We start from the raw sequence: 72,089 nt of genomic DNA, 5'->3' as shown, positions 1-72,089 counted from the left end.
ACAACTTTTACTTCTCCAGCCTAAGTACCAGGTACTCGAACAAAATGAAGGACGCAAAAATTACACCGATGCGATGCCCGAAGACGTTATTTACGATGTCAATGTTCAAAATGCCCCTGTCTACATCCTTTACGATCCCGTTGAGTATTGATAATACCTACGTGGGAATTAAAGATACAATCTCTTAGTTGAAATTGTGGCAGTAATCTTGACTTATTAATTGGTCCGAAAGTCATATGCAACAATATGCAACCTTATTTACAATACCGTTCACATAATGGACTATTTTGTTAGTGACATCGCACGTGTACTTCTTCCTATGTGGTTATTACATAGATACAGGCGATCTCTTTTTATAGGAGTTAAGATTGGCTTTGGGCTTTGAGATCCAGAGGAACGTTTTAGAACCAATATTTATGGTTCAGTACCATCGTGAAATGTAATTAAGTAAAAGGCCAGCTGCAGTGCGTGTTTCTACGCGGTTTGGCGTTTTCAGCTATTCCAAAAGAGCTTCGTTTAATCGCAGTGTATGCACCCACTAAGGAACTGAAAAAACGAGGGAGTTCTTCGATAGGATTACATACTGCCCTTATCAGTGATGTGGTGATTTCCTTTGCAAAATAATATTGCTGGGCGTTCTGATTACATTTTGAATAAGTGCTATTAGTATTTAATATGTCCAAAAATTCTTTGAGTACAACCGTTAAACAACCAATTTTTGAATCCATAAACTTTTTGTGTTGAAACCTGCTTTATAATATGTAGGTGAAATTTTATAAATCTCCAAAGAGGGTTCTCAAAGAAATCGACTGCAAAGTTGAAGTATGTATGTTAAAATAAATTTGAAGGTATCATTTTTACCTATATAAAAATATGTTTATTATTGTAAAATACTAAAAAACGAGAAGGTAACGAAGATTTCTTTGACCGGGTTAATTCAACACTACAAATCTGTTCAGTCTGAAAAAGGTAAAATATAAAACATCTTACCTTATTCGGAATTTTTATTGCGTGCTGTAACTACTCAATATAAATTATTGCCCAAAGCGTCATGTCTCAAGTAAAGGTCATCTTCATCAAATGTACCGTCATCCTACTGTTACGAATAAATCGATTAAAATAAAGAACAGGACATGTGGTAGTAATACAATAATACAACGTAAACGCTTCCAATGCCTAAATTATATTAAATATTCCACCTGCCCGAGACTAGGTCAATCATCAACAGCTAAACAGAATTCTCAATTTAAAAAATCCAAAATTTATTTATCTTACTTTGAAATATTGTGAACAATTTTTGTTCAAATCTCAAAAATGCAAAATAATACTACAGGGTTTTCCAATAAGAGGTGTTATTTTGATATTCAATCGTAAAAGATCAATGGTTTCGTTGCTTGTGTGGCACGTAGAGCCGTCTTGTTGAAAGTAAACGTTGTCCAGATCAAAACCATCCTATTCCGGCCATAAAAAATCATTAATCATCTCTCGATAGCGATCCATTCACCGGAACTGTTGCTCCAGCCTCATTTCGGAAAAGTAAGGTCCAATGACTCCTCCGGACCATAAACCACACCAAACAGTCACACGTTGAGGATAGAGAGGCTTTTCAACAATAATTCTTGGGTTTTCCGAGCCCCAGATGCGACAATTTTGCTTGTTAACGAAGCCACCGAGGTGGAAATGGGCCTCATCACTCAAGATGATTTGCATTTGATTCACTAAAGTGAATTTTAATAATTTCAATGCGTTGTTGAAGCGTGTATCGTTCCATTTTTATCAATAGCGTAGTTTCTACGGCTATTCAAAATAACACCTCTTATTGGAAAACCCTGTATTTTGATTTAATAGAAATAATTATGATAGTATACACCACTTCGATCATTCTAGATCGGTATGTACTATCTGGCAAAGTGAATTACGATTTCGTCGTACAAACGGTAGGTACATACCTAGTGGCGGTGCGTGACTTATCATTTTTTAATATACATAATTTTCAGCAATAACAACATCAATAATGTCGTATTATTCACTCTTACCACTCGAGCTCACTGAAAAAATAACGAACCGCCATTAGCTAATACTTAAGCAATAAATTAATTATTTTTAAATTGTATGATGATATTTAGGATTCCAGAGCAAAGCACAGCTTTCTTATTAAAAAAAAATTGTTTTCAAACATAACAACGACATTAATTTAATTTTTTTTCTATCTTACCACCATCGCTCACTAAAAATCACGGACCGCCGCTGATACCTATAGCTAATTCTTAACCCGGATTTGCACGACATCCGACGATTGATAATATCAGTTACCTTTGCGGTTTTATGTATTTATGTAAGACGGTACCTATATGTGAAGCTTGCACTTTTACAATATGCTCGTTGGATCTCAGCTGGAATGTGAGGTGAGTCAATAAGCCTTTGCTTTATGACGAGAATTGTTTTATTTCAAATGCCTTCCACGCTTGAATCGTTGATTATTTACTAATCTGGCGCCAGACAATAATTCTGATCGATCTAAGGTGTGCACCGTTAACAATTCTTTAAGTGTTAGCTAATTAGTAAGTTAATTGAGACTATAATTAATGTATGTCATAAATACATTAATATGACAGTAAATTACTATGTTAAATTAGTTTTACTTTAAAGTGTTAAACCGTTTAAATGCCAAGAATTTTCAGTTGAATTCAGTTGGCCACAATGAAAATTAAATCACCGTGTTAATTTGGAAGTCTATAACAATTTTAAAATATTTATTGATCTATTCATACAACACGGAGAAAACTTCCTTATAAAAATATTGCTAGTTAATTCGTATTCCTGTTAAAAACGGGATTGCAGGCCACCAACGAATGCATTGATAAACTTTAAATAAAATACCAATGTTTTGTCACGATTTCCTAACATGTGTAAACACAACATAAAAAAACCTCACATTTTGCACTTTTTTTCCCGATATATGATTAATACCAACGCAGATGGATGTATGTACACGTATTCAGACACTATTACTAATTTAAAAACACTTTATGAGAAAGCGACTTACAGTCCCGTTTTTTTTACAATAAGACATTTCCAATATATCAGCATTACTCATTTTTCTCAGTGTACCCTGATATATGGCATTATGGCGAGGAACTAGCAGAGGAAGGTTGAAAGTACATTACTAAGTTTTTACTTGAGTACAAATAAATATCACTTATTGGAGGAACATTTTTGAATTTCGTCATGATATATTGTTAAGACAAACGCAGGTGCGTTAAAACGTGTACCAATATTATCAAGATTTACTAAAACTTTATCAGGAAGCGGCTTGCAGTCCCGTTTTTAACAATATTACCAATAATTTGAATAGAATTATTTTTTTTAATGCACAGTCAACTTTTGGGAATAGCTACCTAAATGATAATATATTAAAATTATAAAACCAACTCTTGGATTTCGTGTATCCATAATTTCGCATGCTCTAGCGAGATTACCAACATGAAAAAAATTCTATATCATTGCATTTGTTATAATTAAAAATAATGTTTTTTATAAAAATTCTCTATATTTTGTATGAAGATTTTTTATTTTGGGAATGGTGTGCTTCGCTCTAGAATCCTGAATATCTTCATACAAATTTAAAAAAATAATTAATTTATTGCTTAAGTATTATCAATACGTATCTGTAGCGGTCCGTGATTTTTCAGTAAGATAGATTGGTAAGATTGAATAATACGACATTATTGATGTTGTTATTGCTGAAAGTTATGAATATTTTAAAAATAAATTTTTTCGCATGACGATTTTTTCAAGAGATCAGTGTTGAGATAAATGAATATTCCCAGCCTTGAGATTGAGTGCCAAATGCAACCACAAAACAATAATGTTTCTCTTATTTAGTCATAAAATTTAACTGCGAAATCATTTATAGAATACAACTTTACAAGCTGAAACAAGGATCAATAATCGTCCGTCATTGTTGGACTTGAAGAATGATTTTTTGAAAATAAAAATTCCTTTAACCATTTTCTTCTGCCTCATTCCATCCCCCAAAGTGGGGGTGCCTTGCTCCCACTCGCTTTAAATAGTTGTGACTATTATGTGACGTCGCTTAAAAGTAAAATAAATAATTTTTTAAACAAGTTAATCTCCGAAAAACGTATATTTAAATACAAACTGTTTTGTAAGGCCGGTTCATGTCTTTCTCCAAATGTATATATTTGATTATTCGGAAATGGAATTAGATGACCTTAGATGTGACGTTGATTGATCTATATTATATAACAAACAAAATAATTCACGTTCATCTTCATACTGCTTTATTTCTAAGCAATATTGAAATTAATGTTTCCAACTCTTAGTTATTGTTTAAGACCCCGTAGTAAGCGTTCGAAAATGGGTTGAAAAGGAGATATGTATATACAAATGTTAGAGGTAGCGCGTTAATATTAAAACAAAACTATAACAATTAAGGGGATGCCATACGTAGTAATGCAAAATCATGTGTTTTTGGTTTGAAAATTTGGTCGCCTAGAAATGTTTCAGACACTTCAATTAAATACTGCGAGTAGAATACATCTTGGCCTTTGAAAAAATCGAGTATTTTTTATATAAGTCTTTTTATAAGCCCGGAAAAAAATAATGTATGGGCCTATGAAAACTGCTTTAAAGTTCAAAATCTCCTACTTACGAACCCATTTTCGGTTATGATTTTATTGTATAATGTGGAAAATTAAGTTATTTATAAAATGATCGGAAAAAAATTAAATATTTATGCCTGCAAACATCAACAAAATAAAATAAAAGGCACTTTTTGGCCATGTTTTTTTCTTTTATAAATCAAAACAGACGGATGGTGATAAGCGGGAATTTAAACCTTATCGCCATCTACGTAAGGGTTGTTATTGATAGCGGCGCAATTTAAAATACTACACGACGTAGTGCATCGCAAGAGGGTAGCAGAGATAACGATTTTGTCGAAATTTACTAAAATAGTTAAAAAATTGGTCAACTGTGTCGCCCTCATCGTATTTTGTAGACAATTCCGCCAAAACGTTACTGAACAAGTGGTTTGATGCTAATATCCGGGCATAAACACCCGAGGTCTCCCGATCGACAACAACGAACATTCCCGATGACAAATTAAAAATAGCGTGTTTTATCTTAGCCGTTTATGTGGTAGCTGGCTTTCAATTGTTCCCTACAATGTGGGAATTTTCCCTTGAGATTCCCTAATGTGTTGATAAACATTATATGAACGGCTTTTTAAAAACTGGCGGATATCCACGATTAAAATAATTTGATTTTATAAGTAAACTATGAGCTTTTTACTGGGTTTAACCACTACTATTTATGCTTATTTTAGTTTCAAAATACATAAATGTCGAAAGAGATCTCAAAGTTTTATGTAAATCTGCATCTTCTCCATATGAAATAATTATTAGAGAGGTATTGATTTAATTAACATGTAAACTAAAATTCCCTATAAAATTGTAAGAATTTAGGAAAAAATATTTTTTCCCCAAATACTGGAAATATTTCAATTCAATGAGCACACTCCCCAACGGCCGGCTCTTCCGACTTGCGACTGATGAGGGCTGTCACAACATTGAAATATAAAACACCGTTGAGAATACTTTTATTTATTTAAAAGTTTAGGTTTTTACAGTGAGTAGGCTGTCATAACATTGAAATATAAAACACAGTTGAGAATACATTTATTTAATTAAAAGTTTTGGTTTTGACAGTGAGTAGGCATATAAAAAACAGTTTTTATAATTTTTTTTATGCTTCCGATTTTGTTGTCCGGGTTAAATCTTCCCCATAATCTTCCCCCCCGCCCTTGAGGTGTTTTTGCACAAAAACGGCGTTATACAAGTCATCCAAGTATTATTATCATTATTTATTATAGGAAAAACTAAACCCTTCCACTCACTTTTCCACAAATGATCAGCTAGTCAATCAACACTATGCAAGTGCATTATATAAGTAAAATAAATACAAAACAATCAAGAACAACAACACGTCAACTCACCAGAGATCAAATGGGAAAAAAAATCACCGACTCCAGATATTTTCATATCAGAGGGTTCGGCTCGGTAAAACTTCTAACAGGGCCTATAAATCCTACTGATCCCTCAACATAAATATTTAAAAAATCTTTCGTTATCCTACATGTATTCAAAATGACCGACTTTTGCATCTTTATATATAAATTTTTTGATAGATCTAATACGCCTAAATTTTTAATGAGAGAGCTAGGTATGATGCCAGTAGCCGAAATAACGAATGGTAATATTTTTATAGTCTGAGAATGCCAAATTCTTTTTATTTCGTTTCCTAAATCTGTGTATTTTCTTATTTTTTCATTAACACATTTTTGAATGTTACAGGAATTTGGAATAGCGACATCAATGATATAAGTTATTTTTATAATATTTTCATGTAAAACTATACCGGGTCTATTATGACTAATCGTTCGGTCTGTTAGTATAGTTTTATCATAATATATTTTATAAAATTCAATAATATTTTATTATTATTGTTATGCATTTTTATTAATATTATTATTGTTTTTTGTATTTCTTTGGCATTCACTATGTAACAATTTCTAGACATTTTTTGTAATAGCTAGTTAATGACACGGACGTGTCGAAACCGGTCGCTAATTTAATAAAATTTATACGTAACAAATGTACATTGTGAATAATAAAACTCGTTAAAAACAAAAAATGACTATTATAGTTTCCTATGAAATATTGATATTTTCATATAAACACTAATGATTCCACTTTTACGTTAAAACTTTTTAGGCTTATAAATAAATACACATTTAAGATTCTTCCAAAATTTGGTATGGTAACAATCACTTTAAAAATATACTAGAATAATGTCTTTCCCTTCTTGGAATAAGTGGATATTGATATTTTTATTGTAAGTAAGGTTCTCGACTTCGATTGCAGAGGTTGCGGGTTCAAATCCCGGCGTGTGCGAATAATTTTTTTTTGGGAAATCAAATAATTGAGGTCAGGTTTGTGTTGTTTGCTTTATCTGGTGTTTCTGATGGGGGAAAATTAATTTAAGGGATATTTACAGATTGGAATATTCCAAATAATAGAACTTTTGTGCTATTTTTTTGCCTAGATCGTGATAGTGAAAAAGTTTGGCAGTAAAATGATTTACGAATTTTTTACAATATTTATGTATTTTTATATATGTATTTTTATAACGTCCCGATAAACCATTTTTTGGCAGATTGACTAACGGGTTCAAACAGTTATATATAATCTTTTACAAAAAAAAATATATATAGGTACATATATTATATTATATAATTATATTTTATTTTCATTTGTTCAATTCACGAAGAGCTATAATAGCCAAATTAAATAATCAAATTATTATTATAATTAAACACCTATTTGCACAGCCCTATAACACTAGGCACATGAAATACGATACGTCTGCCCGTCTATACTGCTGGAAGCAATTATAATACTGCTGTCTCGTTCGTACATATCCACAGCGGGCGCAAGCAAATGAGATGAGTTGACAATAATTAAGACCTGCTACATATTGTTCAGTTGGAAGGTAATATATAACAAGGTACAATCATCTCAACAACGTTCGCCTCAACGCTATTCAAATTCTTGTTCACCTTTGACACGCTCCCTTCAAATTACATGAACAAAGTCTACGTTTTGATTTTATGTCTACAATATATACGTATATCGAAAATAAACTATTACCCTTACGTTTTTTAACACTACTTTACAGAAGAGAGCGTCGCGAACGACCACTTGTGGCGAACGATCTTCGCGTTATGATTGAATATGTAAAATGCAATCATTTATATGTGTTTAGAGTTTAAATGAATATAGAATATCACCAATTAAATCTTTAAATTAATTTAATTTATTTATCAATTAAGATAGTATAAATACTGTTTAATTATACGGTTTTTTTTTTTTTTTCAAATTGCTGTTTTTTAATACATAAAATTGACTTCAAAGTAAGTGTATTTACATAGTTTTTCAAAATAATATCACACAGTTACTTAGCTATTATATAAAAATATAGAAGTTGGGTCCTATAGGTTGAGATATTTTCTATCAAAAAATATTTTTTATATATTTTTGTCATGTTGTATGTAGTAGCAGATGAAAGTAATCTTGAGGTCGATTGGCGATTAATTGAAAACTACTATTTTATAAACAGCTGTAAAGTAAGAAAAATATTTTTTTAGATTATTTATTTTTAACAGGTTGTATATAACATACATGTATCTAAAAAACATACACGATAAATATTTTTTTGAATATGCTGTTACGGACACAAGTGACTTCGAAAATACGAAAAAAACCGCAAAAATAGAAAAAGCCCTCTTGGACTGTTAAGTGAAAAATGTGGAAATATTGGATAAAACACGACTCGTTCGAAATAGAGCAAAAATCTCTCGACAAATGCTTTAGTTGCATTAAAAGATACACTGTGATTTCTTTCATGCCTATAACATACTAAGGACGGGTTGTTTCGGAGAATTTGAACAATTCATCAAATTTCAACGTTCATTTTCCAGTTCTGTGAAAGATTTTTTCAAGTTCTGTTTTAATTTCAGTTTTGTCAAGCAACTAGCCTGTAATGATATAATAACAGAACTTGAATAAGACTTTCACAGAACCCGGAAATAAACGTTGAAATTTGATGAATTGTTCGAATTCTCCGAAACAACCCGTCCTCAATAACAGAACAAAACGTATTTTAAATAATTTTCGGAGCTTACTTTGAGATTTTTTTCTATCGGGGGAATTTCTTATATAAGATATTATCTTCAAAAATAACATGAATTAACGAGAAACATACTATAAATAGGTAGAATCTATATCTTGCTATAATTTGGTATGCGGGGCTTAAGACGCCATATATTTAAAAAAGAATGTCGCCTATTTTAGCCCTCTGGCATAAATGTGTCTACTATATAATAAGTGAGTGTGCTGAAGTAGACATTTTCATCGAAAAATTTAGACGATTTCTGAAAACATGTTTTGCTATTGCTCAAAAACATGTAGAGCTAATTATATCAGGCACATTTGTGGATCTATTTGTATCTCTTATGTATTTTGAATATTTTTATATTATTTGTCATTTGAGTGAGTTTACAAAATATATATATATTATTTTTATGTAGGTACCTATTTGTATGCTAACTGAGTTTTTATAAATGGGTTGTTTAAGTGAGAATATCTGTAAGATTCCAGTATAAATGAAAAAAACTGAAACTAATTTTCTGGAGTTAAAAGAATGTTTTGTATCGTTTCCGAAGCAATTTTTATGTTAAAATGATGAAAGTGTAGGTTATCGGTTAACTGATAAGATAAATGTCAGCGCTTTAAAAATTAATACGTAATACGCACGCGGACAGACAATTAATAATGCATGGAGTATACTATTAATAATATTTAAATCTCACATTTTTAAACGGAGATTGCACTTTGGGCTTTCATCTTCAAGAATGTGCAAGACGCTTCAATCCTAATACATTAGCGTACTAGTTATGGTTTATTCCAAATCATTGAATTATTATTCGCACGTCTGCTTTTATAAATGAATTGACCAAATCGGTAAAATCAGCAAGATATAAATTGTAAAAAAATCTCGTATTATGTTAAAGATTAAAGATGAGGCAAGAATATGAAGCGATTTCAACACGGAGATTTATTCCAATCGAAAATTCCAGAAAAAATAACGTATATAAATGCATTTATTACAAGGATAGCATGAGTGTACTCATATTCGATTACGTTACCTTATGTGCAGACTTTTTTTTCATCTCGTTGATTAATGACGAGCGAAGGTGCATATAAATGTTAAATTTTCTCATTCATTGATCTCATCCATAAATGTTGTAATTATTGTGACATAGGTCAAGTGTTTTAATGGTAATTAGTATGTACCGCATGTTTTTAATATATTTAAAAAACCAGACAAACACCTTCTACGCCGGTGCCTATTGAATCATTTAATGAATTGGTAGGTCTAGCACGGATGTTCCATAATAAATGTGAATAAGATATTTATGAAATCCGTCTTCTTTGGTCAGTTAGCAATATTTGCGAGCACGGTCAGAATATGATTCCGAACGGTAGGTAGACGAAAGCCGCTGCTTTTAGCGTGGCCTCCAAGGTGTCGGATAAGCTGTCAATGTGCGAAATTTTTTGTATAATGTCGTTCGTTATTCAAAATAACCAGAGATGTGCTTTATTTCAAATAAATCCATTTCAAATGGAAATGCAAAATGCAAAATGGTTATTTTCCATTTTGCATTTTAAATGCGTTTCTATTTATGCGACATTCTTCCTACTATCTCCACTCATATTTTTTTCATAAGCCCCAATTATCAGTCGTTCCTCAACCTCGCTATGAGAGATAATTTGCATTTGTCAAGTTGCTCCCTGGTAGGAGCCCTGGCAATTGAGTGATACCATTACAAAAAATACTGAACATGGGGCCATGACGCTGTAATATTAAATGTTAGATAGCAGTTTCTATGTTTTTACGTTGGCAACATTAGTCCCGCGCAAATTTTTTATGGTTTCATAATCTGTAGTCATGGTGTTTTTGGATTTACCATCATGTAATATGTTTGTTCTACATTGATGTCCATTATTAAATGACAAAATTGTTTAAAAATTCTATAATCATTTTAATTGTCTGACCTGTGAAACCATTTTGCATTTTCAATGCATTTTGAAAATAGGTATTTTGCATTTTGCATTTGAAATGCTTTTCTAAAAACCATTTTGCATTTTCAAATTGAAAAGTTTTGACCCATTTCCATTTTGCATTTCAAATGGTTTTGGGTAACCATTTCGCACATCTCTGAAAATAACTGGCTTAATGGTGAATTGAGGTGAACTCACTAAGCTCTTATAATTGAAAGAAACATGATCCATATCCTTAATTAATCCATCGACGACGCGATGGATTGATTCCGTTACAGCCTAGAGAAAAAAAAATTGACTAAAAACATTATAAACTAATTAACTCGCTTATTAGTGTCAAAAGTATATGCAGACTGCCAATGTTCATTAAAGTTTTTTATTTGACTGTGTTTAACTTTTTTTTCTTTTACATTTAAATGAATAGGTACCTAACAGATTTGATTTACATGATAAAATACTTTGCGTGAGTTAGTCATAATCTTTCACATTTCTTGATGTTTTCCTTAGTTTATAATTAGGATGGCATTAATGCCGACTTCCAAAACCTTGGGCCAAAAACTAACTCTTTATTTAGACCGTTTGGAAAAATATGTCAGGTTCTCACCGTTGTTCACTCTGCTAGTAAAGACCTCCATCAATGCAAAGGGAATTTTTTCCGCTAATTTTTATGGAAGCGGAAGGAATAGAAAAATTAAAAAAATAGTATATAGTAATTTCAATCAGCAAAATCGAACCAACTTTTTTATAAACCGGTAGGATCCTACATAATTTATGGATACGAAATTTTTCTATTAAAATCAGTTTTAAAAGGGAATTCAACATGAATGGCAGAAGGGAATAACGACCTAAAATATAATATCTCATTCCTTTATTTTTCCTTGATCCATCTTATAGATCATCACTCATCACTAATAAGACCAAACTGTTTTATTTTATCCAAATATTTAAAAAATTATTTTATGTTTGATATTTTCCAACTTTTCTGATTTAAATTACACTCATACTTTTAATGTTTAATTTTGTTAAAATTTGCACCCTCGACGTGATATATCTAAGTGAAAGCATTTCAATATTTTTAAAAAGATCAGTTTGAAATTTTTTAAATTTTTTTTATATATACAATAATATTATTATTGGGTTTATAAAAACAGTTTATTTTTAAACAAGTTCTGCTGTGTAATTATTATTACGCGTGACAGCTGTTTCGCCCTCTAAAGGCATTATCAAACTGTGGGTAGCCCACTTACAGACGATACATTTATATTATTTCTAGGTAGGTATTTTAATTTCAATTACTGATTTCTTAATTGATTTCTGTGTAAAAATGTTAGAAATTATTGATGGTTATTACCCTAGTAAAGTTTCCCCAATTAGTGTAATGTTTAAATTTGACTGAATGTCTTAATGTTAGTTATTCCCAAACGATGACTCATAGGGTTATTTTAATAGTATAATTAAGTACTTCAATGTGCACTCGTATTTGCACTAGGTTTGAAGATATCTAGTAGGGGTGAACGAATTATATTGGTTTGTTCATTAATTAGAATAGCTTTCGGATTATTAGAATTTTTGTTAATTTCTAACTGCTCTAAAAGATTCAGTTTACGGCCTTTATTTTGTACGTGCAACGGAGTTGGTTTATTATTATCATTAAGTGAGTGATTTTCATCTAGGAGATGTTTGGCAAATTGAGATTGTATTTTATTATTATTTTTAAAAGATCTTATATGTTCTTTGAACCTAGTGTTAAAGGACCGGCCCGTTTGTCCAACATAAACAGCGTTGCATTCGTCACACTGGAGTTTATAAATGCCACTATTTTGTAATTTGAGTACCTTACTTTTTGAGTTTTTAAGAGATGATCCTAAGTTGTTATTTGTGCGGAAGGCAATATCTAAGCCACATTTTTTGAGGACTTTGGCAATTTTATTAGATGTCTGTCCGATGAATTCTAAACACCCGAATTTATTATTCGTCTTATTATTAGTCGCTGGGTAAATTAATTTAAGGTTATTTTTGTGTTTATTATTATTAATTATTTTTTCGATGTCTCTACCCTTGAAGCCGTTATTTTTAGCAATAGTTAGGATTGTATTTTATTGTATTTTATTGTGTTTATTGTATGTATAAAAAAAATACAATCCTAACTATTGCTAAAAATAACGGCTTCAAGGGTAGAGACATCGAAAAAATAATTAATAATAATAAACACAAAAATAACCTTAAATTAATTTACCCAGCGACTAATAATAAGACGAATAATAAATTCGGGTGTTTAGAATTCATCGGACAGACATCTAATAAAATTGCCAAAGTCCTCAAAAAATGTGGCTTAGATATTGCCTTCCGCACAAATAACAACTTAGGATCATCTCTTAAAAACTCAAAAAGTAAGGTACTCAAATTACAAAATAGTGGCATTTATAAACTCCAGTGTGACGAATGCAACGCTGTTTATGTTGGACAAACGGGCCGGTCCTTTAACACTAGGTTCAAAGAACATATAAGATCTTTTAAAAATAATAATAAAATACAATCTCAATTTGCCAAACATCTCCTAGATGAAAATCACTCACTTAATGATAATAATAAACCAACTCCGTTGCACGTACAAAATAAAGGCCGTAAACTGAATCTTTTAGAGCAGTTAGAAATTAACAAAAATTCTAATAATCCGAAAGCTATTCTAATTAATGAACAAACCAATATAATTCGTTCACCCCTACTAGATATCTTCAAACCTAGTGCAAATACGAGTGCACATTGAAGTACTTAATTATACTATTAAAATAACCCTATGAGTCATCGTTTGGGAATAACTAACATTAAGACATTCAGTCAAATTTAAACATTACACTAATTGGGGAAACTTTACTAGGGTAATAACCATCAATAATTTCTAACATTTTTACACAGAAATCAATTAAGAAATCAGTAATTGAAATTAAAATACCTACCTAGAAATAATATAAATGTATCGTCTGTAAGTGGGCTACCCACAGTTTGATAATGCCTTTAGAGGGCGAAACAGCTGTCACGCGTAATAATAATTACACAGCAGAACTTGTTTAAAAATAAACTGTTTTTATAAACCCAATAATAATATTATTGTATATATAAAAAAATTTAAAAAATAAAATGGAGTTCTACAAATTAAACTTAATAACAATAAATAATAAAAAAATCAGTTTGAAATTTTGTGAAAATATATAAAGAAAATCGTATACCGTAAATTTTTAAATTGTGACGTAAAAAGCCAAAAAATGGCTTTATTTATTTTATTGTTTAAGAAAACTTTTTCGAGTTTATAATTTTTTTAACTAAGATTTTCTTTATTTTGGTGGAAACATCTATCCAAACATGTTTTTCCAATTCTTCAATCATCAAATATTTTTTTTCAACACAACTTAGGCCGCATATAGGCCGTAAGGGAAAGGATATATCTGTGTCTGTAGTCAATTAAAAATAAAGTAAAAGTCCAAATCTAATAAATAAAATATTACAAATTCACAAAATTTAAAATGTGCATACTTACAAACGTTCATTTGAATAATCATTATACTTAACGCACTTTTGTGTTAAACTAGAGCCTATCTTGTCGGATAAGCCTGATAAATCGTTTTCATAATAGGTAAGGTGAATGCGTAAACGCACAAATGGTCAGATGCTGATGTTGGTTCCATAACATATTATATCAAGACGAGAAAAAGCCGTTTTGACTGGGCCATTGCGTCACTTGAAGATGCAACTGACAGATATGAGAAATGTATAAAACCAGTTTTCTCACAGTGCAGATTTGTAAAATTACATGCGTTATGCTTTTTCTACTTTTTACAACAATTGCAATTATATATAGTCTGTTATAATATTGTTGTGTAAAATATTTATGATCACAAACCATGAATTTAGCATAGAGAAAAAGTTCCCTGATTGGAATTTGAACTCTAACATTACTTTGCTATCTGACTCAGAACGACCATTTTTTTATGTGAATGCCGCAGAAGACTCGCAACCGCTCTCAAACATTTTGAACCAGTGGGACTACGGCATTCCCATTGGTGTATGATGTGTGTTTAAGGGTAGCGGGAGTGATAGAAAATAGGGTAGAAGAAGGTGAGTAAGAACCCGGCTATTCAGAACTGATCACCAAACACGGCTAAAACCATTTAAAGCTACGTATCGATTCTGAATGGCCTTACAGCAGGGAGATACTGGGAGTACTATGCCATAATCCGCCATGAGTAACCTATTGTTTTTTTTCATTATTCCTTAATTTAAGGCGATGATTATGTTTTACAACTTAAACGGCGCTACAAAAAACTGAAATTGGCTATTTTATTAGGTACCTATATGAAATCGGTGCTAGGTTCTATGGGGAAGTTTAATCCCATTTATTAGCGACTATTATCTGTTGTTTCATTTGTCTGAGACATGATTTTATATAAATAAGAATAACTTTTAAGTTTACCCTTGTAGAATTCAATAACAATTAATGTCCAGGCACAATCATTTGTAAGAATAGGGCTGCATGTCCACAATTTAGGTGAACGGACATTTCTATCCCGCCGATAAAAAATGGTTTTTAACACGGCTATTGATGTTATTAGAGACCTTATTTTAACGTCATAAATTTATTTGAATAAGGGTAATTTTGAATAGAGTTGTGACAGAATACAAATGAATGCACATTTGAATATAGTTGTGACAGAATACAAATGAATGCACTTTTGAAAGGGCAATAATAGTTTTCAACCCACTCAATTGATGATCCCTGTTCCGTTTTAATTAATTAATTTTTTTAATACTAATGTGGTTTACACACTCTAAAAATGGGTTGCTTTATCGCACTATGATCCGTTTTTTCCGTTAATTAAGTTTTGCACTACAGCAGGAATTCATCCAAAATGCCATGTGCAACATAGGTCGTTTGCGGTTGCTGGTCCTGTTCTAAAAATCATTTGTATATCGACTGTGGTAAAACCCTTCAAACCCCAAAATGAAAATTTTAGGAATATTTAAAATTCGTACAATTTATTAAAAATTGTTTTTAAAATCTTGAAGTTCATGAGAAGTGGTCATACATTTTTTTGTTAATGTAAAATATTGCAATTCTATTTAAAATTACAAGATTTTTGAGGGTTGAGTGATTTCGTTTGTAGTTTTCTGAAAATAATCTACAAAACATGTGCATAAACTTCGTTTTTAGTATTAAAAATGCCTTAACAAGGGCCACCTGGAGATTTAAAAAAAAATCGAATTATTTTTTGTTGGCTAGATATTGTATATACTTTTAAGAATATTTGAAACGTTTAAACATTTCAATATTCAGACTATTTCCGAAGTCAATGCAACTAGAAGCAAGCGCGGCATAGTCGGCCCGAAACTCAGGTAGCGATCGGACAAATATCTATAGCCAACATGATATTAAAGAGGCCAGAAAATTGAAAAGACCTGCTCAAAAGAAGTTGGAAGACATCGCAATAACAACGGAAGACATCGTGTACGGTCCAGGAAACGCAAAACGTAATTTTAAAAACATTGATTTTAAGACGCTGACGCCGTACTGTTTTATTTTTTTTTTCGTATTATTTTATTAAACTATTTTTTTCAAATTGGTGTACAAGATATCTCAAGATCTACTTAACCGATTTTGTTAAAAATTACAACACACATTTTTTTCTAATATTATCAAAGATGCTGCGTAGGATTGTTTTGATTATATGCCACGTTTATAGATTATACATTTTTTTGTATAATTGTACATGAGTTGTTTTTTCAACCCCGCTGTCATATCTTTAAAAAAAATTTACGTTATATCTTAGCTATTACCTTTTTTTATAAGAAAAAAAAATATTTTTCAGTCGATGCCTGACGGAGAAAATAAGTACAGCACCAGCAAGAATTTTCAAAGAATAAAACTTGATGGCTCATATTCCCATTTTGTGTAACCCCTCAATCAGCAAAAATTACTTTACTTTACTTTGAAGGCTATTCTATATGAAACTGCCGAAAAGTAACATTCTCAAAAAATATGTCTTGAAGGTTTTTACCAAAACACAGTTATGCGTGACTTATTTCGGATAAAAATATGACACATCTTTTATTATAACGAAAAAAAATCTTTTACGGCAGGTTTCTTTTTGGTAGTAATTTTTGTAATTGTGCTGTTTATGTGGTAAAAATTTTAAGTAATTTACAATTTATTTTATCTATATTGTAGTTATTACTTGATCAGAAAAATTATTCGCCATCTACCGACGGCAAATCAAACTAGGATGCTATTATTGTCTATAGCAGCTTTTTACAGCGCCATCTCTAGAGATTTACATCAGCTAAAATGTTCAGTCCTTAATAATACAACATTAATTACTATGAATATTAGCGAGAGAGTAGGAGACAAACCTAGAAAAAAATGTTGGATAATATTTGATAAAATAATGATATATTATCATTACATATTAAATCAAACCCTTTTTTAGGTATGATTTTTTCAATTATGTGACTAAGAATTTTAATAATGGATTTTTTGTGGTAAAATACGTTGAAAACATCATTTTAATTCAATCATAAAATTATAGAGTTTGACAAACATATTATTAAACAAAAAAGTGTTTTTTTCAAATTCATTTATTCATTTGCTATGCGTTAAACTAAAAAATATGTATGAATCTATTCGCATTCGAAGGTCAAACTATGCAAACATATATACAAGCCATCTAATATCTTAACATAATATAAAATAATAAAAATGGTCAGTGCTGATTTCATGCAACTTCTATTCATTAGTGATAAAAAATAAGATTATTATATAACCAAAGAAAAAAATTTTAACTCTCAAAATGAATGTCTTACAACAACGGAAATTCTAAAAATTTTCTGTTTCCATTATTCATGGTTCACTAGAAAAAATTTAATAATATTTATGTGAATCGGTTTGACGTATTTTAATATTTTTATGATTAAATGTATCGGAATGAAAGATAATTTTTTTAAATGAATTAATGAAAATGTTTTGTTCATGAAATCAGGGAAGCATTTGAGCTAAGGTTCCATTGTTCGCAGGTCCATTACTTGACGAGGGGTGCAGGCAGGGGTTGCGGAAACCTTCCCGCGTAGGGGGAGACTGCGGCTGCATAGGGGGCTGTGGCGGCAGAGTACGGGGCAACAGCGGCTGCGTAGGGGTTGCGATAAGACCCCGCGAGACCAGCGAGGCCAGCTCTGGCTGCGAGGGGATTGACTCCCAGTGGGAGGGCGCCAGGCACCGAAGGGATGCGGATGCTGGTGGGTTGAAAGCCTGTAAATATTAATAAACATATTAAAAAGTCATAAAACAACAAAATACTGTCGATTTTTAAACACACCAATTGAAATTGTATCCTCGACAAACTACTGACCTCTTATTTATTGTTAAAAAGTTTAATTTGTGGAATTCCATTTCAATTTAAGATTTTTCTTTTTATGTATTCGATAATATAAATTATAAAAAAAACTCTTAATTATACAGGTCAGTGGTAAGTTGGCATTGAATTTGGGTCTCATCCAGGCGTAGTGAGTCTGCATTTTCAGTTTACATTTTCTGTTTACTGTGGTAGTAGTAAGAAATTTTCAAATATTGTCAGGTTATTCGTAATCCTATTATGTTTTTCTTTCTTTTCTAAAGAACAAAAAGTTTAATAATGCCTTCAGATGATAAGAATACTGACCTGTAACACTTCACAATAATTTGTCAAACTAACTAATATATTATATTATGGATTCATTACCCGACTCAAAGAATCAGTTGATCGTTTCTAGCATTGTCTCGGTCTATAACATATTCTTTTTTCATAACTTTACCACTAACATTTTTGGATCGTACGGTCTTAGAAATATTAAAAATAACACATCTAGGTAATACAGTTTAGGAAAATGATACTTCAAAGAAAAGCATTGCATTCTACTTGCTTTAAACTTCATCATATTAATTTACAATTTACTAAAGAAACTATCATAAAAATAAGTGAGATATACGAGTACTTTGGCTAGGAAGCATTCCCACAAATATGAAATTAAATGTGACTATTACGATGCAAACTAATAGTTTCCTTTTGTAATGCTCTCATTCTCTGACGAATTTGAAAACTGTCATAACAGGTCTTTGTCCACTGTGATGTATGGTAATAAGTTGGGTATTCAAGCGATAGATGGCACTAGTCAGAAAGCTTACTCCAGAGTCCGACAGATGTCGCTATAGTGTAACAATTGCCTGTGGGGTATCCTTGTCAGACTTCAAGCTTCTAGAAACAGAGAATTACCAACCCTCGGGTAATGAACAGTGTAGCTACATTCAGACTTATATTTATTGTAACGTAAGTACATGCAATTATTGTAAAGAACCTTTTACTTTATCAAAGAGTTCCCAACACAGAAATCTGCATAGTAAGCAGAGATATTACAGTCCACCATTACAACATAAAGATATTTTTGTTCTCAACCACCATATTGGTCACGACATCACAAGAAGAAAATATAAGAATGTTTATTTTACCATTTTCATCAGCAATGTAGCTAACTTGGACGGGAGTTCCTTCTGGAGACGTGTAGGAATAGCTTCCTTGCACCACCTTAAAATTACACAATTATATTAAATCCTCTAGCAATCATTCGTCAAGCGGTCAAGCTAAATGTCACAATAATGTTTTCGTTAAAAAGGAAAATAAATTAATATCACCTGAAACATTTTCATCTAAAACAGCATTAATAATATATGATACATTTCCACAATTATCTATCTTATTACTAACTATATACTAGTCAAACTACGAATATTATCAATTTATGGCTAACAGATTGCCGATTCACCGATTTGTCGATCACTGATACAAAGACATATGTACAATGCATTTGATTGATGAACCTGATGCTAGAATTTACATATGTTATTTTAAGCCTAAGTACCATACTTACATGGTAGGTCACTTGAGATTGACAAGTATTAAATATAAATATTGATTTCAAATTATTATATATGTTAACTGTTGCCATCTGTAAAATGACGTGTACGAGAATAGAAATAAAATAAATTAATTAAAAAAACTATATTTATATTTACATATTTAGATCCGGATCTTATCATTGAATTTACTCAACCGAACAGGTTGGCGTGTTCGTTTTAATTTAATTGAGTTCATTTTTACATTTATTTAATTGTGTTTAATGATTTATATCGGTCTCGAATAGATTAATTAACAATATACATGCACATTATAATAATATCTCAAATTACAGTTAAACCTCGTCAACTTCTCAACTTAAATGACAAGAGATCCCACAGGGGTACTCAACATGAAAACGGTTCATCACGAAACGTTTAAAATGACGATTATCTCATCTTGAATAACAATAATTAGTTTTAACAATATTATGCTGATTGGTTTTGTATTACTTATTACAATCTTCGCCTAGCAAAATGTTTCCCAACATTACAAACACTTACTGTACAAGCCGCACGGATTGTACAGTAAGTACTTAAACAAGATATTATAAATATATTATATTTTTAAAAAACTTCTTTCTATACATGTGGGTATAGTTTTAAAACTGGTAGTATCAATACATAATATAAAATATGAGTCGTCGACATGCAAAACCCGCTCTTGAAATCTTCGGAAATCTGTAGATGTCACGAAAAACTATTTACAACACTTTAAATACCTTTTTTGCTAAATATTAATATAAATTCACCTTATTCGTTTGATATTTAGTTGAAAACATTAATTTATTTATTTATTTTCAATTTACGTTCCCTTTTTGTGAATGTATCTGAACCAGCCGAAATTTTCATAATGGGATTTGCAAGTCGACAACTCATATACGAGTACTCCAATTGATGACATAGTGAAATAAATATTTTACGAAACCGGGTAGTAAAATTAGTATTGAACATAAACGTTTATGTGAAATGATTACTTTCATTACCATAATTTATTGTATAATCCTCACCTGTGTTCCGATTGGTTCTCCATCTGCGTTAATCGCTACATCTTTTAGATATCCGGACTCTTCCGCTTGTTTTCCGTCAGCAGTAGCAAAACTTTAACAAAAAACATAAGTTGAAAGTAAAAACTTTAAAAAAACACAAGTTAAAGGAAAAACTTTAAAAAAACATAAGTTGAAACTAAAAACTAAGAAAAAACAGCTTTCTTTCCAGAATAAAGAAAAAAGAAATCTTAATGCGATGCACTACGTCGTGTAATATTTTGAATTGAGTCGCTATCAATAACACACCTTACGTAGATGGCGATAAGGCTTAAATTCCCGCTTCACACCATCCCACCTGTTATGATTTATGCAAGAAAAAAACATGGCCAAAAAGTGCCTTTTATTTTATTTTGCGAGTGTTCAGGCACAAATATTTAAATGTTTTTCGATCATTTTATAAATAACTTAATTTGCCACATTATACAACAAAACCATAACCGAAAATTGGTTTGCAAGTAGGAGATTTTGAACTTTAAAGCAGTTTTCATAGGCCTATACATTTTTTTTTCTGGGCTTATAAAAAGACTTATCTAAAAGATACTCGATTATTTCGAAGGCCAGGATGTATTCTACTCGCAATATTTAATTAAATCATCTGAAATATTTCTAGGCGACCAAATTTTCAAACCAAAAACATATGATTTTAAATTACTACGTAGTGCATCGCCTTAAATATAATTTAGATCATTTCTATTTGAGCTTCCTGTAAGTAAGGGTAAGTTAATAGAGTCGCAAATATCGTACTAGCGAGAGTATCATTGATGAAAATGAAGCACAAACCAAAGCAAAGGTTAACTTCTTAAGTAGGATGAAGGCAAAATTAGACCTTGAAACAAGGAAATTGGTCTACAACATCACGGTAGCATCCCACCTGAATTAATACACAAGTTAATTTTTGTGAGCAATAAAACACAACTTAAAAGTATGAAATTCATTCAAAACGAAGGTACGATGTCTATATGGTGCAGTAGCAGATATTCTTGGATAAAAACAATGCAATGTCAGATATGATTTGAGATTTTCACGACCAAAAGTATTACAGTCTTTTATTTTTGGGGTATTATGCCGTGTTGCATGTCGATATGACAAATCTGCCCTGATGATAGACATTGTAATGCTGCCCAAAACGTCGGCTAAAAAAGGAAGTAGCGCAACACGACATAATACCCCAAAAATAAATCACTAGAATGCAGCGTCAACTCAATATGCTAAGTGTGTGGCAACATTTAGTTTACAATACCCTTGTATTTATTTATCATTTTAAAAATAAAATGCTACCAGGCTATATGTTAAAAATTATACAGTTTATGGATTTCCTACGAGAAGCTGAAACGGTTTTAGGCTTCCATTGACAAATTTATTGGGAACACAAAATAAAATTTATAATCAATATTTTAAAATGTTCAATGAACTCCCTTTATGTTAAGGAAGCCAAAAGTTTTGCAATTGTTGTAGGTTATGTCGTGCAGTCCTAATTTTAGCAAATCAGTAAAATTTAATTAAAAATTATTAGTTTTATATTGGTATATACTAGACTAACTAGACATAAAATGGGAAAAATTATAGCTAAATAAAATATACCTATGAAAAAGAGCAGTACTGATAATGAAATGAAAAATTCTACACAAAAATTCACCACACCTGGAGGTAAAAGAGACTAAACATTAAAAACCTCTTATCCCAACTCAAGGAGTCCCCTAAAATATCAACAAGCCAGAACCTTGCACAGAGCCTTACCTTTAGCGAAATGTGTTTTTTATAATAAATATTCGTAAAACTTTGCACATTCGTGAATAGGGTACTGTTTGATAAAGTTAAATTAAAACATAAAATAATACACTATTAATCACGTGAATTATTAAAGACTCCACATGCGGAAAAAGTCAAGCCATTCTAAATAGTTCACATGGAGTTTTCATTGATAACGATATCTGAATTAGATGAGATAGGTAAGTGTAGTTTGCCGTGATTAAAACAATATTATTGTTTGATCTGACGCATTGTACTTTTCATCGACCTCCTCGTCTAAAACAATCTCAATATGATGCAAAATACTCCAAGGTCTTCCATGTATTCCACACGTACATTAGGCACACAAACAATGCAAGTGGAACGGCCACTTGTCGATAGAGTAATTAGAGCATGCAATCTATTTCCTATAGTGAGACTAGTATCGTTTTCCATAAAACTGTATTTGTTTTCAACAGAAAGTTTATTTAATTCGATAGTAGGTATTACACAATAATATTGCACGTATAAAAAGCAGAAAAGTTTGTCAGTTGTATCAAGAATGTGGAACTTTAAGAGCATGGAAATTTCACATCTTTTATGCTTTAGTTTTGCAGGACAGTGAGTGAGTTGGCATCGCGTCTTAGTATCACCCGTGCGTTATGAGTTGAATTCCTCGTCTGTCTAATTCCTCAATCATGACACTATCAACGTTTTCCGATTATTGTGGCGGTAGTGGGAGATTTTCAAATATTTTCAGGTTATTGGTAACCCAGGAATATTTGTATTTATTTTTTATTATTACTAATTACCATTATAAGATACGGAGTTTAAAAAAAAGAACTAACTCACCAGTTTTCAGTACAAGAGAAAAACAATGTTGATATGTTTGTCATAACCGATTAGAAACTGCCGGTACAGTAGTATGCATAAAAAACAATACGTATTATTATCAGACTAACATCTCAGTGCAACGATTGATGCAATGAAAATGGAAAATAGGAATATCGTTGTATGGCATATCAAGAATCCAGGATACTATATAGCTGATATTAAAACGGAAATCCGACTAACAATTTTGTTGGATAACAACCCTGCTACCATAGGTCACCGCAAGATTTTCACTACTTAGAAGAGGTGCCCGGGTTCATAGGGTGAGATTTGTCTAGGTATTTAGGTCTAGGAGGATTTTTTTCTCCTCAGGGCCTCTTGTGTGGATCTAGTGTAAAAAAATATGAATCCCTCTCTCTTAGGTTATTACTTTTGTAACACGCAATTTGTATATAAAATGTTTAGAATAATTTTCTCACCTGTATCTGTAAGAACCATCAATATTGATTTCGTTCAAATAATCAATAGTTGGCACGTAGGGAGTATTGAAGGGAGCTGTACCGGGGATGCCAAGAGCGCGATTGTAGGCCGTATTGACGGGTACTGGAAGGGCGTGGTTGTAAGCAGCGGTGACGGGAAGAGGCAGGGCGGCGGCGGCATTGTAGGCGGGATTAACGGGGAGGGCGAGGGCGCGGCTGTAAGCTGCATTGACCGTATGTGGTAGGGCGGAATTGTAGGGAGCATTGTATAAGCCTCGGGGAACCACTGGCACTTGGGCAGAGGTCAATCCGAACACAATGGTTGTCACGCAGAGAACCTGGAAATTTAAACATCCCTGTAAGTTATTTCAAACTATGTCATAAAACATTTATTACTTGCCGATATTTTCCATTTGTCCTTACTAAACCCTCCAGCTTACTAAATGCATATTGAATAAAATTAAATCAAATTGTTAATTACGTACCTTCTCCCTCTGCTGTGTGTAAGATATCTAAGATATCTCAGTTATTTTCATTAAGGTATTTTTATGTTTTTTTGATTATTTATGATTTTTTTCTGTAGTAATATGAATTTTATGTGGAAACTTCACTGGTTAATGCAAACATGTAATTATTTATATTAAATTGTTAAATTATTTGTTTCCCCAATAAATTAAAATAAAATTAAATTAAAAGGTTTTATTATTATGTTTTTGCTGTTGTAAAAATAAATGGCAAAATTAATTTCTAGTACTCTGAAATGGGCCAAGTGAGACTATGACATCTCCAATTGAAGTAAGTTGTGAGGCTGAAGGTAATGGAGAGGAGAAAGAGACGGAGAAGAGAAAGGTGGGGAAGTCCCCATTCAGCTATTCAGATCTGGTCACCAAACACGGCCAATGACATTTCAAGCAGTGCGGCGTTTCAAATTGAATGGTGGTCTTACACAAGAGCATAAATAGAACATCTTCCACTCTGCAACGTGCCGCAAATATACTATTTTTTTAAACGAGTAAATTCGGAATTCGCAAATCAATCAAATAAAATTTACTTTATGCAAGCCGGGAATTTAACCTGCGACCTTCGAATAATTGAGAGCCATACCCCTCGACCACGGAGGTGAATGGTGAAGAATTGAGAATGTTTTGTTAAAATACAAACCGTTTTGAACATCTTAAATTGCTTGATTGTTGAGAAGATGAAACAATACGCTACTGATATATGGAGAGATACCACAAATCCTCGAATCCGATAGGAAGACTGAACTGATGTTGTCCATAAAGTGTAGGGCTTATATAAGTCTTGCGAGCAATAAGCCCTCAAGTAGGTAAAGTGCATACGGCCTGTCAGTCATCTCAGTATGTTACCTACACGAGGGTAAAGATAATCACCTAACTATTAGTAACTACATAAGTTGCGGAACCACGTTAAAATTGATACTACTTCTTACTACCATAGCACGAATTAAAGATAAAAAAATTTGTCCAAAATTTCGTACGAAGGCGAAAATGTTAAAATAAATTATCGAAAACAAAAAAAAATTGAGATTAGGGTAAAGATTTTTTTGTATAAACAAGGTAAATAACGCTCGCATGCTTTTGTGCACGATGCCTAATACAACGTATACAGATTTTCCAAACTCTTCTTTATTTTATTGATAATATTTTTTGTATATATACTATTCAAAGTAACATTATATATGTAAAGATGTTATAAGTCTTAGTTGTAAGTGACAATTTGGAAGGCGGGTTTAGATACCGCCGCCCCGGGAACCGGGGTGAATCATTGAGTGAATTAGGGAATCATTCGATAACCAACAATTTTGCCATAGGTCACCCCAAGTTGTTCGCTACGTTTGATGATTTAGCAGGGGTGTCCGGGTTCATGGCGAGAGGTGTGTTCATGATGCGCCTGCCCACCAGCTACGTGGGGTGCCAGGTAGGAAGAGGCTGGTTTGGGATGACCCTTTGACTTCTCCAACTGGTCTCTCTACCCATCGCCTTTCACCGCAGCGGGAGGAATATGTTCATATGTCCGTCAATCCGGGACATACTGATACCTAGATTCCTACCCAACACTCATACGTTTTACCTTCCCAGATCTTTCTCTCCTTTCTTTCCTGAAAAAAGATCCCACACACAACATCCCAGAAGATGACATGGGCTCTGAGAGAAATTATTTACCCCGGGCCTCCTGTGTGGGGTTAAAGTAAAAAAAGTCACTAGCTATTAATCTAATTTATAAGTCTTAGTAACGAATCGAAGTTAAAATTCTAAATGATGGAGTACAGATCAAATGTATAACTTAAGTTGAGATGATTTTTTCACGAATACGGCGCCATAAGAACGATCCATAGTATAAAAATATTGGAGGGGACTCCACCACTTTCCTAACGGTGTTATAATGAAACAGATAGTTTTCTCCTTCATCGCACACGTCAAGACTCTATTTATTTATTTTTTTAACGAAGCCACATTTTTTTAACGACTGTAGATCCTTCAATGTCCCTGCATACGGGGTTAGCAAGTTCTATCATAGTTAGTATAAATTTACAGACACCACAATCCAAGACAGCTGAACCGCTTCCGCCAAGCAGTCCCATTGATTACTCCTCAAAACATTATCTTGGAATTACAGCACCAGTACAGCACTAGGCTGGTTCACATACTATCTAAGTAATATAAAGCAACAAGTAGAGATAAATAATCATTTAAGCCATAGCAAACCAATCTCTTTTGGGGTTCCGCAAGGTAGTGTGCTTGGACCAATATTGTTTTTAATCTACATTAACTATTTGTGTAATTTAGATAGTCCAGGTAACATTGTTTGTTTTGCAGACGATATTGCTTTAATATTTGGGGGTGAAACCTGGAAAGATGCTTTTTACAAATGTGATTTAGGATTAAGTGCAGTAAAGAGTTGGCTGAATAATAACATATCAGCTTTGAATACATTAAAAACTATATTTGTATCACTTAGTATATCATCAAATAGTCAACCTTTCGCGACTCATAATCTAACTATACACAATTGTAATTGCCTCCCCTCGGAAATTGCAGACTGTATCATGTATCTAGGTGTAAAGATTGGTATTTTTTAAAGGTGGAATGACCATATTGATACTTTAAAAAAAAGAATAGCAGGGGATTTATTTTTAAAGAACTTAGACACACATAAGACAAAGAAATATTAAAAACTGTCTATTTTGCCTTAGTCCAATCTCTAATTTCTCATAACGTAGTATGCTGGGGATCATGTCTAAAGTCCAATGTAGGGCCACTACATATTACTCAAAAGTTGATCCTTATGATCCAACCTACTTTATGAGGAATGTAACGTTATGTGTTTAAAACAGCTGTATATCATTTATCAATATAAAATATGCCGAAAGAACAAAACAATCCGTGAAACTAGAATTGGCCATACATTGAACATTGTGGCCGTACATACTAAAACTTATTTTGGTCAAAGAAAATATTTATATCAGGCACCACTTATTATTTAAGATTTTCATGACCAAAAGTATTTGAGTGATTTGTTTTTGGGATATTATACCATGTTGCGCTACCTCCTTCTTTATCCAACGTTCCAGACAGCATTGCAGCGTCCATCATTAGGGCAGATGTGTAATACACATTACAAATTACATTTTGCTTCACTAAAATGTAATTTGTTAACCTCGATACAGGCTTAATTCTAGTGAAGGGCACCGAATCCACGTGGTTGTACCTCAGACCAGTTCATGATGACGGGGGAGGCGAAGGAGGGTTGCGGCCAGCTTTCTCGGGGGATTTATCACTTGGGTTAATGCAGGGACAGGGCTAACCCACCCCCTAGATGGGGTGATGAATCATATAGAACATTTTGGAGTTCAGTTCTAGCCTAACTAAAGGAAAAACAAAGTTAATGAAGACTTGATCAATCTAAAATTAGTTGTCGCAAGCTCTTGAACGAAATACGTAATAAATAAAAGCATTAAAAAATTAACACTGTTGAAGTTTTGCAATTTATTAGTTGTTCATTAACAGATTGGAGAGCGTAATACCTTTAGGAAACGACAAAATCATAATATAATTTATAGAAAAATATCTGCAAAACGATGTCTTCAGCATCTCATTGACAGTGAGTGTAATGTGGTTATATACTAATAAACTAGAAAAACAATAGAGAAAGAATGAAAAAAGACAAAACACCAGGAAAATAACATAGAAACAATCAGCCTAGCATCGTATCTTAGGTTCTGAGACCGTATTAAGTTGTATAACAGCGATGCAATTAGAAAGTTTGTGGCAATGCTGAAAAAGAGTTACAAATATATTTATATTTGTTTTATGATATATATGTACTTTATTATATTTTTATTGTAATATACATATTTGTATTATAAGAACAGTAATAAAGAGAATATATTATTATGGGTGGTATAACGAACATAAATAACACTGTCCGTCACTGTTTATTCAATTTAAAAAAATCAGCAAAACCATAATTTTGTGTATGCGTTGGAACATATGAATGACTAAAAGTGTTTTTTGGATCGAATCTCAAATATTATCATTTCTTTTACATTACATAAATGTAGGAAAAAGGCATAAAAAATCATAACCAAGTCAACATTAAATTAATAAAATAATTTCTGTCGTTCGCATTAAAAATATTATCATTGCAACATCTTTTAATTTACAATGTTACATATGCTTAAAGGATGTTAAAATGTAAGTAATATTACCATAGCACCATCCCTAACAAGGATGCGTTACTTTTGTCCCCTCCATTGGTAGCGATATATGGAAATCCCATTCAAGTAACAGCTCCAAATTAGACGTTTCACTAAACGTTTTATAACTAAAGGCAGTTAGGTTTCGATATTTCAATGGTAATTCACGAACACGGTTATAACGAAATATGCGAGCAAGAGAATTGAGAACATTATTTATATTCAAAATTTTACCTTTTCGTAGGTTCTTGAATTCTTAACATAAAATCTATTTTCTTATATAAAAATTTATTTAAAAAAAAATTGACTGTCGATTATGATTCTAATTATTAACACACAGTAAAAAAAGGTGCCACTTTAACTTGAACCGGATTTACACCGCTTTACAAAAGATTTACAGAACCGGACAAAAACCGCCAATTTTCAACAATGATCTAACAGTTTTTTATTACGTAACTACTGCACAACTACTACCAACCATCCGAAGATTGCATTCAAGAATGCACAAAATATTTATTACACACTTAGTTTACAAGTATATTACACTGGATGACTGCTTGTATATTCTGTTCACTGGAACTGATTTCAGGTCTGCTGAGCAATGGAAAATTAACCTTTATTGCAGGGAGAAATATGAATGACATTTGCCTGTTATTTTTGTATGTGTATACCAACTGCTAAAATGTTAAGAATGGCGCAACATCTAAGCACGGTAATACGTTTTTTTAAAGTACCTACTACTGGGGTCATCTATTTTTATTGGTTTAAAACATATACGGATTAGAGGAACTTCACAAAAAATATCAACGAGTAGCTTATTTCTCTGATTCTGGCCAAGTTTTACCCTAAATTGAACATATTCCGACAGATTACAAATACTTATATGTAGATTTGTGGTAATGTAGAATTCTATTCAGAACGTTGGTTAGGTTAGGAAAGGTAATGTTAGGTAATACAAGTTAATTTCGGAAATGACATTGATTAGCACAACGGTCATGTCATCATGCTAGTCAGCTGAACGCAATTAGTTCAATAACTGAAACGGACCGACAATCAGCGATTAAAGCGGACCGTTCAAATGTCTAGAATTCAAAATGATGCCGAAATGATTTGTTGTACATAAAATGTGACGAGGGTTTTTAAAAATTCCACCCTAAAAAGTCTTCTTCATTAGTTGAAAACAATTGAATAAGTGTAAAAACTGCGAAATAAATTCAACCTTACCTTACTTTAAAATGTTTACCTAGGTGAACATTTATTTTTAACTAATAGTATATATTTAACAACGTGGCTCGGAATATCTATTTTTCTGTTTTGAAAAAACACACATACAATTTTTTTTCAAGGTGAAAAGCATTAAAAATATTTTTTAAGCCAACCTGTTTTTTGTGAGAATCCTACAGAATAAAATATTAAAGGTTCTATAAGATGTGCAACTGTGTATTTATAATTTATGGAATTTACGCTAGCATTTAAGTTATGACGTATATTTTTCTGTATCCTTTAAATATTACAAAATACAATCTAATCCATAAGCATGAATTTGTAATTGCATAAGGGATCCACGACTCTTGTGCAAAAGTTTACAACAAACCTAGCATTATTCCTCTTGCAAGATGCCGAGACATGCACCAATATTAATCTGTTGAACGTGAAAAATAATCTTTTAACGTTTTTCCAAGGTTTCACAATCATCCTTTTTCCGTAAAGAAATAAAACCTTTTGGGAGAGCGCACAGAGGGGCAAATCCCACAACATGAAGAGTATAAATTCCATTCTAAAATTTTCTAAGCTCTTTCTAACATTATCTATGATTTTTTTTTGAAAACAGTAAAAAAACTCAACTGGTAGTCCAATGGATTGGGTCGAATAATTGCTAATTTCAAATAAAAAATACGTAGGTACTTTAATAAATCGACGAATTTATGATATCTTTATAAAATATTCTTGACGAAAATGAATTCCCCTAGGGGATATTAAACGATAATATTTTCCTTCTTCAGTTCTTACTGCTTATGTTGAAGCAGTAAGAACTGCCGAGGTCTTAGCTTCGGCGTAGTTAAATTTACGCAACTTTAATGATTTTGAGTCTCTAACGTATATTTTTTTGCAAAACATTTTCTATTGTGAAAGTACAGACTGTAATATAACAATTTAACTTTTTATAAAAATAGGCAATACCTCATATTATGTGTCCCATGTTCTTATCAATAAATTTTTTTAAACTTAATTTATTAAGTCCTCATCTTTATCTTAAGTTAGTTACATATACGTGCGTTCTACCCTTTTGTGTTATAAACGCTCATAAGGGCTCTTTATTGCTTTCGGAGTTTTTATTTCTAATATTATAGTTTATGTCTTATACTATGTAAAAGCCGAAAGAAAAGTTAAAGATTTTAAATACATTAATAAGAAAAAAAATTTGGTCGCACTAGATCAAGGCTGCCCAACCTTTTTAACAGTTGGGCCAAATGGACGATTTTGAATCACTGGCGGGCCACTGAATACCTGACGGGGGGGTTGTTAGAGAATTTCTATAAAACATAATTCCTCGCAAAAAAAAATCAAAATGAGTGCTCCCCACCAAATATTTGAATTCCATGGGGGGGGAGGTGGCTACAAGATTCCATTTCGGACGCAAAAGATACTATATCAAAAACCGGTGTATTTTTGTTAAAAAGTAAGTTCAACAGGTTAGATTTTTTCGTCGCTGATTCTCGGTCTGAGTAGCCCAAATAGCGATAAATCGCCTTCCTTGGCAACACTGGTGACCGCGGGCAAACGGCATTGTTTGTTTTACCGCAGGCCCGCGACACTTTTTCAAATTGGCGGATTGGCGGATTGGCGGGTTTTTTGAAAATGGTTCACGCGGGCCACTTATAATTCGTTCGCGGGCCACATTATGGCCCGCGGGCCTGGGATTGGGCAGCCTTGCACTAGATCTACGAAACCAACCACTGTGGTATGGAGGTCTTACCAATAAATTAATTATTATAAGTTTTCATACAAATTTATTATGACATATGTAATATGTGCAACATTACAAAATAACGTTTGTTGAAAGTGCTTGGGCGATTGATAATAATTACAGTTATCTATTTTATTTTAATGAAGTTAATACCAGGTTCTTCTTATTATTATCTTAAAGAGCTAAACTGAATGCTGTTCATCTATTTATTTAAATAGAGAAGTCTTCAATGTTTTATGGTAGTGTTCGAGAAATATTCACCAAAATGGGTGATTTCACCTGTTTTAAACTTAAATGTAGTCAGGTAATGATAGTGGAAATGGAGATTTTTTAAAATTAATCTAATAATTATTTTTCCATAACAACATTAACATACTCGTCAACATTAATTCCTTACCTTTTTAAGCTGTCATACCCTTAAATAAAATATACCATTCCTGAGAGAAAGTCCAGTTGTATCCAATTATGTCCTAAATCATGTATCTAAATTTCTATTAAACCATTAGTTAATGTTGATTAAGTGTTAATTTCAAGTGACCTACCAGGAAAATATTGTTCTGTATATTATCTCCATATATATAGTTAGTAATAACATAGATCATTTTAGAAATGTATTATATATTTGTACAGCGCCCTTGATGTGATTTTGCACGAAAACGGTGCTATAAAAATCATCCAAATATCATTATTATTTATAATTATTAAGTCAAGTAATGATCTAAGGAACATTATTTAAAAAAATGATTTTTTATTAAAATATTATTTTTCTTCTCGATTTGTGCACCATCATTGATACTTCGCCATTTTTGTTGCTACTTGTTGATGAAATATTCCTTTTGGCATTTATGAAACAATCATAAAATGCAGTTCCGTGCACGTACATAAATTAAATTAGGTACAAATTATATGTGGAGAAATTTTGTATTAAAAGTATCTCTTAGTTATTTATTGTCATACTAAGTGGGTCACAACTGAAAATAGTATTAGTATATAGTATAAATCAGAAGAAAATTGAGTATATGTCAAATATGATGTCGCGTTTGATGTATTCGGCTAAATTATTAACTAAAATGTTGAAATCGCTATGACTATGTTTAGTTACAAAATCCAAAATTAGTTACAAAGTGGGAGATACTCTCGGTATCGTCCTGTTGAAAGACCACAATCCAGAATCGGGACGTTACTTGAAATTGCTTAAGACGTGTTTGGTAACCAGTTCTGAAGAACCAGATAGTTTCTCTTCCTCGTTTCCTTCCCCTCTCCAATACGTTCAGCATCATTTGTCCCTAGCTGAAGTAGTCATGGTCCCAGTTCTTAATAACTTTCAGTCACAAAACATTTCCCAAATAATTTGTGCTGCCATAATTTCACTGTTCCTGGAAAAGATTTCACTCGTTTTCATTTAACCACTCAAAGGATGTTTTGCATTTTATGGCAAATTTGCAAAAACGTCTTGAGCGATCGCTTGCCATAATGTCCCACATTTATATAACCTAAAAATTTGGGATAAACGGTGAAATGTAGGTGGATTCATTTGCTTTACCGCAGTAACCTTTAAACTGTAAGCTTATGTTTCCAATTTAATATATTAAGGAATGATATTAATTAAATCAAATATAACTTTATATATATATATATCAAAAGAAGAACTGATCTGCCACAGGTACCATTTGATCCCATCAACCTAAATATTCACCTGATCGTATTTCAAACAAACCTATATTTTAGCTAACTCCTCCCATCGCTCGCTAAATCGTTCCATTCAAGAACAGTTTAAATCGTATCGTGTTTAACCCTTTTAAGGCAAAGTGAAGAAGGAAATATAATAATATGTGTAATTATTTATTCTCGTACTACTTCAGTTAAGTACTTGGTTAGTAAATAATTAGGGTTACTGTGTAGTTACTCTGTATTAGATTTTATAAGATCGTTTTTAAATGTTAACCCAAAAAAAAAAATTTAAAATACGTTCAATAGTCTAACTTAATCCATTTTTATCTTAGGATATGAAAGAGCAAAATTATCTATAAATATTTTAGATTCAATGCATTCGTTGAGAAAAATCGTACGAGACATGTAATAGAATATTTTTTTCTTTAGACCTTAATTAATGTCTAAATTTTATTGGTTTGAAGTTTACAAAATTGAAAGAATAGTACAATATATCCTTACGGAGGTACCCCGTTCAAAGACCACATTGTGCGTGGTGATGTTATTATGTAAACATCAATTAAGATTGTACATGTTATATTAAGTGACTTTTTTTACAATCACGTTATAATACACACACGCGCTGTAGAAATCTCAAAGTATTAAGCAAACAGTACGTCAATTGTAGTTCTTTCGATTTCGTAGTTTTAGTACTAAACTGTCACGCATTCCGTAAGGTCAAATGAGAATGAGTTTTCATTGCTCAGCATAAACTAGTAAACATTTCATTAATAATTACACTCAAATTATTATATTATTATTATTGTTTGCAGCCCGAAGAGAAAATTCAAAAGCCACTTGCCAAATTACGAAGTCACTGTCGCTAAGTAAACTTCGCTGTTTAAAGTAGTCTAATCACAATGTTTACTTGTATGCTTTTGAAAACGAAAACATACACATTTATAATTGGGAATTTCCGTCTCTGTCATGCATGAAAAACGTTTTAATTAAGAACTTACTGAAAACATAAAGATGAACACAAGAGTGTTTCTTATTGCCACATTTTATCTTAATTTTCTGAGACAATAATAACAAGTCTAGATGTCTTGTAACGTCATTGGTTTTATAAGAGTAAGCGGTATTTAGATAAAAACATTAATATCGAGATGTGATTCAGTGTGATTGTAGCGCAAATGAATATAAATAACTTCCTGTAATAGCCAGTAGCATCTTACCAGCTTATATTCCTTAAATGAGTATTTTCCTTTGTCGGTACATGTAATATTTCCATTGTGCATGAAAAACAAATGTAACCTTCTTATTACGCTAAGCAATAATAAGGTTTACATATCTAGCATTGTATAAAGGCGTCTTATCATAATTAATTAACTAATTATAATTTAATTCCTCGTCGTAAAGATTCAACGAAACCCACAGTTATGATTGATGCTAAATTAATATTACAAGTCGTTGCTCAATGTGAGGTAGGTCGTAGGCAATTCCCACAGTCTACCTGTGTAGCGCTGCGTACCTATTGTAGCTCACCGCTGCAAAGGTTTGGCCGGACCGCCCCAAAGCCAAATAAAGGGAATTGCACATGACAAAACACGCCCATAACTTGCGCAAGCAAAGTGCATTTCATCAATATCATCTTCCTAACTTACATATATACACATAGAGATGATGACTCCCTTTTAATAGGTTCTTAAATAAGACACGGAGAAAACATACTGATATACAGTATTGTTAATTATTAAAAATCTGGTCAAATTATTCATTTTACTGTTAAAAATGGAACTGGAGACTCATAACTAATGATTTGACAAATTTCATGAGAAATGTCGGACGAGGAAACAAACGAGGAAGGCGGAACATGTGTTCCACAAAAAAATAATATTTTCGCGTCTCATCCATTATATTTATTCAGACAAGGGCACCTGCGTGAACAAGTGTTCAGATATATTCTGAATGACTAATATTTTATTGGTTAATGGTCATGCAGTCCCATTTTTAACAGTATCTTGAAGCCGTACTCATTTTTATCCGTGTACAATACTAAAAATTATTGTGTACTTAAAAATTTTAATTCAAATCGCAATTTTTATTTTGTCTTAAATATTCACATAAAAAATGTACACTAATTAGGGACATATTATGCATGCAATGAAATCTTGGTCAGGGGTATGTTTGAAACGTAACCAGAGCAGTTGGAAAAATATATTAAATGGCTGCAATATTTTGAAATACTGCACAACCCCCAGGAAAAAAATTAGCTTAATACCATGAAGCGTCACTCTTCTACCTGGTTAAAACATGTTGTCCAGTACCTCAGCCACAGTTTAAGGGTATAATGGGGTGTGAAGGTGGCCGCGTGAAGGACTTCCTATAGGTGTCTCCTTTCTGGAGACATTGAAAACATTGCGACAAAATCGGTGACCCGACTCTTGATCCCCCGGACAGTTGATCCCTTCGACACTTGATCCCCAAATTACTTTTGTTATACGGTGGTATATCCTCTCTATATACGTTATTAGAGAGGAAGTTAAACAGGAATAATGCTTTAGTTTCCGATGGATCAACTTTTGAAGGGTCAAATGTCGGGGGATCAAGCGTCAAATATCACGAGAGATAATAAAAGTATTTTAATCCATTCTCCATATATTTCGAAATACATTTAAATTCTTCAATACATTTCTAAAGCCTCGCCTATCCAATACATAATGGAGGTCATGAACTTAAAAAAATGTTCGATTTCTTCCAAGGTCTGTTCATATGTTAAAATATTCGGGCGATGAAGTCCAATTTTTTTAAACTTTTTTTAGCGTATTTCCAAGCAAACGACTCAGTAAACGATTATCTTCTTCTCAATATCCTTATGACTGTGATCTTTAAATACAATGCAATTACTATGATCTTTAAAAAAAACCTTCACCGCCGAATAACAACGTTACACCAAATAAAATTCTCAGCGAAACCACACCTGTTTTGACGAAGATTCACAAACCCGAGCAAAAGGTAATCAAGGTAATCTAATATCAGAATTAAGTTTGCCTATTCCTGCAGATGTAATGTGAAAAGTCATCGATATGGATTAAGCTAGACAGAATTGCCTCAAAGAGAGCCCTGTAATTTCACACAAAAATTTAGTTTATCATTTAAAGCAAAAATGCCTAACTGAATGACATTTTATGATCAAAATACACGGCAAATGTATATTATTTAGAAAGCTTTGGGAGTTTGAAAAAGTTTAAATTATAAAACTTAGACATTGACGTCAGTATGTCCACGAGCAATGGTCATAAAAGTGCCGATTTAACTTGAACTTTAAAATTTAAAAAAAATTTGTTCACCCTCGTTGTAAATAGTAAAGTAAGTAAATCTAATAGGTACCTAAATAAGTAATGTTTTCGCAATAAATAAAATATTTTCAAATATTGCTATTTGGTTTTTGAACCATTTTCCAAAGTGACAAATTTTTTATCGCCCTCGACCGACTCGCCTTTAGCAAAGTTTAGATCTAAACACTGCTTGAAATGGTTTCACTTTGTTTATTTAAGAAATCTCAAAATCAAGCTGCTTCCAAGCCTTACTATTCCCCATAAACTTCCATTTCTCCACATCATTTCAGGATATCTAGCATGGTCAATCGATAATGTCAGCAACTTGTAATCGCTCCCAAGCATGTAAATTAGAGTTCAAAAAGACTTCTTAATTTATTCGACGTGAACTGCTGTTTGTTCTAGCAATCTGCAGTTGTGCTCGGGAACGATGATAAGTTACGGACACAATCGATAAATCCGCTCATAAAATTTCAAGATATTTGGGTGCACTAGTTTCACGGGTACGAGAGAGGAAAACGTAGATGTCTAACTTGATGGTTTCCATCTGGGAGTAAAATGTAGCCACCTAGTTTAAACTATATCAATGCACAATAAGGTAAAGTTCATTATGATTTGTGGAGCCTTCTATTGGAGTGGAGGTGTGCAATACCAGCTCCACCGGAGTGAGACCGTTCACTATAAATAACAATGCGGCGGTACCCTTACTATACCAGCCATTGTTATCTCAAGGAGTGCGAGGATTGATAGGAAAAGCTATAAAGACTTCTCTCGTTTAGTAGACTGCATCAGATTCATTACTCCATTCAGGAAGACGGCATCTCTGTGTCAAAAAGTCATTACTAAATTTGCAGTGAAAGTGTTAATTTTGAAGATGACGCTAAATAATGTGAAATTGGTAAGATTGCAAATTTAGAAATTTATAAAAAATATATATAATAAGCTATTTATTTTTTTCGGCAGTTTTCGATCTCCTGGAGCAATATTTTTTTTTATATCCTGGAGCATGAATTAAAAAAAAAAATACCTTAAAGACATACACACTGAAAAAAAAAAATTAAGAATACTCTTAAAATAAACTGTACCTCAAACTTATTTGATTGTGTGGAGTAATATTACATACATTTGAAGAAATATATAGTGTCTAAAATATATGTGTATTTTTGAATAATTAGTGTAAAGGTATCTGTTTTTCTGCACATGGTAGTACCTATTTCCGAAATAATTTAATTTATAATGAACGAGTTATTCTCAATTAGGGGGATATTAATTAATATCAAGAAATATATATTATATATATTTACCCTTGGCTTAATTATATTTAAACCCAAACATGTTAACAATATAATATATTTTTTGATTAATAAAAAAGAGCGATTATTAACTGTAACTTTGTGTTCACTGTTTTCCGTTTTCCAATTTGAATCAGAGTTTCGTGTCCTTCATTATGCGTACCGCAGTTTTATTTTAATTCCTTTTACTAACACAATAATGTAATAAGCTTCCTCGTAAAACATCAATCGAAAATCCACTCAAATACACTATATTTAAGACCTACCATTTAAACGTGAACGATATATGTATAACTTTAATTATTTTGTTTTTGCTTCTTAAATAATTGCAAAATCACTTTGTGGGGTAATTTTAATTTCAATAATATAAATAACTTTCTTATCGCGTTATTAATCAATTATTATGCGTTTATCCTGAAGAAGAAACATGTTGACCCTTTTATTTCAGATTCTGGTACTCGCCCTCTTCTGCTCAGCGGTATGCGCACAAAGAATTCCTCCCTACGGTTCTCTCAATAATGTGCCCATCCTCAAATACAACAGCGAATCCAATGTCGATGGGTCATATCGCTACAAGTAAGCTTACTCAATAATCAACCTCTTAAATTATTATGTTTCTAAAAGACCATTTACTTATCCTAATCGTTCCTGCTCCTGCTTCATATGACAAGTACAAAAAGTTAATTAAATCATTCACAATACGCCGTTCAATTTTCACCATATCTGGAAAAACAATTTCTCCATGCGATTTTTCCCATGTACAATTTTACATAACTAGAAAAATAGCATTAACGGCTGACATATTCTGTGTGCATTTAAACCCAGTCATATTTAAATTACGCCAACGGTTAATATTTAAAAAGAGCCAGGAATGAAAGGAAACTAATTCAATAATTAATTATTAATAAAAAGAGTTCTCTTCGTATTCTTCAAATCCATGATAAAATTATGTATATTTTTAATCTGACAAAAAAATCACAGCGCACTCACAGTAAACATTTTGTTGAGTCCCTTTGAGAATTTGTTAAATTGACGGTCTGTAACAGTATCAAGTTTCAGGTAAAAAAATTTAACAATTTTTGTCACCGCATCCTTTTCCTCTACAATTTTTTAGTTTTGTGTTATTGTTTTTGTTAGCGACTCCTATAATTAAACCTACCAAAACTGATATGGATAAATGGTAATTTATACTCTAAAAATCTGAAATGTTTGTTTTCTCTTTCCCTAATTATCCCTACATACGCTGTATTTTTCACTCATCAAGCGCCCTTGAGGTAATATTTTGAAAATAATGTGCCATAAAAATGATATTTTTTTATTATTGTAGAAAGCAATCACTTTGTGGTTTGACATATTTAATAAAAATAAAACAGTTATTTTGTTGCACCCTGATGATGCTTGAGCTAGACAAAACCGGTCGTTCAGTAAATTAATAAAAAATAGTGGTTTTAAATAAAATAACTGTTTTATTTTAATAAGATATTTTTTTACTATCTGAATAATCCAACATTGCCCGGGCTTTATTTTGGTTTAATGGATAGGAAAGGGGATAGAGGTTTTTCTAAATCTGACGTGAACAGAGACCTTCCTCACCAATCTCCTAATAAACTGTCGAATTTTATAAGAAACTTTTCTTTTTAAATATAATTGTTATTGTTATTCTTAGTGAATCCATTGATTTATTTTGTTGCAGCTATGAAACCGGGAATGGAATCAGAGCGCAGGAAGATGGCTTTTTGAAAAATCGAGGCTCTCAGGCCGAAGCCCAGGTAAATACGTGTACAACTTAAACTAAACAAAACAATCTAGTAGACTTAAAACATTGACATTAAGATGTTTTATTATCAATCCTAATGATTGAAGGCGGTGTCCGGAGAATTTATGAAACCTACAATTATGTTAATGTGGAAAATGCTTGCCCCCTTACCTCCAATGCTTCTGTTAAACTGAAATTATTTTTGACATTTGATTACTGAAGTATGCTAATTTCGCAATTAAAGGTTGAGAACTTATTCGTTGAACGATTCCCACAAAATTCTTTTTTTAAAGTTTGATCTGTTTGTTTGGGTTGTATATTGTTTTAAAAAATATACATTCTTTTTATTGAGTAAACTCGTTATCCCCACTGCAGTTGAGTAAAGTTAGTAAAAGGGCAGACATTTAAAAAGTTTTCTTAGGTATAATTTCTACTAGCTTGACCCATTGCTTTGCTTCTTAGTCACAAATATTAATGAAATTATCTTGATTACTAAATTAGTTGATGGAACGGCGTACGTGTATAATATTTTTAAATAGATAGCATATCCCATTGTACTATACAGACAGGTTATCACACATCACAAACCTGTATTGGCTAACACCCCGTACTGCTTGTTAGATACACTTTCTATATTTATAATTAATTGGTGTATATCGTAATCAGGGGCTGTGAGGTTTCATGGTATATGCTCCCTTGGAGACAATTGAACGGTCTTTATTATAGTATTCAAATAGAGTACAATATTGGAATTAAAATGAAGTAGGTATATTTTATTAGAAGAAGCTAAATAGAAAAAAAGAAACTAAAGCTTTGCTTAAATGCCGTTTACTCTGCAACGATAATATACATTCAAAATTTGTATAGTGGAATAACTTATTGAGTAATACCTCAAATTATAATATTTAATCATTGAATATAATGTTTACAACTCTCAAACAAACATGCGAAACCCAAAAATCATTATAAAATTCATTCGTATCTGGGAATTGAACCCAGGAACTATGCCTTGCCGAAGTATTTCTCTGTCTAGTGAGTTTATTCGACCATATCAACTCCCCTCATATTTATCTATATTATACTTCGACTAAGAGCTGCCAACAATATCTTTATCTTCTTAAGTTTTTCTAATTTTTCTGTTTCACATCTTCGTTTCAGAGTTGTCAATATTATCTTCAATGATTAGATAATGTATATATTACATATCCTAACGTGTCAGATAAGAATTATTACTGAGGAGAAGATCATAAGTTCAAACAAGGTTCTTATTCCCGATTATTTTTCCAGGTTATGCAAGGCTCATATTCCTACACAGGCCCCGATGGGGTCCTGTACACCGTGAATTACATCGCCGACGAGAACGGCTTCAGGGCGGAAGGCGCCCATCTCCCCACCCCGCCGCCCATTCCAAAGGCCATCCGGGACTCGCTGGCCTACAACGCCGCACATCCCGAGCCACCGGGCAGGAAATACTAACTTTCAGCTTTCGACACTATTCGATATACGACGACAATACTGTAACTCACAAACTGTAAAAAATATATCTTAAGCTTCTAAAATTATGCAGAATTTTAATAGATTTTTATCTGTTTTAAAATCATGTATTTTATTTTATTTTTTCAAGCGAACTTTTGTTTCGAATATCAATCAAATTGAGGAATATATTCATTAACCGTAACATAATACTCTATTTATCAAGTATGAGTATTCTAATTATTCTTATAAAGCGTTATATTCTATGTATTAACTCGTACCTAGCCATCAGTGATTAAATATTTAATTTAGTTTTTATCCAATTAATAAACGACAGTGATACAAAAATCATTTAGGTCGGCTACGCGCGGTCAGTTACATAGTATTTTCAGTAATATAGATGGATTAACAAAAAAAAATAATAATTGGTCGTCTGTTGGTGGCCTTACTTAAATAATAGACATGAATGCTAAGTTTATATTTCGTAAATAAATGTATATTATTTATAAGGTACATATTATCATTCCATCATGTATAAGTGTGGTTAATTTTTGTAATAGTTTTGTTTCCCTGCAAAGGAAAGAATTAAAATATATTACAGGATGCTTGCTAATATTGCTGTGCTAATTTAAGGTAGTATCTATCTTCAATCTTAATGTACAATATTTGTAGATAAATGTGAAATATATTTAATACGTTTATTTCATCAGAACATAATATTTGATTGGTCAAAGCAATCTGACGCATCCAAATGAATGGAATATATTATCATAACGACTTTGTTTTGGTAAAACCATTCAAACCACATTTTTTAAATTTAGAATAGTCTTCAAAGTACAACATGGTAAAATATGTTTTACCGATTGGGGCATTTTAGATGCTAAAAACAAAAATTAATGCGAAAAGTGTTTTTAGGTAATTTCGAGAAAACCTTAAATGAAATTGCTCAACCATCATGTCTCATAATTATTCGAAGAATTCAATACTTGACATCAAAATTTTGATAAACAAATAACCACTTTCATATTAACTTCAAGATTTTTAGTTAGTTTTACGAATTTGGAAATATTCATTTTTATCTTCTCGTGTAATGTTTTCATGATGGGATTCTAGGGTTTTACTAAACCACAGTCGATAATGATAATTACCTGAATAATTATGGAAACCCGAGACTCATCACGGACCTGCGTCATTTATCTGAAAATATGTTTACTATTTATCTAAATTTGTAACCAAAATAGGTAATCAAATTAACAATGTATGTGATTTATATTCGTATGATATTTTTTTAACTTGTGAAAATGGCTACGAGATGGTTACGATATATGAGAAGTAAATAGTATATATATGAGAAATATTTTTTTTGCAGTGTACAAAATATTAATTTATAGTTACAAACGGTGATAATAAAATAATAATCCCACAAAGTGTTCTTCTTTATTAATATCTATTAATATTAAACAGCTAGTAAACCAAGAGAAAATTTCTACGTTGATTCAATATTTGTGAGGTTTAACCAAGAATTAATTGCACACAAAAATTCTGAATACAATTCAACATTCTTCGAAAATTAACACAGAATAAAAATGTACTGCACCATGACTGCTAGTCAGTAATTTGAACTATTTTATCACTTTTATTTATTGTGTCTCACTTTCCGAGGAACGGACGCACAAGATTGTGTAGAGCAGATTGAATACGTGAACCGATTTCTCCGAAAGGTCTTCTCGATGGGTCACTAAAACCAAGTGTGTATATGGTTTCTGGTGGCCTGTAATCGTCTTGACTCTGAGCAGTGGATGGTCTGTTGTAACCATAATTGTTATGAGGCTGTTGAATATAATTAGATGTTGGAACCCTTTGAAAATAATACTCGTTATTCTGTTGAACCTGTTGCGGATATTGATTTTGATACTCGTAGGAATATTGTGGATTACTTGTTTGCTGATACTGAACATCTTGGTTACCTCCTACGTTCGTTTCCACCGGACTGTAATTATATTGACCCTGGTACTGTGTTCCGGTTTGTTCAGGGTTCATCCGAACGGGGATAGGATAATTGCTTTGTAAATTTACACCTTGGTTCGTAAACGATTCCTGGTTGTGTGCCATGTTTTCGTTTTGCATTATGGGTTCTTGGTTATACGCCTGCGTTTTGGATGGTGCCTGATTATAAGTAAGCCCTGGTTCAAGCTTGAAGATAATAGGCGTTTCATCGTCTTTGCCGATTGATATCAACCCCACTGATGGTGGTTTATTCTTCAATGGAGGATCACTCGTTGCTGAGTGTACAACATTTGGCAACTTGTCTCCTGTCAATGGCAATATTGGGTGAATCTGTGGGTACTCGTCAACCGAAGTAGGATTATTTGGCATCTTTTCTTGGGGCAGTGGCAATATTGGGTGAATGCGAGGGTACTCATCTTCTGAAGTAGAATCACCAGAAAGTGGATTTGTTTGTTCTTTCGCATCTCCAACTTTAACGCCTTTCTTATTATTTATGACTATCGGTGTTGAATGTACAGCTGCTAATATGCCAAGAGTCTGCAAAAAAAATTTTTTAAAAAAATCATTATCAATAAAACATTCAACGTGTAGGATTTCATTCCAGGTAGAGACATAAAAAATATAGTAACACGGTGAAATTTATTTACACCACTATTTCCCAATATTTTTATTTCAACCGGTTTCGCTTCCACTTCATCGGATATTTATTAATAGCCGTGCTTAATGATAGCCAGCCTTCTAAATATTGGTATCGTGTGAACAAATGTACTATGTTTTACTTGACACTTTGAGTGTTTTCTTTCTTCGTGAATAGAATAGCGAAGTAACTCATGACAGGGTAGCAACAAGAAATATAAAATACTGATTATAAACGAATTGTTTATGTGTACTGTTTTGTTTATATGTATAATAATCAGAAAATTGTCATTTCGATTTAATCACAAATTATTTATTAAATTTAAATTCTGAATGAATTTTTAAGTTGATAAACTAATCTGACAAACCTATACGAAAAAGAAGATTTTTTTGTATTTTAATGAGATTGGGGTTATCGGGCTATATGTTTACCTAAACTTTACATCGGTAAACAAAATATCTAAAAATCTCACAACTTCAAACCGAACTCACATTTACTAAGATCGTGTAAAATATAATTAAAATTGATATAAAAAATTTATTCAAACTATTTACCAGAAAAATTGATGACTTCATTTTGTTAAGGTATGCACTGTATCAATATGACAAAATAACACGAATTTCTTTAATAACATTTAACACACAATTTAAGCACCTTCATTAACACGCCTATACTATCTGTATATTTACTCGTATATACGAGTCTCTATTATGGTAATAACAGTACAGCATTTCAAAACTTTTATTATCAAATTTACACCTTATCTTATGAACACGGCAAATTAAATGACGCACATATAGCTTACGCATCTACGTATAGTTGAATGTTGATAATATTAAAAAAAAATATATTTTACAACGTGAGACATCTATGAATGATACGTGGAAGAGATTTTGGTCCTACCTGAAAACTTGATTAGCCAACCAAGGCTAAAGGTCAAAGGTAAGCCTTGAGTTTGAGTCATCGTGAACTATTGAAATGAAAAACTTTCAGTTAAGTTCGATAGATGTCTGAATTGAACATAAGCTTCGTTTAGTTTTTACTCTGCGTGGCTATAAAGTTTAATTGTATAATAAAATTAACATTTGTCTGAAAGGTCATCGGTTTTTTCTATATATTTTGTGAAAATAACAAATGTTCTTTATTTTTTATAAAAAAAAATCTTGAATTAAAGAGGTTTTTCACATATTTCAATAGTTTTTATTGAATCTCATTCTTTCATAATGGCACTATAAAAAATATTTAAATAAATTAATAGCCTAAACATATAAATACAAAACAGTAAAGATTGTTTTTTACCAACTGCTCAAATTCGTATCATGTTGGATTTCAGATATTTCGGGTGATTTGGGAAGAGATATAGAATGGGGAGAGCTGTAGCCTCCATTGACTGTAGGGTTGATTACGTTAATTGGAGAACTGTAGTATCCGGTGGGGTTGAGGTACCCGGCTAACCCTGGCTTCACGTACACGTAATGCGGGTCCAAGATGTACCCCACACGATGGGCCCACTTGCTGGCTATTTTGAAGGGCTTGTTAGTGATTTCCTTCAGGTGCCCTAAAGTACGTCCTTCTGATTGCGGGGCTTCCTCTTCCCAATAGTTGTTTTCCACGGCGTGTCTTTCAAGTTGAATATCTGCAGGAGCTCCAAATGTTTGACTGATAACCGTCATTTGAATGAACAGTAAGCAGAAGATGTTAAAATAAACGTGACCTTTCATTTTCCTGAAAATAAATAAACTGAAAGTTAGATTTGAAGATGAGAAAATAAAGCACGCCAGGATATAGAAGAAGATGCAGGCAAAGCATCTAGGAAAACATGTCAAGATCACAACAATTCAATCATAGATAAAAAGTCGGATTTCGTCTAACCGTCGTATTAGAAGAGTATGTACTATTATATGAGATGCATATTCACTCTAATTCGCCCGTAGGGTGAGCGACCCACAATTTGAATACAGTGGATGGCAAGTTCGATATTTTTACCTACAGGACGTTTGAATAGTTTTTTAAAATTTCACAAGCAGTGTAGCAACGGTAGGTAATTTTGTAATGCAATATATGTGATATTAATTATGTAATAAAATGATATTTTTAAAATTAAATCCACCTTACCGCTTCAGAAAAACGACGCGCGATAAGTTTTAACTAGGCAGGAGTTAATGAAATAGAACTTTAAAATTTATACCAATTTAAAATGGTTGCGATTGACAACAATAGAATACTTTCTTTCATGCATACATTTAAACAATGTGTGCAATTTCTATCAAACTCGGTCAAGGCAACAAAGACAGCAGATTCACATGTGTCCATCATGACGATGACTCATCCCCATGAATGAGGTCGTTTACCACACAGCAACAAGTTAGTTATCACGACAATATTAAGCAATATTATTTTGAAAAATATGATTTAAGTTTTTCACGGCCAAAAGTATTTTAGTTATTTTTTATTGGGGTGTTATGCCGTGTTGCGATAACTACTTCTTTAGCCAACGTTTTGGACAGCATTGCAGTGTCCATCATCGGGGCAGATGTGTTATCAGATAACACGGCATAACACCCCAATAACAAATCACAAAAATATTATTTTGCTCGATCAATCTATTGACTCGGCTATGTATTATAATGTAGGAATGTAGAGAAATTTCAACAATTTTAACCAGTTTGCAAAACCTTTATTATTAATATTTTCGGCCTGATAACTAAAAGGTTAACATCATTAAGTACCTATACAAATATATTAGTAACCAAACGATTACAAATATTCCGAAGTATTGTAAACCCAGCTTATAAGAATCTCTAAAGTTCTCGCAATTGCTAATAATGAGGATAATTATATAAAAGATTTCACTAGTCGTAATAGAAAAATGTGTTTTGTTTTCTTTCTAGAAACTCTAACAAATGAAAATTTGGGATAAAAACTAATGAAGGGCGAGCCGATTGATTGAACACGTAAAGTAGACTTGTTTGGATAAAAGGTTATGATGATTTACAGCTTAAATTGAGGTTAGGTTAGGTTCATGTGGCAGTATTTCGATGTATGTAGAAAGTGAAAACCTCCTCCTCAGGTCTAACCCAATAAAGGTGGCATTTGTTGACCAGTTTTTTAGAAAAATGATTTAATAACAACATCCCGCAACTTATTATGAAAGAACGGGTTAAGGCTTTACAAGATATCTGCAGATGACGAGTATAGAGACATTGCAACAACACTTTTCAGGTGATTTCGAAGGTTAAGTAACAATCTTAGAACTCTGCGCTTGGATAAATGGCATTATAAATAATTATAATACATTTAATGATTCTTGACAGATGAAACCTTGCTTGAAATGTCTTTGGTCAAGCGCCCGAGCTGAATATCCCGGTTCTCTGAACCTAAGTACAGCCTCACCTCTTTTTGGTTTTGGTTTTGAGGGTGTCATACCACGCTATGATAAGTTGAAATTCTCGTTTAGCTATCACTTGATCACTGAAAAATTCACGAAGCCAGTGGGACTGATATTTTGGAGTAGAAGAAAAAATACGCAAGATGAATAAGATTACAGGAAACATGACTATGATTCGTATGAATTAAACATAACCTTCAACATTACGTAACATTATGATCAATGTATCAATTGTTTGTTGTTGTATTTTAGCATCACTAGCTTTGGTGCAGTAAGTAGTATTTTCAGGTATATAAGGTTTTTAAAATACAATTATTTGAATTCCGGATTTTTTTCGTGAATGAATGAATGAAAATTTTATAACTCGGCAGAGATGTGCTTTATTTCAAATAAATCCATTTCAAATGGAAATGCAAAATGGGTATTTTCCATTTTGCATTTTAAATGCTTTTCTAAAAACCATTTTGCATTTTGCATTTTAAATGCTTTTCTCAATGCATTTTCCATTTTAAATGCTTTTTGCAACATTCTTCCTACTATCTCCACTCATCTTTTTTTCATAAACCCCAAATATCAGTCGGTCCTCAATCTCGCTATGAGAGATAATTTCGATTTGTCAAGTTGCTCCCTGGTAGGAGCCCTGGCAATTGGGTGAAACCATTACAAAAAATACTGATTCAAATACTGAACATGGGGCCATGACGCTGTAATATTAAATGTTAGATATAGTTTCTATGTTTTTACGTTGGCAACATTAGTCCCGCACAATTTTTTTGTGGTTTCATAATCTGTAGTCGTGGTGTTTTTGGATTTACCATCATGTATAATGTTTGTTCTACATTGATGTCCATTATTAAATGACAAAATTGTTTAAAATTCTATAATTATTTTTTTAATTGTTTGACCTCAGAAACCATTTCGCATTTCCAATGCATTTTGAAAATAGGTATTTTGCATTTTGGATTTGAAATGCTTTTCTAGAAACCATTTTGCATTTCCAAATGGAAAAGTTTTGACCCATTTCCATTTTGCATTTCAAATGGTTTTGGGTACCCATTTTGCACATCTCTGTAACTCAGCAGATAGATTCGTTGTCGAAAACAATTCAATCCGTCAACTTTTGGTGGCAATTACGTAGACACACGCAAATATGTACGCAGTTTTCCGAAAACGGATGATATTACAGCAATTGATATACGAAATAAATGTAGGTCCCATTCGATCGGTATTTGACAAGGTTGGTAGGAGTCGTCAACTCCAGTTCCTGTGGAGGAAGGTTCAATTCTCGGTCAAAAAAAAAAAGTTTTGAACAACATTTGAAAATAGATATCTCATAGGTTAAAAAATATATATACATATATATTTTTATCCATCAAAAAATAAATTAATTATTGTCAACAATCAATCTCTAAAAGGACAGTATGACTGAGAACATGATGATTTTGGCACCTTCAACTCAATTAAATGAGCGGATAAAGAACGCGTGTAAGAAAAATCAATTACCTATCATTTCCCTGAAGAAAAACGAATAGGTCACAGTTTAATATAAAATGAATAAGGCTCAGTTACCTTGCTAAACGTGATACGAGTTTACTATATAGGTACACTCAATTAATCTCCTTACGTCAATCACACCGCATGACTTTTATGAGTATTAAAACATGTTTTTACAATCGTAACCTTATAGATCAATTACCATTTATCCTTCAAGATGTTACCGAATTTAGAATACTCTTGGGAATTAATTAGATACTCCATTAAAATAAATGTTTATTAATTGAAAACATACCTTGTTAATATTTTCAAAAACACGAATACCCCTGCTAATGATGCGATGTCTTGATATAATTAAAATACCGTTGAGATAGTTCAACAATGTTTGGATAACTGACACTTTAGACATGAAAGGTACAATTTATATAATTTATTAAGACTTTCTTCTTTCGCCATCCCTAGATTACGGAATAGCCCTATTTGTTCATAATACCGTACCGGGTAAATATCCGCTTTTAACATTCAAGAAATTATTTCACCATACTGATTTCAACACAACACTATCGCTAATAGTTTTAGCTGAGCGATGGTTGGAATTTGCTTGAAATTCATAGTAATTTGAATATCTATTGTTAGTCATTCGCAGAAATTTTAGGTAGGTATTATAGTGTTGAAATTCATTACTAGGTGACCTTTTTTAAATTAATTATACCATACTCACTTTTCTTATACTAAGTTCTTCCGTAAAATTATTAAAATATCAGTATTTATTTATTAAAGTATCACAACAAAAATATTATACATATCTCTACCTAGTGTAATCATATATTTTAGTTTGAAAAAATTATAATTTTAGAACTGAACAACCTAAAATAAATATTATTAATTTTACTTTAATAACGATTTTTTCTCAAGAATATTTTTTTATATATACCTAGAAACCTACAAAAGGCGCTATTCTTGCTTTTTTTATTTACAATTTGTCTCTTTAAGAGACTTGAGTTTTATCTTTGGCTATTCTGTATGTTCATAATTGCCCCTAAGCATTTACTATGTGCTTCATCTTTATCTTAAATTAGTTACATAAATGTATTTTTTTATCATTGCAATATTGTATCACTTGCAGGATCACATTGTTTGTTTTTTTATTTAAACATGAACCTCTATTTACTATCCTTTGCTTGTTTACACGTTCGTAAGGGCTCTTTATTACTTTCATTAAATATATTTTACTCAACTTATATTGTACATGTTAATTGTTCTTAAATCATAATTACTATCGTTCGTTGTTTTAAGGACGCTTTATTACTCACGCAATTCTCATTTAGACAACTTTTCAACTATTCAACTTGAAATAGATTGACTTCGCTTATATCACTTAAAATATATATATTACTTACATTATTCTTAAATTGTATGTACTATCTTTCATTTTGTTAATAGCTTTTTACTACTTACGCAATTCCCATTTTAACAACTTTACAACTTGAAACATATTTTACTTAACTTATATTACTAAAATTATATGTTTTACGTACCCTTCCATAAGCGTTTACTATGATACATTTCATCTTTATCTAAAGTTCATTACAAATATACATATATTTAATAATATACATTCCCGGGTTACGAATAACCCAACGATGTTTGAAAATCTCCTACTACCACCACAGAAAGCCGAAAATGTTGCTTGTGTTGTGATGGAGGACTTAGCCAGCCGAGGAATCGAACACGCGACGCTCGGGTGAGACCCAAGCGCTATGCCCACTCAACCACTGACCGGTATTCTTATATAAGTACATATTTTTATATATTTTCATGACTTTCCAGATTTTACAACAACAGTAACTCTGCGTTGTTATTTAAACACGTTCTAACACTTATTTTTACTATCCTTCGTTGTTTTGAGGGCTCTTCATTTCGTATATTACTGTTTGTCTTATTATACTACAAGGCATGTAAAAGCTGAAAGGCGTTCATGGTTCGAATTAATAAATAAATATCATAAATTTTAACACATGGATAATATACTTGTGCCTTGCACCATAAGGATTCACAGCCGTAAAGAGTGACTTCTTCCTCTGCCACATCTCCCACCACCTCCTGAATCTAATCAATTGAATAAACTCAACTCATCGATACTATACTTGTGCCTTGCATCATAAGTGACTTCTTCCTTTGCCACATCACTCATCACCTCCTGAAACTAATCAGTGAAATAAACTCAACTCATCGATACTATGCTCTTTCCTTGTACCCTAAGGTTTCATAGCCATTAAAACCAACTTCTTCCTTTAACACATCCCCCATCATTTCCTGAATCTAATCAGTTGAATAAACTCAGCTCATCGATACTATACTCATGCCTTGTACCATAAGATTTCATACCCATTAAAAGCGACTTTTTCCCATCCCTTCTTGAATCTAATCAGATTAATAAACTTATTTGTGTGACTCCTCATGATATGATATTTTGGTGTTTTATCGACATTTGGGTATTTTTCTTTTAATATTTTTTGAGCGTACAGTAAGGATATTCTGAAAAAGTTAACGGGTACTATCTCTGGCTCTACCCAACGAACTTTTTTTTGGGCACGTTCGGACTTTACTCTCTGCAGCTCAGAAGAGAGGGGTATGCCGCCACCGACTTATTCAGACTGATGTGAGGTTATATTGAGAACTCTTTTGGGGTGCATCGAGACTATCTTAGTCAGCGTCATCATGGCATATTCTGTCTTCTCGCCTGTAGGACCAACCTGTCAATGGTTCTCCTGCTGGGAAGGAGTATGTTATCCTAAACCAAATCTCTTCCGATATAGATGTGCTTAGCGTCAGCAAAGAGAGATTTAAAAGAAAAATCTATTGATTCTTGAAAGATTCTCCCCTCATTGACGCGATCTTCACCACTGCCAGAATTTTTTTTTAAATTTATTATTTTTTTTTAATTTTACTTTGCAAATATTATATTATATAATTTGCATTAAATTTATTTAGCAATTTAAACGCTAAATATTTATTTTATTGTTATTGGAACGGCTGTGTATAAAGATGACGATGTATGTATTACGCTATCTGTCCGAGGAATTTTTAGAATATTCCTATCGGTTTACGCTCATCACTAAGTTTCAATAGTTAAATAATCATATAAAACAACGTAATTAAGTATGCATCAATTATATATTAAAAATCTAACAACGGTAATAACACCGCCTTTCTGCAACCCCGGTTCAATGAACTCTAGAACTCGGATTTGATCAAAACGTGAACCTGTTATCAGGAACACAATACCAGAAGAACGGAAATATCATAGGGTGATTTGTGTCAATTCTGTATTGGCTCCTAAAGTCACAATTATACATAAAAAATATTTGAAATAAAAATAAACGTCAAAAAGTTTGCCTGCCGACAAGGAAAAAATACTGGAAGTCCGGGGGTAAAGTACATCGATTCTACACTATGGTAGAAGTAAAAAGAAAAGTAACTTTATTCGAGATTCCAATGTTTATTTTCCCGTACAAAAATATTTTTCCATAGAAGAATATTTATTTTCCCATACAAATAATTCGACTTCTTAACCTAAAAAATACCTTAAATCCATGAAATTTCTGAAAATGTATTTTTCTTTTTTACTTGTACTATCATGTGTTTCCATTTGGTCATGATCATAAACATGTATTGCTCAGTGACAGTAGTTGTTAAAAATCACATAACGCTTTATATATTAAAAAATAAATTTATTTTATTTTTTATTATTCCGTGGTTTTTCGCAGGTCGGCGCTAGCAACTAGCATAAAACATTTCACTTCATAAATCAAAGTTTTTTACGATGTGACTTGATCAGTAATTTTGCAGAATAACCTGATGCGAGTTAAAGTAACAATTTATCGTGCACTTTATTACGCACTTGATGCGCATGGAACTGATTCAAGGTCAATGTGAATAATACATAATCTGTGCCTGAAAGATACTCGCATCAGCGTTAATGATTCAGGAAAGTCGCATTTAGACGTGACCCGGCGCGTTAACGTTTTTATGGACCAATAATGGCGCTCGTGTTTACTCGGCGAAGTCTCGACAAGATCTTTAAAAATGGCAAATTTCGACAGTAAAATGACACCAATATCATAATATTTTATCTCTGAATATTATTTATCTTATTCAAATTGAAAACGTTAAATCACACAGGTATCTTTATTCAAGTTTTCTCTGAACCGTGTCTGTGTCTAAACCAAAGAACCTTTTAAGAAGCTTTTTTGTAATAACACAGAATAAAATAATACTATCAGTTGAAAACCCGCGGTGATGGTAATTCTTTACCTACAACTACCGTTTTTAATACGCATCTAAATAAAAAACAAACATTTGATTCAACTTAATGACAAAAAACAACAACTTTTTGCATTCACGATTTAGAAAAATATTGATAATTAATATTATTTATTGTTATTTTTAATATTAATTATTGTTATTAAGTTGAATCAAATGTTTGTTGTTTTTTTTAAATGCCTATTAAAACGGTAGTTGTTGGTAAAGTTTTACCCAACTGATATCAACAGTTACTGTATCTAATAAAGATAAAATTTCTAATAATAAAGTGTTTATTCCCGTATGTGGGGAGGTTAGTGCAGTCCCACACATTCCATATAGAGATACAACAAAATATATAATCAAAAACAAAAAGATAGAACAGAAAAAACAAAGAAAAGAAAACAGAATAAATTGAAAATAAAATAGAAATAAAAAAATAAAGTTAAAAGTGCGTACATATGCATTAATATACAACGGAAATAGATAAAATAATGTAAAATTACTAAACGCTTGTTAATGGTCAAGTAATTTTGCATAACGAACGATATTATTAAAAAATATGTGTATTGTTAGCTGCATATTTAAATATTTGGGTCCGGTCGCCTGCAAACCAAAATGAACCTGACGGTCAGTTAACAGAGAAGGGTAAAAAAACGTTTTTTCCTGCAGGCCTCCGATTTATTTTTTTGTGTGAAGTCTATGCGGAATTTACCCGAAACATACGATTTGAAATCGACCAATCAGAAGGCCGAAACCTTCCAGATGATTTCATAATAATACTATCAGATACTGACAGAATGGAACAAGAAATTGGTGTATTTGTTGTTTTGGAAGCAAAACCTTTAATCGAAATATTGCGTTAGATAATAAAGAATTATTTTAATAACTGCTTCGTAAATCTTACAAAACACTATAATTAAAATTTGACCAACGCACTCAATAAATTACACATAATTGGTCCATAGCTATCAGTTTTGATGCCATGTGTACTTGACTAATTCATTTATTTTAAGAGAACCTTCGAAATTTACCTGCTTAATTATCATATAAAAAGCCTAATGAGCCATAAATATCAAATATTAAAGTAATCTGTTTTCTATTAATACATTTTACCCACCTAGCGATTAATTAAATTACATATTTTCACACATAAAGCGTATTTAATTGAGTGTTTATTAGTTTCTTGCACCGTCCGATGTGAATAAACATTAAAGCTTAGATAATCACGATCAATAAAACATTACCTCAATGCCGCAGTCTCAGGTAATTTGCCCTTTAAAGAAATGATACTTGACCTTGATGAGAGATTGTAGAGAATGTTAGAATTGCGAAGATTCATTCATTTAGCGCATCTTAACTACGTTATCGTGATAGAATACTTGATGTTGCTATTTACAATTCTAAATTGTGAAGATTTCCACGCAAAAACCGTTTTCAACATTATGTAACACTTCACATTCCTCAAAAACAAATTCTAGGCGCTTCCTCGTCACGGATAATTTTACACTCTTAATATAAATTGTTAATCGGGTAGAGATAATTATTTTGACATTATAGTCTAAACTCGCTGATTCTTTGTAGAAAAAGGGCAAACTGAATGTTTTCATGTTTTCTCATCATTTCTGCACCATTCTTGAATATAACATCGTGCTAAAATACATTCTGACAGCAATTATTAAGGGATTCATTTATTGCTGATTGATAATATTCTAAACATTGATGGCTTGAAATATTTTCGTAGGATATATTAATAATAAACATGGAATAATGCGAACTTATTAACGTCTAATAATACACTACTCGAATTAATCTGGTTATTCATTAGTGAGAAGTGGGTATGGTAATTGAGTAAACTGGTCTGAGCATCACTTTTACTTTAGATAAATAGATATTTAAAAGTCTGTAATTTGTCGCGCGTTGACTTATTGATTTGTCACCTTGTTATTAAGCTGAAAATAAAACGGTTAAGTTTTCTCTTTGAAGTTAGCGATTTTCGGTCTTTTCGTGGAGTGTGTTGTTGTTTTCGAGCCATTGTCTATTCAATTCAATGTGAAATATCGTTTTTCAGGTTCTCAACGTCAGTATTAAGCGATTTATTAGGTAAATCTTTATTATAAATCACCGTAAAATATTAGATGTCAATTCCAGTTTTCAATTCAACAATATTTATCCTGTCCCCTAGCAACTAACATATTCATTTGTATTATTAAATTTGAATACTTCAAGCAACTAATGTTGCTCGTGCGGGGGTCCTAACAGATCGTAACGTTCACTTTTATAGAAGTTCGTAGGTTAAAATTGTTACCTTTATTGTATGTGATAATTCATACATTAAGGTATTAAGGTCAAGGCCATTAGCCGTGAGAGACTAAATATTGCTAAATTTTATAATAAATATTGTTATTTTCATTACACTACGTTTTCTGCAAAAACTCTTATTTGTGACGATGAATATTTTTGTTTTAATTCTTTGAAATAAAAATAATCAATTTAAAATAACAAAAATAATATTGTGCAATAAATAACAACATTCTAGATTCCAGACGACTTATTAAAAATACATGTTATGTTTTTGTTATTGAAATTTCTAACATTTTTTTACTATTATCATGTACCTAGTTATGCTAAGTAAAATTCAAGCAAGTGTGATTTTAACAGCCTTTCAGCCAGTTTTACAACGATATCGAAATTGGGAACAAATGTGCATGTTAAAATATATTTATTTTCCAAGGAAGATGACAATAGCCAAATTAAGAAAAATTTGCTCAATGCCATGTTGATAAAATAATAAATACATATTATTAAACGGCTTTATAAATATGAAAATATGGCTTATCACGTACAATATTTCAAACAACATACAAACTTTGTAGTTAAATTTTCTATTGGATAACTGCATCGTAATACGATTCAATTTGATATATTTTTAGTTTTAAAAAAATTAGGTATAAAGTCTTCTATATGTTCCACGATTGTTCATGGAAGTGTATGTATCTTGTGCAGCCCTCGTAAATTAGATACACCGCGCCATATCGCCATTTGGTTCATTTAGTATTATTTATACATGTCTGTAAAATGAACACTACGTAAATAAAACAAGGACTTTTATAATTGACTATTCATTTATTGAATAATTATCACAATCACAATGTACAAAATCTTCACTTCCATTTGAAACAATCACAGATTGTTTAAAATAGAAGCAAAAGTTGATAATCAAATAATCATGGCAGTGTTCGTATAGGGAAGAGATCAAACAAGAGGTTCTTGAAGATCATTTTTGGAGGAAAAAGTATATTAGGCATTTTTATTAATAATTAATCTCATGGTCCAATAGAAGAATCGAAGGTCAATGATTTAGCAGGGTCGGAGATCCGGGTCCAGGTTTAAAAACAGATCAAGCACAAAATCCAGGTTGATGCCGTAGATCCAGGTTTAGGCTTACATCGAAAACTAGGTCTAAGCTTGTGTCCAGATTCAGGTGCATGTAGAACTAGTCGCATGATGTGTTTTTGAACCAGGTTAAGGTTCAGCTAACTTGTAAGGCAGATGTCTACTTGGTTGGGATGTGAGCTCCGGTTGCGTGGAAGCCAGTCTCGTCGGCGAAGAAAGTGACGGTGATGAGCTCTCCCAAGGGATCTTTGTAGGAGTAAGATCCCCTGACGACAATAACCTGTTCGGGTTTGCCTTCCTCGTTCTTGATCTCCCTGAGTTCTCCTACTTCATCGCGGGTGATCTCGTTCTCAGTCTCGAAACTGGAAAAGTAAGCATTATTTGTTGATTGCTTCCATGCAGATTCCAAATATATGATTCAATTTTTTCGGTCAATATGTCATGCAGACGACCATTATTCAAAATACACAAAAAATGTGATGATTGACTGATTTTTTTAATGCAATAAAATACTCTGCTAAAGTTTCTAAAGGCTAACTATTTAGATTTACTTTTTATTTTTCTAATTAATATTTTAGATTAGGAATGTCTCGTAAAAATGACATTGTTTTTAAACATGAATTTCACAACTAGTTTTATTGTTTAAAATGTATAGTCGTGCTAAATATTTGGCCTAAATAGGTGCTGTTAAGGCCCTTGCTTTAAAGATTTATGTCGTAATATTAGGTTATGGTTTGTATAAAAGCTTACGATAAATGAAGACATTTCCGATCCAAGTGATAAATATTGGAATATAAATTAAGAATGTTCTTATATGCTAATATAATGTATCCCACAGAAAGCTCTGAGGGAAATAATTTCCTTATTGGTCTATGGATGCTGTGTGGTAGAAATTTACCCGAACTGGTAGGCACCAGCTGGGTCCTGGTTGAAGGAGGACTTGAGGATCCTCAGGGGCTCCTTGTATTCGGCAGGGGCTGCGCAGGCCACGGCCAAAGCGACGAGGAAGAAGAATACCTGGAACAAACCACAGTTATTAATTAAGAAAAGCAAATAATTTTTAAAAAAAATTTAACAATAAAAATGTAGACATCTGCATCTACCCCATAATCGACGCTTGTATCAGAAGCAATATAATAAAAAGCATGTTATGAACAAAATCTTGGATACATTTTCTCTACAAGAACATGCTTGGTTGATATATTTTCCATAACTATGCATATTTAAATACTTATTCGCACTACGAAAACATATTCAGTATTAAAATATACATTTTGCAACCGAATAAATCAAACTGCTCATCAGTTAACTGTTTCTTGTTTGAATAATCGTTGCGGATTCTATTTTGAAATCTATTTGTATTGTAATCTAACACTAATAAAGCATAAAATCTTCAACAAATAACACTAAATTAAATCAACTTATCTACGATTATCAATTTTTGTTTAGCAACGATTCCAATAACACAAATGATGTTTTAATCACTTAAATCACCTCCGCAGAGTAACTAACTGATATTTGTAAAAATGATTATATTTTCATTAAAAAACCATTAACGCACATTAAACTAATAACCGTACAGATTAAATCAATTAATTTTAATTCTATTGAGATGAACTGGTGATTTAACTGTGTGTTTGTTCGAAGCAACATGTATGGCTTATAACGATTCGGATGGATTTTGAAAGTAGAATGCAACAACTTGACTGTACAATGAATCTAACTTACCACTCTCATGTTGATAATATTGTTTGTTCTGTTTGACAGACGCAAGAAGATACTGATGCCTTAATGACCGCGAGATCCTCTTATATAGAGATCTAAAATCGTCTAAAAACGACTAGGTACACGAACAGCGTTCTCTGCTCATCCCGTGGTGTTTTTTTAGTTTCTTTCTCACCTGTTTTGACATTTAATGCAGTATTAAATGTTCATCACTTAAAATATCCGGGCATGGCGTGATATACCTTAATAATAGACGGTACAACTATCTCGTAAAGTTTCGTAGTTCAAGAACAGATTCGATGGAATATTGTTTATTTACGTATCATCCGAACTTGATGATTTTTTTCGTGAAAATTCTTGTATTTTAGAAGTAAAAGTGAATTCTCTAGTTATTATATTTTAAATTATTCAAATATTTCTGCGTAGTTAAATAGAATATTCCCCATTAAATCATAAAGAACGAGCCTAAATTTGTGGTTGAATGAACGTTTTCTATTAGAGATGGGTGAAATTATTTACATTAGTCCACTGAAAGTAGTGTTTCAGAATTCACAGTTCTCTACTAACTCATTGAGGTGTTCACTGTTTCTTGCCATTAGCTTACGGTGACAGATAATGTGAATATATTACTCAGTTTTTCACTTCAATATTGAGTATAACTTTTAACCGTGTTTCCTTTACATTGAAATTTAAAAGCACTCCCTAAAAAAAGACCAAAGTAAAAAGTCGTGGAACTCAGATGTGATTTGAGATTTTCAGGAGGATTGTTATTGAGAAGTGCTATTGTGATTTATTTTTCAGGTATTTTGCCGTGTTGTACGTCCTCTTTTTTTTAGCCCACATTTTGGACAACGTTACAATGTCCATCGTTGGGGCAGATCTATATGGCATTTAGTTTAAATAGGGCGTCATTAATTTTTAATAAAAAGTTTTTGAATATTGAAGACAATATTAGTGATTCTTAAACGCAAATCTGAAACAGAAAAATCAGAAAAGGAAACGGTCACATCTGGGACTCGAACCCAGGACCCTTGTCTTTCCGGGACAATGCTCTACAAACTGCGCTAATGGGACCCTATCCTCATCGGTCACTTTTAACTGTATCATACTTCGAATAAGAACTACCAACGTTGTCTTCATTTTTTCACCGCACATTTTTATTGGCAACTATCTTTAAAAAAATCTCGAAAAATCTCGAAAAATAATAAAAAGTTTTTGGTAAAGCAGATGTTTGTAGTGAGATTATTATTTGTGCATTAAATGGTTACTAACTGGAACCGGCCATTGACATTTTTAGAATAAAATACATACACCGATGTTTTTACGGAGAAAATGTTCCTATTCGATGGGTTTAGATACCGGGAGATCATAATATCGAGCCAGAAGACAGTGTGTTAAAATTTGTTTACATACCGGGAGATCATACTATTGAGTCAGAAGACAGTGTTCTTACAATTTCTCAACGAAAGTGAGTGTGTTCTGTTGCTTCCATTCTACAATAAAATTAATACTCACTATCATTGACAGGAAGGGTACAAAATCAAAACTGTTCACGGAGTTCTTTTTGGACCAATATAAATAAATACATCATCAATAGCTAAATCTAGTGATTCTTTACACGTAAACAATAATTTCAGATACTTCGGGGAAGCCCACGTTCAAACGCAAAAACATGTGTGTTTTGGGATGCATATTAATTAAATTAAGAAAAGGTCACGCGCATAAATTATTCACGATTTACATGCTCGTATAAAACTATTCCTCTAATGACCACCTCGACTGATCAGTAATTCCTTGACTCTGAACCCGGTTGTCAAAAGTTTAGGAAAAAAATATTTTTCATACATACATAAAATATTTATATTTTATTCTTCTCAGGTCGGACATAAATAGTAAGTAAGAAAGTTGCTTGAGATGGCTGCGGATTTTAGATATATTTATTACTAGATCTGAATCATGCGACATCCTCAATAGTTAGTTGTCAACTGACCTCTTATCCTCTCGCCACTTCTTTCATGCCAGCAAGATGTAATTTTTTTCTTGGCTTTGATAATAGGGGCTCTTATTAAATAAAAATTAGGATATTAAATATTTTCTAGAACTATGATCTATCAAAATTACCTAAACTTCTAACACTACATATTTGACAATGCAAGCAAAGACGGAAATGATTCTGTAACCACTTTATTTGGTAAAATATGTTCAAGATGGTCACCCATTTATAATAGTCATTCACCAATAGAGTCGAATAAACAACATGTTGAAATGACATTTTCTCACGTTTGTTAGCCGATTTGCCTATGTTTTATGTTGGAATGTGTTGCTTACAACATTAACATTCAGTGATTTATTCGTAGAAATAATCAAATAACCGCTTTTCATAGCATCTCGTAGGCTTCACGGTCGCGCGGGTAAACCACCGGTCATAATAAAGGAGAGAGTGGGTTCGGTTCCCATCGATACAATGTAAACAAATTTTTAAAAACATTCAACTTGCTCAAAAAATACACACGTAAATTTTTTCTTCTAGCTTTGGCAATAGGGACTCTTATCACATAAAAATTAGGATATTACTTAAAAAATTCTATAAATAGACATTAAAATAAGAATAAATATATACTTATTTAATAAATATATGAATATATATAAATATATAGGTATATATTTATTTTTATTTATTTCTGTTATGCACATTTGACAATAGCTTCGGAAGCTCGAACAGCTGTCATGCATTATAAAAACAAAATATTATTTTCAGCTTAGATCAAATTATATTTTTTTGAAGAAAATCAAAAAATTATGTAATTAAATTCCTTGACACAATCACATCATGTATTATTCAAAATAAAAGCATTTTATATGTTTCTTCTTGGCTAATACAACAGGAAACACCAAACATATTCCTGTACATAAAGATGAATGTAAAAAAAATGTCCAAAATTATCATCCAATCTCTATACTTCCAGCTATCTCTAAAATTTTTGAATGTGTCATTAAAGAAAGACTATTGAAATATCTCGAACACAACAAAATTTTCACGTCAAAACAATATGGTTTCAGACGACGATCTAACACTAAATGTGCAGCCTTCGATTTTATATCAAATCTGCAGAAACATATAGATGACGGTGATTTTACGGCGGCAATATTTATTGATCTAAAGAAGGCGTTTGACATGGTGGATCATAACGTATTGATCGAAAAACTGAAGCATTTGGGTATTGTTGGTACACCTCTGGAGCTTTTCCGATCTTACTTATCAAATCGCTTTTCGGCAGTAGAATTTGGAGGAGAAATGAGTGAATTAGGTAAAATAACATGTGGAGTACCACAGGGATCAATTCTTGGACCGTTGCTATTCCTAATCTACGTGAATGACATAACAAAGTGGGGTATTAAAGGAACTATACAACTTTTTGCTGACGATACGGTAATTTTTTACAATAAACTGAACCTAGCGGAGCTTGAAACGGAGATGAATGCTGATATTTCCCATCTCACAAACTGGTTGAGAATAAACAAACTAACTCTTAACGTAAAAAAAAAACATTATATACTTTTCGGTAACAAGAAAAATTTCAGCCTCGATATTAAAATTGGAGACAACTACCTTGAAAAGAAAATGAACACAAAATATTTGGGTTTGATCGTAGATTCCCAACTCTCATGGGATCTCCATATAAATCATATAAAAGAGAAAATTACCCCTATAACTGGTGTACTATATAGGCTTCAAGGATTACTACCCATTCCTTTACTAACTTCAGTATACTATGCCATGGTACATTCACACCTTTCTTATCTCTGCTGTATCTGGGGTTTTGCCTCAAAGAAATTGATAGCTGACCTGCAGGTGGTTCAAAACCGAGCTCTCAGAAATGTGTTTGAACTTCCATGGTACACTCATGTTAGGGACATCTATTCAGTTTCTTGTATCCTTCCAATTACAATCCTTCCTAAATATGAAATCACAAGCACCGTCCTACAAATTACCCAAAAATCAACTCACACCAACATCAAGCCACTTTACAATCAAGACATCCACAACCACAATACTCGAAATAACAATAAAATCCGCATTCCTCAAACACACACTACAAAATATGGGTTAAAATCACTGAACTATATTGCCTATACACTATATAATTCGCTTCCAGATATGTACAAACACATAAACCATAATAAAAAATTGCAAAGCAATGCTTTAAAAGAATATTTTTTAACTACATTTAAAAATGAAAATATGTAACTGTGTTGTCATTTCTTGTTGTATCTTATCCATGTTTTTTTTTCTTTCTGTACTTGTTTTCTAATGTTGTTTGTTCTACTTAACGTGTCATTATTTTAATTTTTAATTTTTATGCTGTATTGAATGTGAAACTTATATTTGATATCAAAATACCGTTGTAAAATTGTACCTACTACCTCCTACATATGAATTGTAAGTACCTCCTGTCCTAAAAGTTCTGTAACTCATCGGGATTGCTCTAGCAAGAAATAAACACAATAAAAAAATAAAATAAAAAATATATATATATATATATATATATATAAATAAAATAGTCCAAGAAAACTTTAGGTAGCTCTTTGGGACGGTAGCTCTTCGTCTTGCAAATGTAAGGTAGGTGTCCCGAGTGTTTTCATATAAAATTAACGTAAAGTCTTTAATAAGTAAGCAACAGGATAGCTTTTAGTGCATGCTAAAAATAATTAAAACCCCCACGTAACTAAATTCATCATAAACTTCACGGGTTTATCATTACTGCATATTTACCAACAATTAAATCACTTGCATCTCAGAGCTAATACAACTCATCCTTTTTAATTGAACAACAAATCAAGTATCGTTATTTTCTTTTATTCCAAAGATATTATTAAACATAAATAATAGCAACTCATACAATAAATAGTAAATCATAGAAACAAAACATTTTTGCCTAGAAATGTTAAAAGGATCTTCAGCAATAACTTATTTTAACAGCAATTAACTCTGAGAACAAAAGAATATTATAAAATACCTGGAATTGGCTTTGACCTTTTTAATGTTTTTTAGGAATTAAAATAGGCAGAAGAGCAGACAAATTAATCCTAGTGAATGTAAAGAAAAATATTAAAGCATTTATGTGTATCCATGGGTATAAAAACCACATGGACGGTTATTACCTATACATGGATGAGTTATTAAACCAATGATAAACGATGCTACCGAGTATAATGCTACAGATAATCACAATAATCTTATTTACTCAACAATATGTTGTACGTCAAATTGATATTATACTGAATTCACACATTACGGTCAACATTTTTGGAAAATTGATAATGGGAAAGGTGTGCTAATGAAGTATTTCGTTTCTGTTTATTCAGGTTTATAAATTTTATCAACGATAAAGTTAATTAAATGATCTCAACTGATGCTAGCCTTGGCGATTGTTTTAATACTGGCAAATCATCATCCCGAAAGGTGAGAAATTAGTCAACGAAATGCACTTTCGAAGGTGGCAAAGATAATTTTTACGTTAAATGCAATATTATCTATTTTGATGTCATTATTTTTAACTGCCTAATTATGTTTGTTTTTCAAATAAAATGAAAGACAACTTCAATGTATTTTCTTTCTTCATAATGATGAAAAATATATCAAAAATTTTTGATAATCATTTTTTATTCACGCAATTATCCTTAACACACTTTAATTTTAACAAAAATTTATTCATTTTTTCTGACGAAATTTATATTTTCAAAGTCAATAATAATGCAAGTCGATTTCTGCCATCTCGAATTTTATTTTTTTTTTTTTTTTTTTTAATTTTTTTACCACAATTTTATGGAGACCGCTAACGAAAGTTACGGATTTTACGTATGTTCTTGGGGGCATCAAAATATATAGCAGTGTTATATAGCAAAATTAATTAAGTGGTAGACTCAAGCCACATTAGTTGCAACCTGTTTTAAGGAATAATTATTTACGATTTGTTGTATTTATTAAACCATGATAATTTACGTTTGGCGCCTGTATCGTTTTTTTTTTATAAATGCAAAGGTTAGTTCGGAGAGTAATAAAATACGACGATGAACAAAAATAATAACGTTCACACATTTCAAAAAAAATAAAAACTTACGAAGAAAATGTAAATACTATTAAATACTTCTCTTCAAAGGTTGAAAACTATTAAAAGCAAAAGAGTTTGATGATTCTACAATGAAATATTTACGGTATTCCGGTTCTGACCCTGAAAACAAATGTGAGATAGCAATCTTAAGGACTGGGGTTTAAATTAAGTAGTTTAGTGTACTTTTATTCTCTCGTTTTCGTATCAAAAGTTGTGACATTTAAGATTGCTATGTTTTCGAGATAATCGTTGACGAGTTTGTAAATTGCAACGAAAACCGTCCCATAAGGATATTATTTAGATAAGTAAGATACGGTGGAGAATAGTGTTTGCATTGCATTTTGTTGATTGGTAAGTTATTTGATATCTGTCTTTACTCTTATTCAAGGCCGCTAATATATAAATAAACAATCAAATCTATGTGCTTTAAAATATCCATATTTCTTTAAACTTACAATATTAAATTATTCAAGTTATTATAAAAGATTTTTGCCTTTAGTTGCTCTGGGCTTGCGGATGTGCGTTGTTATTTATGTACGTTCAGAAAAGTGGACATGTTATTTTTATCCACGTAGATATACACATTTTTTACGAAATATGACAGTAATCGAACATGTCTTTAAGATACAATAAAAAATAAATGTAATTAATTACAAACCGCAAAATTTAAGACCATCCCGAGAAAGTGATTAGGTTAGGTTAGGTACAGATAAAAGGTTGTTATAATAATGTTCAAAAGTCTTTCATTGCTAACTGAATATTCCATTAGTATCCTCGCGATAGTATTCATCCTGTTTATAGTAGGTATCCTCATATTTATAACTTTATCCTTTCCTAACACAACCTACACAATATTGCGTATATATACACATAATGATTAATCTTACAACAGTTTTGCTAAATTTAAGAATTTAAGAAAAACTGTTGTTTGACCTGTCACCGCGTTTGTTTTATGTTCTTATGTGAACATTATTTATGTGATGTAATTGCTAAAAGATTTTTTCAAACATAAAAAAAATATGTTAAAATGTGAATGTGGTCATATGCCTACATGTTATGTAAAATAAACAGAAAAAATATGTAAAATAAACAGAAAAAATATGTAAAATTTAAAATAGTGCCAAACATAATTGTATGTGGAATAAATTAACAGATCTTACTGGCTCAAGCAGTGTATTTCAGCACTCAATTTTATCAGGAAATGGTTTGTCATTACGTTTTTAATAAGATAAATCAGCCATACACATTCTCCGAGCACCTAATGGCGGAAAGAAATTGGAAAAGGACTGCGCCTTACGAGGAGAAAAGAAATATTTTTTTGTAAAATGTTTTCAATAAAAATTATTTCTGAAAACGTGGCTTATCGACTTATATTTTCGTTAGAAAACCGAAAAATAATATTTCAAAAATTCTTACTGGCAATATGGGCAGTTTTTTTAGTAAACGCCACTTTTATTTTATGTTATACATAATGCCAACCAACCACCTCATAGGCCAGGTTACTACGTAGAAAAAAACTGAATTTGGATCAGACTAGCCTATTTAGTAGTAAAATTGTTAATAGTAGTCTTTAAAAAATTTAATAGCCAAAAATCAGTTCTTGAGACTGCTGGTAAGAAAAATCGATTTGAAGGGTAAGTGTTGATTACCATTTCTCGCAAAAAATTGGTCTGCGGCGAAATAAAACGTAACTAACCAGTTTTTGGATAATAAAATTGCACCACTGCTACATCTTCCATAAGAAGTATAAAATGGGCAATAGTGCTTTTACGTGAAAAAAATTTTTTTTTTCTATTTCCAGTGAATAAGTACCAACTTACTATGCACGGAATACAATTTTTTTTTCCGAGCAGAAAGTTCAAGGCAAACAATTTTAAAACACGAAAATTTTAGTAATTTATAAATGTATAAATCTTAGTTTTTCCTCTCGAAAACAATTTGGTACTTATTTAATGGAATTTATCACTACAAACAAGACTCAACGTAGGTTCCATTGCCGTGTCTTTTTAGAGGTATATTCAATGCAATCTTCCCTAAATAGCTAGCAGCATTGATATCTGATGGACACTGGTGGGTTTCGTATGAGATAGGTGGTGATATGGTCCACCTGTTTATAAATCGAATCATGTGAGGTGTCACATATTTTATCAAGCATATTCATTTCGGTTGTTTGTCTCCATGAATTCTAGTCCGATGAACTCAAATTTGCTTTGCATTTTAGAGAAACGATAAATTAACTACCTATGATATAATGTTCTATGATTAAAAAATATAAATTTACACAGAATTAAGAATTCAGACAAATCTGCGATTTTTCACGGGTATGCACTTGTATTTTATAGATTTTATAGATGGGGAAGTGGATAGGGAGAAGGGAAGCAAAAAAGGGTGGTAGAAAGGGAAGTAGAAGGGGAAGTAGAAGGGGAAGTAGGAGGGAAAGTAGAAGGAGAAGTAGAAATAGTAGTAGAAGGGGAAGTAGAAGAGAAAGTAGAAGGAGCAGTAGGAGGGGAAGTAGGAAGAGAAGTAGAAGGGAAGTAGAAGGAGCAGTAGAAGAGGAAGTAGACGGGGGAGTAGAAAAGGAAGTAGAAGGGAAGTAGAAGGTGAAGTAGAAAAGAAAGTAGAAGGGGAAGTAGAAAAGGAAGTAGAAAAGGAAGAAGAAGGGAAAATAGAATGGGAAGTAGAAGGCACTCGCGCGGCATCCAACTGTAAAAGCGTAATATATTTATTTAAAACATTTTAGATTTTCAGTATAATACTGCCATAGTATTAAAAGTATAATATATTTACAAATTTTACTTGTAGATCTTAGTAAAGTATTACATTGCCCTGAAAATGCTACAATGCAAAACTTGCTATTCGTTAGGTATAAAAAATAAGAGTAGTGTTTACTGAGTTTTTGTTTTATTTTAAATTATAATTTCACATCAAAGTATCTTCTTCATACGAAAAAAGAAAGAAAAAAATCAATTTGATCAAATTGACTTGTGACATTTGTACATTAATTATAATCGCCATCTCCACGGTGTCCTGACGTCACCTCATAGAAACTTGATATTCAAAACACAGCATCGGAAGGTGGTGGGATTTTTTCACATGGTGTGGCTGTATTGGCTAGGCTGGAAGATGATTGTGACGGTAAGACAAACAGATTCACAAGTGGATCTCAAGGCGAACCCGATCCTAGGCAAGCGGCTATCCGTATAGTACAGGGATTCGTAACCTTTATCTTCTATGGGTGGTGCATTTTTTTATTCCTCAAAAAAGAAAGGGAAGAAAATTATGAAACGCAACATTGTAGGAAATGGATTGTCGGATAGTTCCAGAGTTACATTCCTTGACATAAAACGTACCCTTATCACGTAAGTGTACTGAACAAGATTAAGAGGAATGTACAAGCCAAACCTATTTATATTCTTAGTACATCTTACATCACTACGAATATAGGTAAAAGGCGTAAAAGGAGCTTGGCAGCAGAGTCTGGAAATGATGGATTTTAACTCTTAAGTAGTTTTCATTTATTTTGTCAATAATTTTAAAAGAAAAACAAAAGTTAATCAAGGGAAACTGCCACTAATAATCTTAGCCATAAAACATTTTTTAAAAGTTGTTTATTATATGCGTTCAAAATTAATAATTTATTTGGTACTTAACACTTACATATTTTATAAACATTTTATTTAAATCAATGCTTCAATTTATCCAAAGTATGTATATTATTGTACTCATTAATAATGTGAACCGATTCGTAACAAAGATTAATCGAAAATAATAATTTAGTAAATAGCTTCGCCAGACACTACAGAGAAAGAAGTATCAGGCAAACATATATTCTTATGCAAAATTTTCAGGAACACCCGTGGCGACAAACAGACTACATTGGCGGTCTATACTTTCTCGAGTTATTTAATTAGTTTACCAGTCAGGTGATTCAGTCGGTCAGTCACCCACTATTACACTTAATACCATTGCAACGTGTAGAAAAAAACAGAGATCTTGGAATTTGACTAAATTTCAAAGTGATATTTAAGGATTATATATACCTATAGAACAAATTTTAGACAAGGCCTTTAGACGAATGGGCTATATTTTATGCCTCTAAATACCTTCACCATACACGTATTTTGCTACATATGACATATTATGTACGATCACAACTTCATTTTGGCACATTCAAAATTCCCAATATCAAGATTATATTGATCGTATTGAAAGCCTTCAAAAATTTCTATACTAAACATCAGTTATATCGCTTTAGTAATCATCAAATCATAATTATATCCCTTTGCTCGACACAAGATATTAAGGGGCGTACTTGACCTTCTTTAACCAATGATTCCAGACATTATATGAAGTAAAAAAAGTAAATAAAATTTTGGAATCTTGTGACATTTTTAATACTTTTTTTTCAACTTAAATCATAAAAAATCTGTAGGTATTGGACAGTTAGGATCGGGGTAAGGGGTTAGTCAGTTACAGTTTGTAAGGAATAACTGGTTAAATTGAGTCAAGTACGTCCCTTAACACCTTGTAAAAACGTAGAAAAATTACTAATCACTTACATAAAATTGTGAAATGTGTCTTATTAATTTATCAAATTTACTAGAAAGAATTGCATTTCGTTGCCCTGAACGACACACCAGATCGAATGATTTTTTCAGTATGTTAATATTTGTAATCTAAACCCGTCGTTTCACGGGTCGGTAAGCAATCGACATAAACCAATGCTGTAAGATCCTGCCCAGAAAAGTTCCAAACTGAACGCTTACAAGTTCCACGAAGAAGAGAAGTTCCACTTACAAGAGCGAACTTTATGTCGATTGCTTACCGACCCGTGGGATGACGGGCTACGTATGCGTAAAATTCATTAATTAGACTATCTGCAAAACATTAAACACGCCGCGGGATGTAGACATTTTCAACTGTACCTTAAAATACAAAATCAAACTGGCTGAATCTATCTCTTGATACAAAAATTACGGATACTCATTATTACTGTTTTCGCTGTTCTTTTGTTTGTTTTTTTTCTTGGGTTTATTTTTTATTTTGATTTTATTTCCATTGTAGAACATACATCGGGCAAATATCTATGACTACTTTTATAATTTTTATATATATATATATACATAGATAATTATTTATTTATTTTGTAGGAAACAAACAGCTTTTATATAATATGCAATGATAGATATAAATATACAAGTTAACTGAAGTCAAGCCACAGAAGTTTCTTATGTTAAAGTTCATTAGAAATGAAGTTTTAATATCTTAAAATGAATTTGGTGTTAAAGGAAGGGGAGAGGAAGAGGAAAATAGGAATAGGGTAGGAAATGCTCCCGATACATTCCATACTCGCATATTAATAATCGATCGTACGCATTACTTCATATCGATATTACTTTAGGTTATTACCAAAAATGTCAATGCTGTAAAATTTTGTATTATATTGTGCACATATACGAGGAATTGGGGAATTTTTTTCGAATGTTTGTTCTACATGAGGGTAAATAAAATAAATCAGATTGTCGGGTTGATCTAGACGGAATTCGAAGATTTATTAAATTGGTAAGTTCTGGTGAGTCCAGACCATTAAGTAGGATTTTAAATAATAAGATTTGATCAAAAATTAGACGTCGTGTTCGAGGGAGTTAAAATTATGAAATTTAATGGATTCGGTATAATTTGAGAAGTGTTAGTTTAGTTTATAATTTGTGTATTTAATTTTTTTTTAATTCTTTCTATTCTTTCGATATGGGCTTGTTATAAAGGAGTCCAGATCGGTGTACAGTGTTCCAGGTGCGGGCGAATATATGAGGTGTAAAGGGAATATGGAGTGTTTATGTTGTGGAAGGGTTTTGCTATGCGAATTATAAATCCCAGCATTTTATTGGCTTTGTTAATGATGTCATCAGCGTGTTGTATAAAGTTTAATTTAACATCCAGTGTTACCCCAAGGTACCTGATATATTTTACTTCATTGATGTGTGTGCCGTTTAGTGTGTATACAAAGGACATTTTATTTTTATTACGTGTAAATGTTAATTTATTGCATTTTGCGATGTCAATAACAAGTTTGTTTAATTCGCAATAGACAAAGAGACGATTGAGGTCCTCTTGAAGTTTAATGCAGTCGTTGATTAATTTAATAACTAAGTATATTTTTTATCATCTGCATATGCTAGGTAATTAGCATGTAAAAAACATTTGTGAATATCGTATATATACACATTAAATAATAATGGGCCTAAATGAGAACCTTGAGGTACACCGGAGGGCACAGAGAAGAAGCTGGACTTTGTTCCCTCAACTAAGACACTTTGAAGTCTACTCCAAAGGTATGAAGTGAGCCACCGGAGTAAGTCACCATGGATGCCTAATTGTTTTAATTTTTGAATAAGAATGAAATGGTTTACCTTATCGAAGGCCTTAGAGTAATCAGTGTAGATTACATCTACTTGGTTTCTATTGTCCATATTGCACGTTAAATATTCCGTAAAATTTACCAAATTTGTTAGTACTGATCTTTTTTGAAGAAATCCGTGTTGTTGGTTTTGTATATTACGAACAATTGTTGTGTAAATTTGATCGTAGACAATGCGCTAAAAAAGTTTACTAAATACCGTGAGTATTGAAATTGGGCGGTAATTTTCAGTGTTAATTTTTTATCGTGTTTTATGAATAGGGATTATATTAGCTTCTTTAAACTTTGTGGGAAACTTACCTTCTTTTAGTGACATTATAAATATGTTAGTTAAAGGGTAAGAAAGATTTTTGGCACATTTTTTGATGAAATATGGCGAGATACCGTCACTACCAGCACCCTTACTAACATCTAAACAACAGTAATACTTTTAATGTATCAATAAATAAACAATTAAAATTGATTTATCACGTATTCATTTTACAGTATAATAACCGTATAAAAAACTGTCTAATTAACAAAATAAAATGATAGTCGATGACGTAGCTAAGAATAAAGTAGCAGTAAAAAAGCAGCATATAAAAAGGTAATCAGGAGGTTGAAGGTTTAACAGACGCTTAGTGTTGTCAGCTACATCGGACATACAAAGGCTGCTAAATGTAGGCGTACCGCCAACGGTTCTCTAACAACGTTTTTTCTTTCTCGTAATTAAATTTAATATGTAATATACTAATTTATTTACGAGATTATATGATAAATTCTGACCATCGGAAGCCATTTTTCGTAAGAATCAACAACGAGGTTATATGATTCCATAATATCTAGTATATTAATAATTTGTCGAAATCATGACATAGATTTCTTCTGATCACTGGACCTTTAAAATCTTTCTACTGGACCACTGGTATGCACCACTGGTTAAAAACCCCTGACCTATCCATATTGGTAGTAGAATCTCCATCTCCATGACCCGCTCAGCGGCCGATGGGAGATTTATACGGAATATTATTTGGCCTTACGAAATTGACATTGTGAAAGCATTGACAAAAGTAAATTTGATGATGCGAGTAAATATTAATCATAGATAATTATAATTATACGGTAGTGCTCATAGGATAGACATCCACTTGAGCAAGAAGAATGGGAAATGATGCAGTGGCGGATTGGCCTTTGGGCTCTAGTAAATTTCTCGAGTTTTTGAATCATGAATTGTATCACTAGCTTTTTGGCCACTACGCCCCGCCCGACATTTTCTTCTGTTAGCGCTGACATTAGTATTAGCATCCCAAAATATGACATAGTCCCTGAGGGAAAATATTTTCCTCAAAGCCTCCTGTTTTAACCAACAAGCGGTTTCCCCACAGTGGTGGGCAGTTGATGAACTGCCATATCCCAACTCTGTCTTTGCACAAATCTCTTTCTTTATTATCATTCATTCGTCGTTTCATAGTTATCTACTCTTGGTGTGACATGAATAAATAATTAAAATAATTATTGGTTGTTCCATGGCAATCTCGGATGTCCCTGTGTTCTTCTACTATTGTTGTTTGTTAAATCCCGCGAAGGATTCAGCAAAAGCCGTGTTGAATTTTTTTTTTTGGATCTGAACTGGATGGTAAGTAAGTAAGTAGTGTCTACCTAATAAATG

At 32.0% G+C, this 72,089-nt stretch overlaps 4 protein-coding genes across 4 annotated transcripts; 1 reads left to right on the top strand and 3 right to left on the bottom strand.

Moving 5' to 3' along the window:
- Positions 1-17,773: 17,773 nt before the first annotated feature.
- On the bottom strand, positions 17,774-24,126 carry LOC149426753 (uncharacterized; the record flags this gene model as incomplete). The annotated part of the gene is made up of 4 exons (XM_089649217.1): positions 17,774-18,000; positions 19,234-19,309; positions 20,688-20,778; positions 23,765-24,126. Coding segments are annotated over 4 exons (756 nt in total), but the record flags the coding sequence as incomplete, so codon positions are not given.
- A 13,038-nt stretch (positions 24,127-37,164) lies between these two features.
- Positions 37,165-42,376, top strand: LOC149426752 (endocuticle structural glycoprotein SgAbd-2-like). Its single transcript, XM_089638415.1, has 4 exons — positions 37,165-37,335; positions 38,178-38,305; positions 39,423-39,498; positions 40,773-42,376. Exons 1-4 carry the CDS (start codon positions 37,312-37,314, stop codon positions 40,959-40,961), a joined length of 417 nt encoding a protein of 138 aa, XP_089494541.1. The 5' UTR covers positions 37,165-37,311; the 3' UTR covers positions 40,962-42,376.
- Positions 42,377-42,382: 6 nt separating this feature from the next.
- Positions 42,383-44,376, bottom strand: LOC149426751 (uncharacterized). The gene is made up of 2 exons (XM_089638414.1): positions 44,157-44,376; positions 42,383-43,502 (listed from the first exon to the last, which is right to left on the bottom strand). Exons 1-2 carry the CDS (start codon positions 44,175-44,177, stop codon positions 42,609-42,611), a joined length of 915 nt encoding a protein of 304 aa, XP_089494540.1. The 5' UTR covers positions 44,178-44,376; the 3' UTR covers positions 42,383-42,608.
- An 11,519-nt stretch (positions 44,377-55,895) lies between these two features.
- LOC149426750 (larval cuticle protein 1-like) lies at positions 55,896-58,067 on the bottom strand. The gene is made up of 3 exons (XM_089638413.1): positions 57,914-58,067; positions 57,084-57,202; positions 55,896-56,547 (listed from the first exon to the last, which is right to left on the bottom strand). Exons 1-3 carry the CDS (start codon positions 57,920-57,922, stop codon positions 56,346-56,348), a joined length of 330 nt encoding a protein of 109 aa, XP_089494539.1. The 5' UTR covers positions 57,923-58,067; the 3' UTR covers positions 55,896-56,345.
- Positions 58,068-72,089: the final 14,022 nt, after the last annotated feature.

The sequence above is a fragment of the Hesperophylax consimilis genome, chromosome 1 (assembly GCF_061612785.1).
Source record: "Hesperophylax consimilis isolate HC1 chromosome 1, BYU_Hcon_1.0, whole genome shotgun sequence".
Lineage (NCBI taxonomy): Eukaryota > Metazoa > Arthropoda > Insecta > Trichoptera > Limnephilidae > Hesperophylax > Hesperophylax consimilis.
Note: the sequence above shows the minus strand (reverse complement) of the source record. Positions and strands in the feature narration are given on the sequence as shown.

What these genes read in the sequence shown, in the direction of transcription:
- LOC149426752 (XM_089638415.1), top strand. Translation starts at nt 37,312, where the DNA reads ATGACGCTAAATAATGTGAAATTG. An exon ending in GATGGGTCATATCGCTACAA is followed by an intron (nt 38,306 to 39,422) that starts GTAAGCTTACTC and finishes ATTTTGTTGCAG; the next exon opens with CTATGAAACCGGGAATGGAA. An exon ending in GCTCTCAGGCCGAAGCCCAG is followed by an intron (nt 39,499 to 40,772) that starts GTAAATACGTGT and finishes TTATTTTTCCAG; the next exon opens with GTTATGCAAGGCTCATATTC.
- LOC149426751 (XM_089638414.1), bottom strand. Translation starts at nt 44,177, where the DNA reads ATGAAGTCATCAATTTTTCTG. An exon ending in TGAAGTCATCAATTTTTCTG is followed by an intron (nt 43,503 to 44,156) that starts GTAAATAGTTTG and finishes TTTTTTTTGCAG; the next exon opens with ACTCTTGGCATATTAGCAGC.
- LOC149426750 (XM_089638413.1), bottom strand. An exon ending in GCTGGTGCCTACCAGTTCGG is followed by an intron (nt 56,548 to 57,083) that starts GTAAATTTCTAC and finishes TTACTTTTCCAG; the next exon opens with TTTCGAGACTGAGAACGAGA.